The 69,427-nt window shown below is 63.6% G+C and overlaps 2 protein-coding genes across 2 annotated transcripts; one reads left to right on the forward strand and one right to left on the reverse strand.

The window, feature by feature from the left end:
• The first annotated feature begins 11,993 nt into the window (after window positions 1–11,993).
• On the forward strand, window positions 11,994–20,846 carry LOC121167191 (reduced folate transporter-like). The gene is made up of 5 exons (XM_040996581.1): window positions 11,994–12,255; window positions 13,765–14,530; window positions 14,617–14,809; window positions 16,628–16,769; window positions 20,346–20,846. The coding sequence occupies exons 1-5, from the start codon at window positions 12,043–12,045 to the stop codon at window positions 20,565–20,567; spliced, it is 1,536 nt and encodes a 511-aa protein (XP_040852515.1). The 5' UTR covers window positions 11,994–12,042; the 3' UTR covers window positions 20,568–20,846.
• Window positions 20,847–21,898: 1,052 nt separating this feature from the next.
• Window positions 21,899–57,545, reverse strand: LOC121167190 (collagen alpha-1(XVIII) chain-like). The gene is made up of 44 exons (XM_040996580.1): window positions 56,276–57,545; window positions 56,142–56,226; window positions 52,602–52,663; window positions 48,987–49,531; window positions 44,896–44,982; window positions 43,398–43,457; window positions 43,339–43,358; window positions 43,031–43,137; window positions 39,402–39,478; window positions 38,849–39,016; window positions 38,577–38,603; window positions 37,834–37,896; window positions 37,672–37,758; window positions 37,507–37,560; window positions 37,243–37,401; window positions 36,276–36,338; window positions 36,042–36,068; window positions 34,838–34,978; window positions 34,564–34,626; window positions 33,373–33,399; window positions 33,014–33,049; window positions 32,605–32,676; window positions 32,425–32,460; window positions 31,762–31,851; window positions 31,357–31,386; window positions 31,232–31,258; window positions 30,840–30,902; window positions 30,676–30,750; window positions 30,054–30,080; window positions 29,849–29,902; window positions 29,624–29,698; window positions 26,598–26,666; window positions 26,198–26,240; window positions 25,849–25,911; window positions 25,256–25,299; window positions 24,973–25,104; window positions 24,603–24,747; window positions 24,442–24,519; window positions 24,198–24,340; window positions 23,712–23,744; window positions 23,161–23,406; window positions 22,682–22,879; window positions 22,482–22,597; window positions 21,899–22,109 (listed from the first exon to the last, which is right to left on the reverse strand). Exons 1-44 carry the CDS (start codon window positions 57,543–57,545, stop codon window positions 21,899–21,901), a joined length of 5,298 nt encoding a protein of 1,765 aa, XP_040852514.1.
• Window positions 57,546–69,427: the final 11,882 nt, after the last annotated feature.

The raw sequence follows: 69,427 nt of genomic DNA on the forward strand, positions 1-69,427 counted from the left end.
CATTTGCTAGGCTGTGCAGCTGCGCTGGCCTGGCAACGAGAACAGGCGACACCAGAATGAAAAATTAAAGCTGTGAGAAGGAAGCACACAACTTGGGAAATTTCCATCAAAGAGCAAGGCTCGGGTCCGTCCAGTCCAGCTGGGCAGCAGCCAGGAAGCAGAGCAGGGCCCGAGCCCCAGCACCATGCACCAGGTGGCGCTGTGGAGCAGGCTGCACGGACAGAAGCCAGGCTTCTGTGGGCACATGTCTCTTCTTAAAGATCTACTTCATTTTCACTTGCAGAGTCACAGAGAAGCAGGGAGAAGACAGAGCAATCTTTCATCCTTTGGCTCACTCCCAAACGGCTACCATGGCTGGAGCTTAGCCTTCTGAAGGCAGGGGCCAAGCACTCCAGCCATCCTCAGCTGCCTTCCCGTCCATTAGCGGGGAGCTGGACCAGAAGTGGGGCAGCCGAGACACGGGCTGGTGTCTGTATGGGGTGCACAAGCCTAACATGCTGTGCCATGGCTCCAACAGGGACGTGCACTTCTTCAAAAGAGCGAGCTTGGCCGGCAGTGAAGACACTGGGGCAGTGCTGCAGGCTCGGGCCACTGAGGGGGTCCTGCAGGGTGTTCCCGGGCACCTGGAGACTGGAGGCAGGGCCGTCTGCAAATCTGTGCAATGGGTGAGGGGCCCTGTCCCCACGGAGCTGCTTGCCACACCCAGCTAGGTGGTCTGTGCTGGCAGCCCGGCTAGCTCAGGGTGCAGTGCCCGCTCGCAGCCTAGAGGACACACACACACACCCTTGCACATGCAGCATGAATGGCCATGCTCTGCCAACACTGCAAAGGTTGGCACGCCTCTCCAACGCTGCAGGCTCCCGGGTCTCCTAACACAAGTGCCTACACAAAGAGTGCCCAGCCGGATGGACTCACACATGCACCCACGCATCGCTCAGCACAAGGTGACGCCCACACGTGTATGCGTGTGGCCCATGCAGGCACGTGTGTGGCCCATGTGTGCGCTGGCCCATGTGTGTGTGTGCGTGTGGCCCATGTGTGCGTGTGGCCTGTGTGTGTGTGCATGTGGCCCATGTGTGCGTGTGGCCCGTGTGTGTGTGTGGCCCATGCAGGCATGTGTGTGCTGGCCCATGTATGCACTACATGTGGTATTTCGTGTGTCATGTGAGTTCACACATGCACATGTTTGTACCAAACATGCCTGTTAGTCCAAGTGAATGCTAGCCTGTCCAACATGTGCCACAGTTAGCCCATGGAGGCACACTTGCACACTTCCACGTCCCTGTGTGCACACCCACATCCCTGCTGACATCTCTGGTTAACACGCACCTTGTACAGCGTTCTGGGAACCTCTGCTTGGTCAGCGTGACCTTCGTCACCTTGTTTACTGAACTCAGTCTGTCAGCCTTTGCGCAGAGCCTGCGCCCCAAGTGGCCTCCAGCCTCAGACTCACCCGCTCTGAAGGTGGTCGGCTCCTGGCACGGTGGCTGTGCGTGCGTGGTTCCTTCGCACTCTGGTAGTGCCCGGCACCAGCCTCCCACAGAAGGGGTGTCCTGCCACAAACCTGCCAGGGCCTGGGCAACGGTGTGTGCTGCCCCCACCTCGAGTGCCGCTCTGCCCATGGGGTCCCTGTGTCTACCCTGCACACTCCCACAGCTGCCCTGGCCAGGTCAGCTGCCACAGCCCAGGGCCCTCCCTGCCTTGTGCCCCATGACCTGGGGATATCATGCCCTGGGTGACAGCGCCCCCATGCGTGGGAGAGTCCCTGGTGCCCTCCGCCATGCCCTTCCCACTCACCCCAAACAGCACAGGGCCTGGCCGGAGGTGTTGCGCACCCAGAGGCAGCCAGGGACCAGGCCGGGCTCCCCCAGTGATGCAGTGGCCAGGGTGGACAGGGCCTCCAGCCCCAGCTGTCAGTGTCCAGCCATGGGGCAGTAGCCAGCCCGCTGTTAGCTCTATGGGTCCTAGGCTGGACCCAGGTGAGTGTGGCACACCTGGTCACACCATGGTCACATGGGCATCTCAGCTGCAGCCACCCCCACCCTTCTGCGGACAGAATCCACTCCACCGCCACGGCTTCGCCAGACCCAGGGCCCACCAGGAAGCTGTGTATCAGTCCAGCACGGAGCATGTGGGCGCAGCCACCCTCGCTGCCCAGGGGCGGCCTCAGCAGGCCTCGAGGCTCCCGGAGCTTGAGTGGAGCCACGGGGTCAGAGGCTGAGCCCACGGGGTCAGGGGTCAGCGGCTGAGCCCAGGGCCTGACCTCATACCGGTGGGCTCTGCTCCCAGTCCTGCCCCCAGGCCGCATGGCCTCCACTGTTTGCCGGCCCACCCCACGCCCAGCAGGGACCTGGCGGCGCCTGCCCCCTGGCGGCCACACACCCACCTCCCGTGATGGTGCTGGGGAAACCAGAGGAGAGTGTGGCCGCACGGGGAAGCCACCTGCAGACTAGAGCTGTCCAGGATGTGACAGCGTGAGAGCAACCAAGTCCCCGGGGACAGGGCGTGCTCCAGGTACAGCCTGGGCAGAGCGGAGTGGACAGTCACCCGGTGCGCACGTGCTGACTCCCAGCTGCACCCCTGAATGAGGGTGACTCCCTGGGGAATTTCATTGCAAATAAAAATCCCTACCCTGACATGGCAGCAGGGCCTGGAGCTGGCATCGCCAGAAGGCCTTGGGTGTGGTGCGGAGACCATAGGTGGGGCCAGGGAGAAGCCCTGCTCTCCCTGAGCTCCCGGGGACTTTGTCCCGGGGACACCAGGGCAGGTCCAGGGAACGCCAGCCTCAGTGGGCAGGGCTCACTGTGTCCTGCCCATGCCTGGACACCCCATGTTGTGACCAAGAGCAGCACAGGTGCCACAGCATGGCAGGTGACGAGGTCCTTCCCGGTCGCCTCCCTGGGGAAGGGTCCACTGCTCTCCAGCCTGGCACATCTGGGCAGAGAGGGGCAGGGCCGGGTGCATGGCTGCCCGGCCGGGCTCCCAGCCAGTCTGTGTCTGAGCCAGCAAGGGTTGTGAACACGTGTGTACGTGAGAGGATCCACACGCTGACGCAGTGGTGCGTGACGCAGTGACGCATGACGCGATGACGCAGTGACACGATGACACATGACGCAGTGACGCATGACGCGATGACGCATGACACGATGACGCGTGACGCGCGACGCATGACGCGATGACGCATGACACGATGACGCATGACGCAGTGACGCGTGACGCAGTGACACATGACGCATGGCACGATGACGCAGTGATGCGTGACGCAGTGACGCATGATGCAGTAGCGCAATGACGCGTGACGCAGTGACAGATGGGCTGCTCTGGGAGCCCATGACCCTGCTGGCAGTTCTGAGCTTGCTTCTTTCTTCTGCTTTTAAAAATGTATTTACTTTTATTTGGAAAGCAGAGTTATATAGAGAGAAATAGAAATAAATCTGTCATCTGCTGGTTCACTCCCCAAATGGCCACATTGGCTGGAGCTGAGCTGATGCAAAGCCAGGAGCCAGGAGCTTCTTCTGGGTCTCCCACACGGGTGCAGGTCCCACAGCATTGGGCCGTCCTCTGCTGCTTCCTCAGGCCACAGGCAGGGAGCTGGACAGGAAGTGGAGCCACGGGAACCTGAACCGGTGCCCATATGGGACGCTGACACCACGTGTGGGGGACTAGTCTACTAGGCCAGTGCGCCAGCCCCATGGGCCTGATACGCACTGAGCTTGTATGCTCAATCCTGTGAATGAGCTTAAAGCAAGCTCAGAGACAGCTCCAAACAGAGAAACGTGCGCAGGCCACTGCTGGGCTCAGCTTGGTCAACATGCTCAACAGGACACGGCCTCCATGAGGCCCCGAATCATCTCCCCCGTGCGTCACACGCGTGGGGTGGGGGTCCCTGTCGCCACTCCCGTATCTCCCCCAGCCGCGGCCTTGGAGGAGTCAGGTCCCCTGAGTGCTGTGACTCAGCTCTCAGGGACGAGACCGGAAGGGACAGCAGGACCAAGGCACAGGGGGGTGGGCACTAGTGGGAGCCACGGAACTCACCCATTAGCTGGAAAGCAACCGGATTGTTTTCTTTTTAAAGATTCACTTAATTTTCATTGGAAAGACAGATTTACAGTGAGAAGGAGAGACAAAGATCCTCCATCCATATGGGCGCAGGTTCAAGTCCCGACTGCTCCACTTCCCATCCAGCTCCCTGCTTGTGGAGGACAGGCAAGTCCTTGGGCCCCTGCACCCATGTGGCAGACCTGGAAGAAGCTCCAGCCAGTGTGGCCATGTGAGGAGTGAACCAGCAGATGGAAGATCTTTCTGTCTATCTCCTTGTAAATCTGCCTTTCAAAAAACACTAAAACAAAATAACAACAAAACAAACTTTCCAGCACAACATGGGGAGAGAAAACAGGAGGCACCCGGCCATCACCTCGCTGGGCAGACCGAGGGGCCGTCCAGGGAAGGCCAGAGGATCGTGCAGAGCAGGCCATGGAAGACAGGGCCAGCGTCAGGGCCAGCAGGGTGGCTCCAGACACGGGGCTCTGAGGCCAGCTGGACTCAGACGGGACACCTCACAGAGGCGCTGCTCCGCCTGTGCAGCCAGGGCGAGTCCACCTTGACCCACACATGAACAGGAAGAGCTGTGTTCCCCTAACACTAGGGTTGAAGGCGCTGCCCGGCAGGGGCACAGCAAGAGGAGGGCTGGCAGGGGACCCATGTCGGTGGGCCTGGCCTGTGGGGGCCTGGGGCGTTGCTGGGAAACAGCAGAGGCCACTGGCTCAGCACCCGAGGGTACTGTACATTTGTGTGGGCCACCAGAGGCCTCGGGGAGGTAAGAGCACCCCCTTCCTGAGGGGGCAGAATGGCTGCAAAGCCACAGGGTCCCCAAGGTCAAGTGCAGTGGGTGGGAGGGATAAGGAGCAGGACCAAGGCTGGCAGAGGCCAGGAGGGCAGAATACCCACACTGACCCCCGGCATGCTTGGCCGCTCATGGGATGTTCAAGCATGGAGACTGAGCAAGAGCGAAGACAGCAGTCCATGTGGGGCGGGCAGGCTGGCCACCCTGAGACCTGTGGGGCCCTAGCCGAGGGCTGGCATGTGCGCCCCATGTCCCCAGCCTCCCTGCCTCGCCTCAAGAGGCTGCACCCCGGCTTCCACCTAAGCCGGGCTGCCTCTGGCTCCTAGCGAGTGAGGGGGCTGGGGCCCCCACCTGTTCTGTACTTTTCACCCACTTCCAGCAGAGCAGCTACTGAAAAATCAATTTTATTAGGGTGCAATTCGCAGGTGACTGGCAGCAGGGGCACCACTATCGAGACGAGCCACTCAGCCTCTGACCCTGGGCAGAAGCCACTGCGTCTGCACTTGGCAGTGCCAAGTCTTCAGTAACTCCGATCATACCGAGTGCTTGTTGGTCCATTCCCCCTCCAGAGGTTCCCGGCAGCCGGAACACACTGTGCCGGGGCTCCACCAGGCCTCCCACGCGGAAGGTGAGGCCCCGGCCACACGAGCTCCACCCAGGAAGCAGGCACCAACAGAGTGGGTGTCTCAGCTGTGTGTTACCTGCCCACCCCGGAAGGATTGAGTCTTCAGGAAGCCTGGCCTGCTGCAACCAGAATGGTCAGATGCCCTCAGGGGATGCCTCCCCGGCCAGCACAGGCCCAGGGCTTCCCCAGCCTCTGACGTGGGCCCTTCGTCTACTGCACATGAGCAGTGCTGTGGCAGAGCACAGCTCATGCTGACTCTGGGGGCAGGGGTCACAGCATCTGGCTGGTCCTGCTCTGAGCTTGCGACCCCTTTCCTGGTGGGCTGGGCATCAGCTGCCCATGCCTGAGCGGCTCTCCTGGGCTGTGTCCCCTCCCTTGGGACCTCCACCTTCTGACTATGGTCCACTCCATAACTGCCCAACCCAACAGATGCACCTGACTTCCCGGGCCGTGAACTGCAGCCCTGGGGAGCTAGGATGTGGCTGTGAGACGGACTAGGGATCCGTGGTGTAGACCTGTGAGCTGCTCAAGTCCTGGCTGTCCCCCTGGCACTCCAGCTCTCTGCTACTGCGCCCGGAAGGCCACAGAGGTCTCTGCCATCGCAGGGCAGCCGTGGCTGCAGCTGGCTGCTGGCTGTGGCCTGGCCTGGTCTGTTACTGCAGCTTTGCGGGGTGACCCAGCAGCTGGAAGGTCTCTGAGATGGAGTGTCTTGGGGGTCTCCCTCTGAGGAACTCCACTCTTCTGACAAGCAAATAAACCTTAACAAGAACAAGAGAGCAAGCATGCCCCCCAGTGCCGCTTTCTGCTCACAGTGCAAAGGAGAGTCTTTTTATTTTGAAGAGTTACAGAGGAGAGATCCTCCCTCCGCTGGTTGACACCCCAATTAGCAACGGCCAGAGCTGGAACAGGCTGAAGCCAGGAACTTCTTCCGGGCCTCCCCGGCAGGTGCAGGGGCTCTCTGCTGCCTCCCCAGCCCACACCAGGGAGCTGGATGGGAAGTAGAGCAGCCAAGACATGAACCAGCATCCACATAGGATACAAATGCAGGGAGAAGCTTAACTTGCCAGCCTGTTTTGAAGGTATTTGCTCGTGAACATTCAATAAATGTGTATGCTCACACAGCAAAGGAGTGCCAGCCGGGGCCACCTGGCAGAGCCCCACAACAGCCAGGGTTGTGCTGGCTGAAACCAGGGCACTCCGGTGGCCTCCCGGGGGCCACAGAAGTAGAGCAGCTGGGACTCACCAGGACCCTGATCCCTCCAGCACTGTCAGGCCAGCCTGGACACGGTGGTTCCATTGCACTGGGCCCAGCAGTGCAATGCCAGGAGCCAGCACCATGCCAGATGCTTGTCACTGGAGGGAAGGGGGCACACCGGCAGCAGGAGCTGGGCTGGGGGCGGCCTGGGGACAGGTTGGCTGCAGACCACAGGGCACCCTGGCTCTGTCCCTGTGGGCACCCGTACACCCTTGCCCTGGGCAGCTGTGACCGGCCCAGCTAACCCTCCAGCCCAGGCCCACCGCAAGGCCAGGACACAGCCAGGATTGGATGCACACTCCATGGATGACTGCGAGCTGTCCCACAAACCCAAGACGCCAGACACAGCAACTGAGCCACACGACGGGCTTCCCGTCAGCGAGGGAGGTAGTGTGGGCCAGGGGGACAGTGAGCAGAGCAGAGAGAAAGCAGGGAGACAGAGAGAGACATAGAGAGACAGAGAGAGAGAGAGAGACAGACAGACAGAGAGAGACAGAGCAGAGCAGAGGAGAAGAGCTGAGAGAGAGACAGACAGACAGACAGAGACAGAGCAGAGCAGAGGAGAAGAGCTGAGAGAGAGAGACAGAGCACGAGATGGGAGACAAGGAGCAGAGCAGAGAGAAAGCAGGAAGAGAGAGAGACAGAAAGAGAGAGAGCAGAACAGAGGAGAAGAGCTGAGAGAGAGACAGAGAGACAGAGACAGAGAGAGACAGAGCACGAGATGGGAGACAAGGAGCAGAGCAGAGGAAGAGCTGAGAGAGAGGGAGGGAGGGAGACAGAGACAGAGCACACGATGAGAGAGAGAGCAGAGAAGAGAGAGAGCGAGAGAGAGACACACAGAAAGAGACAGCAGAAAACTGAGACAGGGAGGGTGGGAGAGAGACAGAGACAGGGATACAGAGATAGAGAGACACACACAGAGACTGAGAGAGAGACACAGGAGGAGGGAGCGGGAACAAAGGGCAGGGCACCTTTCCAGCCTGGAGGTGGGTGTGGGGAGTGCCAGCGCAGGGACTGGCAGGTGCGGCTGTAGGGGACGCCAGGGATAAATGCCCAGGGGACTGGTGAGTGCACAGTTTAAACCTGAAGGTCACTAACTGAATTAGGCTAGTGGGCCTTGAGGGGGCTGAGACCCACCTAGGAGGTAGTGCTGGGTCAGCAGGTGCTCAGGGGGCTGAGACCTAGGAGGTTTACGGTAGTGCTAGGTCAGCAGACTTTCAAGGTGGCACGGGGTCTGGGATGGTGGGGTCAGTCCCGGGTCACTGTTGGAGTCCCACAGGGGCAGATCAGCACGTCCTTCCACTGACTGAGCTCCCTGCCTCCTGTCCCCTGGAGGCTCGGAGGAGCTCGGGGCGCCAGCACCTGCTGCGCCGTGGAGGCGGAGCCGCACAACCCACAGCCCAAGGGCTGGGCGCAGGCATTCTACAAACTTCTAGAAACGGAATCCTGTGACTCCGTGCACACTGCAGGCTGCTAAGACTTTCCCAACTCTAACCCACTTCTCCACAGGCTCCCCTCCCCCACAAGTACCTGATCCCCTCCAGGCCCGCCCCGCCTCCTGCAGCTCCCGGGCCACCACCCCGGCCGGCCACAGTCCGCCCTGGACGCCCAGCGGGGCAGAGGCCAGAGACCCGAGGGACAGCTGCAGGACAGGCCAGGGCGGCCGGAGGACGCGGCCTGCAGGCCCCGGGGCTCCCACCCGAGCTCCCCGCGGAGGGCGGGCCAGCGCGGGGGCGCCGAGAGGACGCGGCCGAGTCCCCGCCCCCGTCCCGGCCGACCGCGCGCCCGCCGCGCCGCCTTCTGGTTCCTGTAGTCCGCCGGGGCGGCCGCCTGCAGGAGTCCAGGTACGGGGCCGGCGTGGCGGGATGCCCGGGCGCGCGCTCGGCGGGGTCCGCAGGGCGCCGAGACCCCGCGTCCAGGCCGGGCGCGGGCTGGGGGCGCAGCGCGGAGGCTGCCCCGGTGCGGGCTCCCCCGGTGCGGGCTCCCCCGGTGCGCTCCTCCGGTGCGCTCCCCCGGTGCGGGCTCCCCCGGTGCGCTCCCCGGGTGCGCTCCCCTCCGCCCGGGCCGCCGGCGGCGGGGGGCGCGTGCCGAGCCGGGCGCGGGTCCAGCGCGCCCCGGGCGGGGCTCTGTCGGCAGCAGAACGACTTCCTCCGGGCCACGTTCCTGGCGCCACGCCGCGTTCCGGGGCCGCCCACGCGCCCGCGTGGGAAAGCCGGCTAGCGGTGCGCGCCGCGCGGAAGGCGGCTCGGAGGGCACCACGCGGTCCTCACGTGGCCGGTGCCCCCGCCCGTGCCCGCGGACTCAGCCCGCCCTCGGCGGCCGGCTGTGCGTGGACCCCGCCTTCTCGGCAGGGGCGGGGTACAGGCCTCGGAGCTGCCCCCCGAGCTCCCGAAAGGCGGGCGCCCGCCCTCCTGCAGCCCGGAGCCCGAATGGCGTCTCGCCTGCTGCCCGGCGCTGGCGGCCAGGGAGCCGCGCCACGTTTGGGTTCGCATCGCGGCTTGCTTTCCTTGCTACGGTGGCTGTAACTCACTGGGGGGAGGGGGCTTCGCTGGCCCGGGCTCTGGGGGGGAGGGGGCTTCGCTGGCCCGAGCCCCGGGTTCGGAATTGGGGCCGGGCCGCTTGCATTCCTTCTCCCGGTGTTCTGAGCGCTCCGGAACCTCTCAGCCCGTGCCCCGAGGGGAGGGTGCTGCTTGCGTTGGTCAGCAGCTGGCCCTGGCCCTCCCCAAGGCCATGAGTAGGGGGGCAGTTGCCAGAGAGGGTGGTGGGAGATACCAGTCTGACCCCCTGCCTGCTCACTCGGTGGGATCAGGTGACCAGGAGCACAGGACCCAGGGTCCATCCCAGTGTGGCCGGTGGGGTGTCAGGGCTGCCCGGAGAGCTGGCGGGGGGCCAGCCGCAGAGTGGAGGAGTTGGCTTCAAGTTCTTTGCAGGTGGGGCGGGAGGGGGCGGTGCACCTGTTCTGCTGACCAGGGCAGCGCTTGCTTCCATCCTGAGCAGCCTAGGGGGCATCTTTCCACCCTGGGTTTTGTTGCTTGTGTGTGGAGCTGACTCCTGGCAGGGAAGCTGGCCTTGGCAGCTTCAAACCTGCCCTGAGAGATGGGGAGGGGGGAGGGGGTGCCCAGAGAGATGAGGAGGGGGGAGGGGGGGAGGTGCACGTTCAGCTTGGGGTCCACCTCTGCTGCCCTGCTCCAATCCGACAGGCCTCCCTCCCTTGCGTCCTATACCTGCTCCCCAGGAGGGTGGTTGGAGACTGTGCTTGGTCCTGGGGGGGGTCCATGGCTGCCCCTGCCCTGCCCGCCAGGTTTTCATTGGTGCTTGCTGTCTGTGGGAGGCCTGACCCTGCTCGTACAGCAGCTGGGAGCCTGCAGGCACCCACACCCCTGGGCGGGCAGGGCCCTGTGCAGCCCCAGAGGAGGCCAGCTGAGTGCCTGTGAGAGTCCAAGCCCTCCCGAGGCGGAAGGGCTGGCTCAGGATGGGTCAGCTGGGAGGCAGTGAGGCTCCTGGGTGCTCCTGAGCAGCCGGTCCCTGCTGCTCCCAGGGGTCTGGACCCGTGCCCAGGCCAGCTCTAGTCTGCAGGCACTGGGCAGAGCCGTCCTCCCCAGGTGTGGCCACTACCCTCTGGGGGCAGCTGGAGGGCGGCAACCTAACTGTTCCCAGTCCTACTGTGGTCAGGGCGGGCACACGGAGCAGGGAACTCCCCCGCTGTCACCCCAAGCCGAGTGGATGGCGTGCGGCTGGCCCTGAGAGTCCTCTGCAGGGCTGCCCAGGACCCTGCCCAGGACCCTGCCCCAGGACCCTGCCCCAGGACCCTGCCCAGGACCCTGCCCAGGACCCCGCCCAGGACCCCACCCAGGACCCTGCCCCAGGACCCTGCCCAGGACCCTGCCCCAGGACCCTGCCCAGGACCCTGCCCAGGACCCCGCCCAGGACCCTGCCCCAGGACCCTGCCCAGGACCCTGCCCAGGACCCCGCCCAGGACCCTGCCCCAGGACCCTGCCCAGGACCCCGCCCAGGACCCTCCCCAGGACCCTGCCCCAGGACCCCGCCCAGGACCCTGCCCCAGGACCCTGCCCAGGACCCCGCCCAGGACCCTGCCCCAGGACCCTGCCCAGGACCCTGCCCCAGGACCCTGCCCAGGACCCTGCCCCAGGACCCTGCCCCAGGACCCTGCCCCATCTCCTGCTTACTGCAGCATCCCTTCTTGCTCCTGGTTTTCAACACTGAGCCTGCGGAGGGCGGGCCAGCAGGGGCCTGGCAGTCCTGGGGGCTCCCTCCCATGTGGGGTACCTGGGCCACATGGGGCGGGCCGGTAGGGGCCTGGTATGGCGGTCCTAGGGGCTCCCTCTCATGTGGGGTACCTGGGCCACATGGGGCAGGCCGGTAGGGGCCTGGTATGGCGGTCCTAGGGGCTCCCTCTCACGTGGGGTACCTGGGCCACATGGGGCAGGAGCTTTGCCAGCTTGGATGGGTCTGGAGCAGTCAGTACTGCCTGTCCTGGGCAGGCCTGACGCCCTGAATTGAGGCGGACACCTGACATGTTGCATTTTGCTGGGCCTTACCTGCGAGCCTGGCACACAGCCTCCTGTCGTGGAAGGGGTATTTCAACAGCAGATTGCTCCCTCGATGGTTGTGCCTCTGCCCACCCTGGCCTGCTGGCATGTGAGTCCCTGGGCAGGCCAGTGGACACGCAGCTGGGGGACAAGGTGGGCCCCAGGAAGTCACGGGGGCCTTGCCTTTGCCAGCCTTGGACGTTCAGTTGCTTTGGGATGCCAGCTCTGCCTCCCAGCCCAGGCGTCTGGCTGGTTCTCTCTCTGCCGCCTCCTGGGCCCAGGGCCCCTGGGTTCCGCCAGGACCTGTGCTCTGTCATCCCTGCCGGAGCCTGTCCCATCCTGGGTGCTGTTGGTCCCCACAGGGCCCTTCTGGCTTCCTCTGCAGTGTGGACCCCTGTGTGTGGCTTGCATGCCCAGCCCTCACTGCTGACCCCGGCTTCCTCAGCCGTGTAGCCAGGCTCCCTGAGCTCCGGTGCAGGACCTGCTGCCCAGAGGCCCCGGCCGGCTGCTGCTGCTGCACCCGGGCCTTTCCCGCCCACACTGGAGGTTTTATCCTGTGGATCTGTTTGATGAGTTCAGTGAGCTGATCTGGCTTCCTGAGCGCTCCAGCTCCCCCTTGGTGGCTTCAGAGACCCCGAGGCGGTGCCAGCCTGGCCTCGGTCCAGCTGGGACACGTGGGCTGGGGCCTGTGGCCTTCCTGACTGTGCCCTTCCTTCCAGGTGGACCGGCTCACGCATGCCCCTTGGCACCGCCCGGGGCCTCAAGCAGCATGGCGCCATCCAGCGAGGACGCCAAGACAGACCCTGAGCTGGACCCCAAGTCGGACGCCGAGCCCGAGCCCGAGCTGAGCCGCGAGCTGCGGTCCTGGCGGTGTCTGGTGCTCTACCTGTGTCTCTACGGCTTCATGGCGCAGATGCGGCCCGGGGAGAGCTTCATCACGCCCTACCTGCTGGGGCCCGACAAGAACTTCACGCGGGCGCAGGCACGTACGTCGGGCTGGGCCCTGTGCCCCGGCAGCGGGCTCGTGGGTCCTCGCTGGCGCGGGGGGGTGTCGACTGGGGACGCCTCCCCACCCCCACTCCTCAGGCCCGCTGCCCAGCTGTGCCGGTGACAGTCCTGGGCCAGCCGTGGCGTCCAGCAGGGACTTGGCAGCTCTCTGCCTCGGCGGGTTATTAGATTTTGCTTTTTGTTGCTTGGAAGGACAGAGGGTCCTGAGGAGGCCTTAGAACAAACAGGTCAGCAATGTTCTGTGGGGGCAGCGGGGCCAGGCACCCTTGGAGGGGGTCCTTCCTGGCCTGGCTGTGTCCCCATGAAGCAGTGTGCGGGCAAGCTGTGCCTGCAGCCCACCCACTCAGACGCCCCTGCCCCCAGCCTGTGCTGGCCGGGGCTCAGCTTCTCCCCCTCGCCACTGGAGCTGTGGAGTCGAGTGGCAGCCCCCGTGATGCAGTGTGACCGTGCCGGCCCTGCCCAGCTCAGCCAGGTCATTTCCCAGCAAGGCCTGGGGTGCCGAGGAGGCCCCTGGCCGTGGCATCTTGCCATGTACCTTCCAGCAGCTCTGCAGGACTGAGGGGTAGGCAGGGCTGGACCTGTGCGGGCCGCATTCCTGTCCAGGGGCCTGGTTCAAGGAATGTTCCAGAAGACTTGAGGTGGGCCAGGGTCCAGCTGACCTGGGCTGGAGTTGGCTGCTGACCCCCAGGGAGTGCTCCAGCTGCCCCAGACGCAGGCGGTGGTGCCTGTCAGGCCGCTCTGCCCCGGGGCTGGGTGGCTCCACGTGCGTGGCAGAGATGAGACCGTCCCTTACGACCTGCTTTAATAATCGCTCTCCGTGTTACTTAAAACACAAGACATCTTCTGTCCTCCAAACGCAGCCAGGGCCGGGCCCGGCCAGAGCCAGCTGCCCCCCAGGTGAGCTGTAGTTGGAGTGGGGACCACGTCCAGGGCGTGGCCCAGGCGCCCCGCACTGTGAGCGGATCTAGGACGTGGCCCAGGTGCCTCGCACTGTGAGCAGCTCCAGGCTGCCGCCCAGGCGCCCCACACTGAGCAGGTCTAGGCCGCAGCCCAGGTGCCCCACGCTGCCCCTGCAACTGTGAGTCCCCCTCCCCTGGCCCTGGGGCTGTTTGGGATGGAGCCTAGCTATGGTGTGTGCTGTGGCAGAGATGCCACCCCTGGCCGGAGCAATGCAGAGCTGCCCCCGCCCTGTGGCATGCCCCACCTGGGCAGCTGGCCCTTGCTGAGTCCCTTTCTGCTGACCCCATGCACACAGCCAGCTGCCTTTGACCTGGCCGTGCTGTCCCTCTGAGTTCCCAGCTGTCCACGGAGATTCTGTCATAGCCTCTTTCCAGGCCCTGGGTGCTTGGTCTTCTACAGGCCAGTCCTGCAGCTGCATGCCGCTCCCCGAAGCAGGCATCCCGGGGAGGCACGGGGGAGGCTGCCAGGACAGAGCGCTGCCCCAGGCACCACGCGCCGCTCACGGCCGCCCTCCCCGCCGCAGGTCACCAACGAGATCCTGCCCGTGCTGTCGTACTCGTACATGGCGGTGCTGGTGCCGGTCTTCCTGCTGACGGACCTGCTGCGCTACACGCCGGTGCTGGTGCTGCAGGTGCTCAGCTTCATCAGCGTGTGGCTGCTGCTGCTGCTGGGCCGCTCGGTCCTGCACATGCAGCTCATGGAGCTCTTCTACGGCGTGACCATGGCCGCCCGTGTCGCCTACTCCTCCTACATCTTCTCCCTGGTCAGCCCCGCCCGCTACCAGCGCATGGCCGGCTACTCGCGGACCGCTGTGCTGCTGGGCGTCTTCACCAGCTCCGTGCTGGGCCAGCTGCTGGTCACCGTGGGCCGGGTCACCTTCAGCATGCTCAACAGCATCTCGCTGGCCTTCCTCGTCTTCAGCCTGGTCCTCGCCCTCTTCCTCAAGCGGCCCCGGCGCAGCCTCTTCTTCCACCGACCGGCGCCCGCCTGTGCGGCCACACCTGCAGAGCTGGCCCAGATGTGCCCCGGCCCAGGCCCACGGGCGGGGGGCAAGCTGGAACGGGCCCTGGTGGCCTTCCAGGACTGCGTGCTGGTGCGCATGCTGCGGGAGCTGGGAACCGGCCTGCGGCAGCCGCAGCTTCGCCTCTGGTCCCTGTGGTGGATCTTCAACTCGGCCGGCTACTACCTCATCGTCTACTACGCGCACATCTGGTGGAACGAGGTTGACCGGCTCACCGGCGTTACCCACAGCTACAACGGCGCTGCCGACGCCACCTCCACGCTGCTGGGTACGTGGGGCGGCTGCCCCCCGGGCTCCCCTCGCCCCAGCGCCTGCCCTCCGCCCCGCCGGGTGCTGAGTCCCGCCTCCCCTCAGGGGCCGCCACGTCCTTCGCTGCCGGCTTCCTGAAGATCCGCTGGGCCCTGTGGGCGAAGCTGGTGATCGCGGGTGTCACGGGTTTTCAGGCGGGGCTCATCTGCCTCATGATGAACACCTACAACATCTGGCTCTGCTATGGCACGTTTGTGCTGTTCCGCGGGGCCTACCAGTTCCTGGTGCCCATTGCCACGTGAGTACAGAAGGGCCTTCTGAAGGTCCCGTCCCACCACACCCCACTTTGACCCGATCCAGGTCCCGGCTGCCCTCTGCCCAGGTGCCAGGGACCTGTCTCCACCCGGGGCCATCCAGCAGCTGACGGGGGCTGCCCTGTCGTGCGTTCCCAGACCCCCTGGCTCTCCTCTCACCTGGCACCCTGGGCTTGGTGCCACAGGCCACATACATGTGCCCCTGAGGCCCTGAAGGGAGAGGCATGCAGGCTCATGGAGCATGTGTGCGCACCTGTCACCTACATATAAACACACCACAGCCACCAGTACATGCACACACCACACAACCACCACTACACACACCACAGCCACCACTACACACACACCACAGTCATCACTACATACACACACCACACAACCACCACTACATACACACCACACAAACACCACTACATACACACATACAACCACCACTACATACACACACCACACAACCACCACTACATACACACCACGTAACCACCACTACATACACACCACACAACCACCACTACATACACACCACACAACCACCACTACTGCACACCACACAACCACCACTACACACACACCACACAACCACCACACCACACACACACCACAGTCATCACTACATACACACATACAACCACCACTACTGCACACCACACAACCACCACTACATACACACCACGTAACCACCACTACATACACACACATACAACCACCACTACATACACACACCACACAACCACCACTACATACACACACATACAACCACCACTACATACACACACATACAACCACCACTACTGCACACCACACAACCACCACTACACACACACCACACAACCACCACTACATACACACCACACAACCACCACTACATACACACACCACACAACCACCACTACACACACACCACATAACCACCACTACATACACACACATACAACCACCACTACATACACACACCACACAACCACCACTACATACACACATACAACCACCACTACAGACACCACAGCCATCACTACACAGACACCACACAAACACCACTACACACACACCACAGCCATTGCTACACACATACCACAGCCATCACTACACACACACAACAGCCATTACTACACACATACCACACAAACACCACTACACACACATACCACACAGCCATCACTACATACACACACCACAGCCATCGTACATACACACTCCGTCACCGCACACATACCCCCCACACAGGTGCTTGCTTCCTACCCTGGGCTCCTTGGAACCTCTGGCTTGTCTCCCGGGGATTCTGCAGGCCTGGCCTCCCTCCCTGTTTACCTTGAGAATAGCCAGCCACCTCAGCCCTGCTTCTCCTTGCTGATCTCTGATGCTTGCGTGTTTGTCCCACAGTGGCCTTGGCTCTACTCCGTGGCAGGCTGGGATGGGAGGTTAACCCTCTAGTGCCTGGGTTGTTTCAGGAGTGCTGTGCCTCCTAGGGCCTCCCCCACCCCCTCTCACCCTCCACCTGCCACAGAGCTCATCTCTTGTTTAATCCTCACATGAGCCCAGGTCCTGTCCAGGGCTGGACCAGGGCATAGCCAGGAACCCAGAGCTTCCTCTGGGTCTCCCGCATGGGTGCAGGGCCACTGAGGACTTGGGCAGCCCCCCGCTGCTTTCCCAGGCGCATCAACAGGGAGCTGGATGGGAAGTGGAGCAGCTGCCCAGTGGGTCCCAGGGTTGGATTTCACAGCATGCTCAGTGTGTCTCCAGGTGTGTCTGTCTGCCTTGGCTGCTGTCCTGCAGGATGCTGACTGTCCCTCCTTCCTGCCCAGGTTCCAGATTGCATCCGCACTCTCCAAGGAGCTCTGCGCCCTGTTCTTCGGCATTAACACGTTCCTGGCCACCATCCTGAAGACGCTTATCACCCTCGTCGTCTCCGACAAGCGCGGCCTCGGGCTGCAAGTGCATGAGCAGGTGGGCCCTGTGGTCTCCGTCAGGGAGGAGAGACCCCCGGTCTCCCATCAGGGAGTGTCTGCCTTGGGCCTGCAGGGCCTCCCAATGCCCGTCCAACCTGAACCCAGCTACAGGCAGGTCGAAGTGGGCAGGGTTGCCCTGTGGGCCATGCTGGACCACGCTGGGCCAGTGAGGATGAATGGGGTTTGACCTGGGCACTGGGTAGATAAGCTATGACTGCGCCTTTGCCTGGCCAGGCACCATCTCATGCTGCCCACCGGGGCCCAGGCGTGGGCCTCTGGGTCCCTGGTATGCACCCCTGCAGGGTCAGTGAGGTCGGGTCAGGGCTGCTGCAGCCAGCAGGTGGGAGCACAGAGGGGTGTGGCAACTGGCCCACCACTGCCCATCTGGCCACCAGGGGGTGCAGGTGTCTGCAGCCAGGTGAGACAGTCTTGTCCACCTGGCAGGCACCTGTAGTGGGCTGGCTACTCTGAGGACACTGGAGGGCCAGCCTGTGTGGGCCTGTGACTGCCATGTCCGCCTGAGGCCAGTGGCTGCCAGGGACCCAAGGGGCTATCCCTGGGGGTGGTCTTCCTCAGGGGGTGGTCAGCCCTTCCCCGTCCTCAGCCTGTGCCAGGCGTTGGGGCCTTCACCTGGGCTGGGTCAGTGCTTGATCCCGTGGGAAGCCAAGCATACTGGACAGCTGGCAGGCGAGAGGGGCTGGCCCAGCGTCCTGATCACTGCCCTTGCGATGCCTTGGCCAAGCCCAGAAGTGGGCACTGAGACCGTGCAGGGAGCACAGCTGCCCTCCGTGCCCCCAGTACATGCGTCCCTGCACCTCTATATGTACCCCAGTGTGTCTGCAGCCCGGTGGCCCTGCGCCTGTGTGCCCCACCCCTACACTCTCCAAGGGCTCCTGTCTTCATGGGGAATCTTTAGGGACTTGCTGCCTCTCATCTCCCGTTGGTTTCTTGTGAGAAATCGTATTTAATTGTAGGACAGTGTCTGGTGGGGGCGGGTGGTGAGAGGGGGCGAGAACTCTTCCATTCATTAATTCACTCTGAATGGCTGCAGTGGCCAGGCCTGGGCAGCAGCTCCATCCGGGTCCCTCTGTGGGTGCAGGAGCCCCGGCCCCAAGCTGTCTTCGCCGCCTCCTCGCCCGCTGGTGGGAGCTGGGTGGGAAGTCGAGGCGGAGCTGCTGGCCTGGAGAGGCGCATGCCGCCCCCCTGCCTCTCATCTCTCCGAGGTCCGCCTCTGTGTTCTGGAAACTTCTCTCTACGGGTGGGCTTTGTTCTCTGGCTGGGGTTCCCCCACTGGATTCAGATCTGGCTGGTGGCTCATGATACGGTGTGGAGCCTGAGAACTCTTCCCGATGCTTTGAGTTTATTTAGCTGTTGGAATGGCGGAGAGACTCGGGCGTCTTCCATCTGCAGGTCACTGCCTGGATGCTCAGGGTAGCCAGGCTGGGCCGGTCTGCAGCCAGCAGCTGGGAGCTCCATGCAGGTCTCCCACGGGGTGGCACGCAGTTCCTGTAGGCATCTCATGGGTTTGCCCTGGAGCCAGCGTCGGCCTTGGCAGGTGGGTGCAGTGTTGCCCGCAGTCTGTGGCCTTGGCTGTGCCTGGAGCAGCTTGGCGTGGGGAGTGTGGCTGTGTATCCTGGGTCTGTGTCAGCCATGGCTGTGCCAGTGGGCAGCTCACGCTGGCTCACTATCCTGCAGTCCCCGGGGAGCCGACCAGTCCAGGACCCCCGATCCTCGGTTCCACAGGTGTCCACTGTGGGCTTCCTTAAGGCCCACTGTGCACCCGCGGGGCCAGGTCCACAGAAGTGGGTGTGTGCTCGTGTGCTCAGCTGTGTCCACTTGGTTAACGCTCCCATGTGGCCAACTGTGTCCATGTGGTCTAGCAATCTGGCCATGCTCACTGCTTTACCTTGGCAGGATTTTGTAGGTTCCTTCGGGCCCCCAGGTGGGCACCCCGTCATGCGCAGGCCGTGGTAGGTTCCTTCGGGCCCCCAGGTGGGCACCCCCGTCATGCGCAGGCCGTGGTAGGTTCCTTCGGGCCCCCAGGTGGGCACCCCCGTCATGCGCAGGCCGTGGTAGGTTCCTTCGGGCCCCCAGGTGGGCACCCCTGTCATGTGCAGGCCATGTGGCTCTATGGTCCTTTCCTGCTGCAGTGCACAGGCAGCAGCTTGGTTTCCTTGTTTCTGGTACTTTCTAGAAGGTTCTCGAGAGAGAGCTGTGGTGACTGGCTGGAGGCTCTCGCAGCCACACAGGCAGCAGTCAGCACCATCTCCCTTGGCTGAGTTTCGGGTTACTTTCTGATTTCTGTGACCCATGATGACTCCCCCACCTTCCTCCTGCCGCTGGTTTGTTATTCTGAGAGCATGGCCTTGAGGCCCACTCCCGGACTCCCGTCCTGTCGCTTAACGCAGTAGGCTCCAGGGCCCAGGTTGGCCATTTGTCTTTCCCTTTCTTTTGCCTGTGCTGCAGTGTGGGGTGGTGTGTGTGTGTTGGGTGCGTGTCCTCTGTCCTGTGTCACGGTGGCGTGCCTGGCGTGCATTTCCTGTGGCTGCGTCTGGTGTTTCCTGAAATCTGCAATATAGAAATACTGCCTCATTTGATGTCACCGTGTCTTCCCTGGCGCGTGGGACAAAGGTGTGTTAGAAGGTTCTGGAAAGCAGTGGGGTGCCTGGGTCTGGTTCTGGCTCAGACACTAGCTTGCCGAGGCCGACCTTGGCCATCCCAGGGCTCAGCCGAGCGCTCATGGAAACGCTGCATGGAGCGCCTTGTTCAGCACCATGGTGTCACTTTTTGGTTTCATCCCCTCATGGCGTTCTTGGGCATCCCCCGTGTGTGGGGCAGGCACGTGTGGCCATGGCACCCAACACTGGTCCCAGCACGGCTTGTGCTGCACGGGTCCTTCCTCTGGCACGACTTCTCTGTTCAGAGAACCGCCACGATTTCTGGCAGATCTGCTGGGACAGCCTCGTCTCCCAGCACCTTGACTGTCCCTCCCTCCTGGAGGTGGCATCTCACCCACGAACCAGTAGCGTGTCCCTGTAGCAGTTTCCATGGATGAGCCACGCGGTGGGGAAGGCTGTGGCGCTGTGGGCTTGTCCTGGTTTCTCGGCACCCAGACCAGCAGGTCTGGAGTGCCCCCGCTGACCTCCCGTGCCGCCCCCCGCGACCTCCCGTGCCGTCTGTCTAGGGCTCCTGTTCACCTGCTCTGTGTGGAGCAGCGTGTGGCTTTGCGATGCATCTCTGCCTCCCTGCGGTGAGCCCAGCCCTGCCAGCAGTGTCCTCCCTGCAGCCTGGCGAAGGCGGTGGGGTGCCTCTCCCTCAACTCAGGAAGGGTCCTGCGTTGGTGCTGCGTTGCGTGGGCCCAGCCCCAGACCTGGAGCGCCACCTGGGAGCTCTGCCATCCGGAGCTGGTGGGGTCACGGGGGGGGGGGGGGGGGGGGAGTGTACTTCGTGTGAGGTTGAGCTCGCTGGGGATTCTGCTCGCCCTCGTGGGTCCTCCTGGGAGTCTGCGGCCGCCCAGGGCAGTGACGGCTGAAGCAGCCGCGTCTCAGCCCCCCGCCTGGCCACTCTCTTGCAGTTCAAAGTGTACTTCGGGTACTTCCTGGTGCTGACCGTCGCCTACAGCTTAGGGGCCCTGCTGGACTTCCTGTGGCACATGGCCGCCACCAACCGGTGCCCCTGGCCCAGGAGCTGCAGAGCCCGGAGAAACCACCACAAGGACCATGCGTGCTGGACACTGCCCCGCCCCTGCTCCCCAAGGACCGAGCGGAGCATGGACATGTGTGAGGTCAAGGCCTGACCCTCTGGGACACTCCAGCCCACTCTCAGCTGTAGAACAGTCTCTCCCTGCAGTGCAGGCGGCCCTGGCCAACTCTGGCCAGGCACCAGGGAGCCCTTGCTGGGAAGGACATTCCTGTAGCCCCTCCGGAGGCCACAGGCTGGCCTCGTACGGGGCTGCCGCTGCATGGAGCCCAGCCCAGGGCACTTCGGCACAGGCCCCGGAGACCATGACTAAACCGTGACATCCTCGGGTACCGACTTGAACGACATGCTGGTCTTTTTAAATAAAACCAGGAACACACTGGACTCCTCTGTTAGGAGGCAGGTCCCATACCCCATGCCCCAAGCCTTTTCCCGTTCCCAGTGACTGGGCGCTGCTCCGGCCTCCCTGGGCTGAGGCGTGCCCTTTGCCAAGGGGCTGGACTGGCTGCCCTCTGACTGTACATGCCCAGCTGTGGCCCTGGCAGGGGGAGGTGCCACACTCAACACACTCCCAGTGGGGGATCCAGGGTGGGCCAAGCCCCTTGTACTGTGACCCTCCAGTGTCCCTGGGTCAAGGAGGAAGCTGCCACATGTGGGGTCCTGTGTCACAGCTACTGTGGCCAGGCCCATGCCAGCCCACTGCCCCCTTGGGTCTAGGATGCCTTTTCCTGGGACACCCCCCTTGCCAGCCACTAGGGCAGGGCCTTCCTGGGACTCCCATTCCCTCATGCCCCCTCCCCTCATTGGGCTGTGTGGCCCCAGGGGGTCAGGGCCTGTGGGCACCTTCTGTGGTGAGCACCTGTGTGCTGGGTCTGGGGTGAGGGGCAGAGCTTGCGTGAGTCTTGATGGCGTGACAGGTGCCTGGGGCACCTAGGGGATGCCCACCCCCTTCTCAAACAGTGCAGTGTGCAGACCAGGTTAGGTTTATACAGGGTCACCTCACACCGGCCCCAAGCGTGAACAGTCCAGGCACCTGGGTACACAGGGCCAGGCTCTTGTGGGGAGCCCAGGCAGGGACCAGCATGACAGCCAACCCAACGGCCAGTTTCCCAGGGCCTTGGCTGGGTCAGCTCTGCTCCAGTATGAGTCTGCGTGGCAGGGTGGCCTGTGCCATGTGGACATACGACCTTGGTCCTGGGCGTGGCTGTAGGGACACTGAGCCTAGAGACCTGCCCCAGCCAGGGCTGCAGCTGCGGGAAGTTCACACCAGGCTCGCTCTGGAGGTTTTTAAAAAATACACTCTTTGGCGTCTTTAATTTCTTGAGGGTTACACGGTATGAGAGCCACACGGGGACGAGCCCCGGCTGAGGCCCGGGCTGCGGGGACCCCCCTGCCTGTCCCCTTGCCAGTGGCCAGGCCGCCCAGGCTCTACTTGGAGGAGGTCATGAAGCTGTTCTCGATGCACAGGACGATGTAGGCATTGTGGCAGCCAGCCGCCGTCTGTTCCAGCAGCCGGCCGCCCAGCAGCGAGGAAGCCTGGCCCGTGGCCCCTGCCGCCTCTGTCCGCCAGGTCTCGCAGTAGCTCTCGGTCAGCCTGCGCCCGCTGGGGTCTGAACCATGCCACACGCTCTTCTGGGGCCTGTGGAGGGGCAGCTGGTTTTCAGCCACACCCACAGCAGTCCAACTCCAGGCCAGGCAAGGTTGGGAGTGGTGGGGACTGTGAGAGGGTGGGGCTCAGCCTGGTCCCTCCCCGTGGTCATCCCTGGCTGGGGTTCTGGCCACACCTGCCCCCTGGAGCAGCACCAGCCCACTGGGGAGGCATCTGTTCCGCTCTGTGGGAAGCTGGAGACTGGGCGGGCAGCACCAGCATCTAGCATGAGGATCAGAGCTGATGTGCACACAGCCCCACTCCCATGCTGCCCCCATCGCATGACCCTCAGTCCAGGCCTGGGGATGGGCACGGCACAGCCAAGCAGGCCAGCTCGTGGGGGCTCTGGGCCACACCACCTACCAGGCTGGGTGTCGCAGGACGTCCCTGCCGTCGAAGGAGAAGATACGGGCCCCAGGCCTCAGCTGGCCCTGGGTGCCCGAGAACAGGGCCTCCCAGCTGGGGAACAGCTCCTCGTCCTGTGTGGACACAGCAGGGCGGTCAGGCCATAGGGGCGGGGCACGGGGAGTCCGGGCTGGCTGGCCCCCATTCTCCCCACACACCTTGAGGTTGACAATGGGCAGGCCCGTGCGGTCGGAGCGGCGCACGATGCTGTACAGGTCTTGCAGGCGCGAGGACAGGAAGGCCCGGAAAGTGCCGGCCAGCCCCACTGCCCGCGCCTGCTGGAAGCACTGGAAGTCCGCCCCGCGGATGCCACGCATGCCACCCGAGAGGGGGCTGTTGAGCGCCACCAGGTGGAGCTGGGAGGAAATGCGCCACTGTCACAGCCCAGCTGGGGCACACAGCCCACCCAGCCCCCGTGAGCAGGGCACAGACCCCCAGCCCAGGGGCAGCAGGGGTGGGCTGGGGGCTGTGGGCCCAGGAGGTGACCCCGTGTGTGCTCCTGACACCCCACCCTGTGAGAGGCTGGGTCCAGCTGGCCTGGCTGCCCTCCTGAGATGTGCTCACTGTCCTCTGCCTGGGCCTGATGGCCCAGAGGGCAGAGGGGCCGGGACGACCTGCGTCCACTGTGGGAACTCACCACCGGCCGGAAGTCCTGGTGGGTGTGTTCAGGTGAGGCCGTGGGGCGGGCGGGCTGTAGGTGCGTGTAGGAGCCGTGGCGAGGGGCTCCGGGGTAGGGCCGGGGGTCTGGCAGGTATGGGGGGTTGGCCAGGATGTCGTCAGCTCGCCAGGGCCGCACTGTGGAGTGGACCTGCTCCCGCCGGGGGTGCGGGTTGCCCTCATACAGCTGCACCACTGGGGGCTGTAGGGCGGCCACCTCGTTGTCCTGTGGAGGGAGCAGCCGGGGAGCCCATGGACATAGTGGCATTCCGCCTGAGCCTGCTGGCTCCCTGGAGTGCTTGGCGGACAGCAAGCAGGGAGCTGCACCCACTCCTGGGGTTAGGGTGACCTGGGCCTGTCCCAGGAGCCCCTGCCCACTCTCAGGGTCAGATCCCAGCCCCGTCCTGTTCCTAGATCAACCACAGGAGGGTGTGTGTGGGGGGGGAGGGGTGCAGTGGGAACCAGTAAGGAGAACAGGCCAGGGCTGGGGCAGCTGCCCCCCTCCTCCCTCCTTGCCCCTGACATCCTTACCGTCCCGTGGGGAAGTGGCGTCCGTGGCCCCAGCTGGAAGGAGAGGGCAGGGTCACTGGGTGAGCTCCAAGTGGCCAGGGCTTTCTGCTGCCTGCCCAAGTGCTCCCACCCTGGCAGCTCACGGCCGCACGCCTGGCTCTCAGACACAGCCCTATGCTGGCCTGGCCAGGTAAGGGGTTGGTGGGAATGTGCAGGGGCCAGGGAGGGAGGCCTCCGGTACTGACGGAGGCTGGCAGGGTGTGCAGAACCTCCACCTGGAGCCCGGGGCTGCTCTGGGGGTGCAGGGTCAAGCAGCAGGTGTGCCCCTGGAATGAGGCCCCGCCCGAGTGACTCCGATGCTGTCCACAGTGGCCTCTGCATGCTAGAGCCGGGGACACCTAGGAGTCAGGCACCTCGCAGGGCAGAAGTGGACACCTGTGACAGCCCCACCGCTGCCGCAGCTCTCTGACAGCCCAGTGTCACCCCTGCCAGGCTGCTGGCACTCACCAGAACTTTCCGGAACCCATTGCGCACACGGACGTAGAGCTCCTCCGTCTCGGCCACAAAGAGGAGCCAGCCCTCGGGCACTTCGCGGACCTTGTCCAGCAGGGTCTGGTAGGTGGCCCACACCCTCACCTGCAGGGCACAACCTTGTGTGGGCCCCAGGACTGCCTGAGGCAAGGAAGCCCCAGACCTGTCACTCAACTCTCAGGCCTGGCCCTGGCCATCCCCTCCTTCAGCCCCAAGACACTTACCCCTGAGGAGGCACCCCCAGTTCCAGGGGGTCCTGGGGGTCCCGGCGGGCCAGGGGGGCCGGGAATGCTGACAGCTGTGGGAGAGAAATGGTCAGGCCCAGCAGGATTCCCGGGTGTGTGGGGGTAGGGAGGCCCCCCGGCACTCACAGCAACTTACTTTGCCTGTAAGGGCCAGGAAAGGAGGGGGGACCAGGGGGTCCGGGGGGGCCAGGAGGGCCTTGCCGTCCCTCGTAGCCGATGCCAGGGGGGCCCTGAGGCCCAGGGGGGCCTGGCGGGCCCCGGATGCTGTCTCCCTTGGGACCCTAAGAACAAGGGCAAAGCAGGCTGCATGGGGTGCAGGAGCCCAGGCAGGGGGTTGGCATGCCTGCCAAGTCCCTGACAGGTGTGGGCTGGCACCCTGGGAGAGCCCCACTCAGACCTCCCCACCCCTCTCCAGGTATACCCCAGGTGGCTGAGCAGGACTGCCCTTGCTTGGGGTATCTGTGGGCCGGCCCCACGGGCTTCAGGCTGGCCAGCACCAATCTTACCGGAATCCCGGGGTAGCCCTGGGGGCCAGGGGGCCCCGGGGGACCAGGCACACTGGAGCCAAAGAAGCCGCCGGCCCCAGGCTCGCCTCTCTCGCCTTTCTGTCCCGGGGCGCCTCGGTCGCCCTTCGTGCCCTGGGGGTGGAGACACTGGTTTGACAAGGCTGTCCAGCTGCCCAGTGCCACGCACCTGCCAGGTGCCTGCTGCCCGCCACGGACTTCTGGGACCTGGGTTGCTTGCCCTCCTCTCTCCACCCGTCTTGGGTCTGACCATGACGTCACGCACCTTCATCTCGGCCTCCAGTTGAATGAAGTCAAAGGGGAACTGCCCTGCAGAGGGAGAGTGGGACAGGGGCTGGGGTCTCGCCATGGAGCTCCCGCCCACCCACTTGGGAAAGGCCTCAAAGGGTTAGGCACACACTGGACAGAAGACACTCACCTTCATTCAAGTCGTGCCTGCCCCCACCCCGGTCACATCCATGTCTACTTTCTTGGGGACCGCGGGTGGTGTGGCCTCTGACCCCACCACATCACTGCTGTTTCCATGTATCCACCTGCTCCCTGCCCACTGCCCTCCCACTGCAGCCTTAGGGACCAGCTGTATTGTTTATGCTGCTGCTGCCCTGGGAGGCGGTGGCTGCGACCCTGCAGGGCTCAGATGTCCCCTCAGCGTGGTCAGTGCCTGGGGCCCAGATGAGGACAGAGGGTTCAGCCGACCCCTCTGGGACCAGCCCAGAGGGTGGGAGGGACATTGAGGACAATGCACAGGGTGCTGTCCCATCTCAGCCTGCTGGGTTGTGTCCAGCTATGAGGCCGACCAGGTGTCCACCCGGATGTGGTCAGGGAAGACGAAGGTCAAGGGTCACACCCAGGGCTCACCTGCTGGTCCAGGCGGTCCTACTTCTCCCTTGTCACCCTTGGGTCCTGGGGGTCCTTGGAGGCCTGCAGGGAGAGACTCTGTGCCCTTCATGGAGTGGTCGACGTGGGCCCTCTCACCCCGAGGGGTGCTGGGTAATGGGGTGGGACTGGCCCAGGGAGAGCGAGGGATGGACGAGGGGCCGGAGCCAGTAGGAGCAGTGGCCCAGGGAAGAGAAGGCAGCTGGCAGGGGTGGGGGGATCCTGTGGCTGGGAGACAGGGCCAGGGTGAGGCCCGAGCACAGGGCAGACATGCGGTAGAGTCTGTGGCTCCTGGTCCCCACCGTGGGGCACCCAGGCCCGCAGCCCTCACCTGGCAGTCCTGGAGGCCCGGGGTGGCTGGACTCGGCGAACACCTGCCGGGAGAGGCATGGGGCTAACACACAGGCCCCACTGGTACCCTTCCCCCACACTGGGCACTGGCACCCCTCCTCTACCTTACCCGACATAGGAGTGGGGAATGTGGACTGGGGTAAGGAGCCCTGGTCACCTGCCCCTAGGGCCGCCTCACCTTACTGGGCCCGTGGCGATGCCCTCTCAGCCCTGCCCCCTGGGCCCAGGCACTCCGTGTGAATAGGACACAGCCCCTAGAGCTGCCCTGCCCAGCCCCTGCTGTTGAGGGTCCCTGTTCTCAGCCACTGCCCCATGCAGTTGCCCGACAGCCCCTCCCCCAGGACCACAGATGGCACGGGGAGGGGAACACGATGACTCACGTTGCTGTCATAGACGGGCGTCCCGGGTGGGCCTGGCGGTCCCGGGGGGCCTGGGGGGCCAGGCGGTCCCTGTGGGAGGTGGGAAGTGGGCTTAGGCAGGGTCACAGCAGGCGCCTGACCCAGGCCGGTGGCTCACGTGGCTGGAAGCATCACTCAGCCATGGAGCCGAAGGTCCTTGACAGAAAATGGCAGGCGGACGTAGTCCCTGAGCACCCAGATGGGGGTTCCTGGACAGCCGTGGAACTCCCCACTACAAAAGGGCGTTGGCCTGTGTGGGTTCCTCCGGCGCTGGCAGCATGCTCAAGGATGGCCGCCCGCCTGAGGACCAGCTCAAGCTGGATGGGCAGTGCGAAGCCAGGACTGGAGGTGTCAGGACTGGAGCCACTGGCCAGCACCACTGCCGGTCCCGGCACTCAGCAACAGCAGCTGCCTGGCAGGGGCCCCAGAGAGGAGCCTGCTCCTGAGGGCACGGCGATCGCACCTGCCCTTATACCTAAGTGAGGCCTGCCCTGAGCCCAGCTCTCAGCCAGTGAGATGACACCACATGGTGGGAGCAGCACCGCCTCACAGGGCGAGGGGAGCAGAGGGGCGAGGGGAGCAGAGCCGCCTCATGGGGTGAGGGGAGCAGGGGGGCGAGGGGAGCAGAGCCGCCTCACGGGGTGAGGGGAGCAGAGGGGTGAGGGGAGCAGAGGGGCAAGGGGAGCAGAGCCGCCTCACGGGGTGAGGGGAGCAGAGGGGCAAGGGGAGCAGAGCCACCTCACGGGGTGAGGGGAGCCACAGCAGGAGAAACACTTCAAATACCCTGGTCCTGGTGGGCTGCGGTTATGTGTGTGCCTACACGTGTGTAGCTGTACATGTGGGTGTACATACACTGTGTATGCAGCCACACACGTGCACAGAGGGCACACACTGAGGCATGTACACACTGAGTGTGCACACACATGGACATTGAGGCATGTACACACTCGGACACTGAGGGTGTACACACACGGACACTGAGGGTGTACACACACGGACACTGAGGGTGTACACACACGGACACTGAGGGTGTACACACACGGACACTGAGGCATGTACACACACGGACACTGAGGGTGTACACACACGGACACTGAGGCATGTAAACACTCGGACACTGAGGGTGTACACACACGGACACTGAGTGTGCACACACACGGACACTGAGGGTGTACACACACGGGCACTGAGGCATGTACACACATGGACACTGAGGGTGTACACACGGACACTGAGGCATGTAAACACTTGGACACTGAGGGTGTACACACTCGGACACTGAGGCATGTACACACATGGACACTGAGGCATGTACACACACGGACACTGAGGCATGTACACACACGGACACTGAGGGTGTACACACGGACACTGAGGGTGTACACACGGACACTGAGGGTGTACACACACGGACACTGAGGCATGTACACACGGACACTGAGGGTGTACACACACGGACACTGAGGGTGTACACACACGGACACTGAGGGTGCACACACACGGACACTGAGGGTGCACACACACGGACACTGAGGCATGTACACACACGGACACTGAGGCATGTACACACACGGACACTGAGGCATGTACACACACGGACACTGAGGCATGAACACACTCGGACACTGAGGGTGTACACACACGGACACTGAGGCATGAACACACACGGACACTGAGGGTGTACACACACGGACACTGAGGCATGTAAACACTCGGACACTGAGGGTGTACACACTCGGACACTGAGGCATGTACACACACGGACACTGAGGGTGCACACACACGGACACTGAGGGTGTACACACACGGGCACTGAGGCATGTACACACATGGACACTGAGGGTGTACACACGGACACTGAGGCATGTAAACACTTGGACACTGAGGGTGTACACACTCGGACACTGAGGCATGTACACACATGGACACTGAGGCATGTACACACACGGACACTGAGGCATGTACACACACGGACACTGAGGGTGTACACACGGACACTGAGGGTGTACACACGGACACTGAGGGTGTACACACACGGACACTGAGGCATGTACACACGGACACTGAGGGTGTACACACACGGACACTGAGGGTGTACACACACGGACACTGAGGGTGCACACACACGGACACTGAGGGTGCACACACACGGACACTGAGGCATGTACACACACGGACACTGAGGCATGTACACACACGGACACTGAGGCATGAACACACTCGGACACTGAGGGTGTACACACACGGACACTGAGGCATGAACACACACGGACACTGAGGGTGTACACACACGGACACTGAGGCATGTAAACACTCGGACACTGAGGGTGTACACACTCGGACACTGAGGCATGTACACACACGGACACTGAGGGTGCACACACACGGACACTGAGGGTGTACACACACGGACACTGAGGGTGCACACACACATGGACACTGAGGCATGTAAACACTCGGACACTGAGGGTGTACACACACGGACACTGAGGGTGTACACACACGGACACTGAGGGTGTACACACATGGACACTGAGGCATGAACACACTCGGACACTGAGGGTGTACACACACGGACACTGAGGGTGTACACACACGGACACTGAGGGTGTACACACACGGACACTGAGGCATGTACACACATGGACACTGAGGGTGTACACACGGACACTGAGGCATGTAAACACTCGGACACTGAGGGTGTACACACTCGGACACTGAGGCATGTAAACACTCGGACACTGAGGGTGTACACACACGGACACTGAGGCATGTACACACGGACACTGAGGCATGTACACACTCGGACACTGAGGGTGTATACACACGCGCTCTGAGGGTGTACACACACGGACACTGAGGGTGTACACACACGCACTCACAGAGGGCGCACACACTGGGGGTGTGGACACACACGGACACTGCCTGGCATGGCCACACGTGGGCTTCTCGGTCAGCCCCCATGGTGGAGCTGCAGGAGCCCGCCTTCTGCCCGGCCGGACACTCACCCTCATTCCAAACCCGACGCTCACGTCTCCCGGCTCGCCCTTTTCTCCTTTCAGCCCGTTCATCCCGGGGCGTCCCTGGGGCAGGGCACACAATAGACTGTGGGTTCCCTGGGCTCCTGCCCTGCAGAAACTTGGGCACAAGGGCAGGACCCGTGGCCTCCGCCCCCAGGAAAGGCCTGGAATGTCCCCTCAGCTGGACCGCCCCCCACACACCCCCAAGCTCACCGGCCGTCCAGGGAAGCCAATCTCGCCCTTGTGACCAGGACGTCCGTACGGGCCCTGCAGGGAGGAGCCTGGGTGAGCAGTGGCCACTGGGGCCCCACAATGGGGACCACCCGAGGGTGGTCAATGTGCTGCAGGGCAGTGCAGAGCCCTTGCAGCTAGCCCACCAGGGTGGCCCTAGCCCAAAGGACATGAGGGGCCTACTCACCGGGGGTCCACGGAAGCCAGGCTCGCCCTGTAGGAAACAAGCAGAGCATGAGGCCCCGCCCTCTCCATCTCCCAACAGTGGAGGATAAGGGGCGCCACAGAGAAGGTTCTAGGCTGGGGTCTGTGTCCAGGTCAGCACATGGAGTACAGACCCCAAGAGAGGAAGGATGTAGGCAACAACCTGGCCCCTTCAGGTAGCTGAGGGCCAGGCAGAGTGGGCACTGGACCCAGTCTCTGAGTGTGACTGTCAGAGGTGGGCAGAGAGGGGCCATCTGGATCCTGGCTATAGAAGCTTCCAGCACCCCCTGGGGGAGGACAAGGCCTAGACCCTGGCTGCGGCCTCACGCACCCAGCCCCTGGCTCCCTCACCGCCTCACGCACCCAGCCCCTGGCTCCCTCACCGCCTCACGCACCCAGCCCCTGGCTCCCTCACCACCTCACGCGCCCGGCCCCTGGCTCCCTCACCGCCTCACGCGCCCGGCCCCTGGCTCCCTCACCGCCTCACGCGCCCGGCCCCGGTTCCCGCACCACCTCACGCGCCCAGCCCCTGGCTCCCTCACCGCCTCACGCGCCCGGCCCCTGACTGTTGTGGTCTCACGGGCCCGGCCCCTCACTCTCCTCACCTTGGCTCCTTTCTGGGCGGGGGCCAGGGCTCTGCCGTCGGGGCTGAAGATGCTGCCAGGCTCACCCTTCTCACCCTGGAATGGCAGGCACAGGGGTTCCAGCGCATGAGGCCCCTCGCAGGGACCAGCGCCCTCCTGGGAGAGCCTGCCCCTGCCACACTCACCTTGGGTCCTGGCAGGCCCTGCTCGCCTTTGGAGCCCAGGTCGCCCTTCGGTCCAGCAGGTCCCTGTGAGTGAGTCAGGGAAGGGTGGGGGGCCTGTCTGATCTGTGGCCCTGACCGCACACCCTCTCCTCCACCCCGGCTGACGCCATGGCCAATCAGAGCACAGGGCTGTCCTTCACCCACAACCCTGACCAGTCCCTGCCCTGGGGCAGACCCCAGGGGCCACCTGGCTCTGGCTGGGCCAGCAGGGGCTTCTAGTGGCATCCCCTATCCTAGGGCCACTTCAGCTCTACATGGGTCCCACAAAGACAGAAGGAACGCCCTCCCCAGCTCCCCAAACTCTCGGTGCAGGGATGGGGGGCAAGGGGCAGCTCCCATGTGGGCCTACTTACAGGAAGGCCTGCGAAGCCAGGCTGGCCCTGTGGAGAGAGGACAGACAAGAGGGTTCACGTCACTGTGCCCTTGGGGTGGCTGGAAGGCCCAGACCCGGGGTCTCGGGCGGGGGTGGGGCACGCACCTCAGGTCCTGGCCGGCCCATCACAGTTCGCTGGTGGCAGCCCGGCAGAAAGGAGGAAGAAATAGTCACATTTAAAGATGCCCCATGTCCCGCTGCAGGAAGCCCCCAGGCCAGGGCCAAGTCACATCCTGGCGGCGCCCACGCAACTCTGCCGCCTGCCTGCCCTCCACGCACCCTGCGCACGAGCAGCAGGGCCTGATGTGACACAGAGGCCCCTGGGGCTGGCGGCTGCACATCCACCCTATGGCTTCTGTGCCTGCCTGGAGGGGTGGGAGGCGGAACTCCGCCGGCAGGTCACACATCCTGCCGTGGCCGACCATTCCACCCCCAAGAGCGTGGGCATCGGGGCCGTGTGGTTGAGGGTCACCACCCACCCTCCGCCAGTGCCCACCGCAGCGTCCTTACATCCTGCTCCGACAGGTAGACGACAGGCCCGGGGGGTCCAGGGGGCCCGGGCAGGCCCGGCTGCCCTACCCCATCCTTCCCGGGGTCTCCCTGCGAGACAAAGCACTTGTCAGCCCAGTTCTGGCCAGGACCCCACAGGTTCTGGAGACCTTCCCAGCCACACTGCATTCCAGCTTGGAGCCCTGCGGCTGACTGGGGGTCTCAGGGCCCAGCTCTGGGGCCACATGGCTGGCAGGAGAGCATAGAGTGGACAGCACTGCTCCCACCCCCTACCCCTAGTCTGCCCCAGGCCCCCCAACTCCCCCAGCCTGCCCAGACCTCCCTCAGGCCCCCAGGTCGCCCAGTCCCCCCAGTTTCCCTCAGGCCCCTCCACTCCCCCCAGTCTTCCCCAGGGCCCCCTACCACCCCAGGCCCCTCCACTCCCCCCAGTCTTCCCAGGGCCCTCAAACCGCCCCCCCAGGCCCCTCCACTCCCCCCAGTCTCCCCCAGGGCCCTCTAACACCTCAGGCCCCTCCACTCCCCCCAGTCTTCCCCAGGGCCCCCCACCACCCCAGGCACCCCCACTCCCCCCAGTCTTCCCAGGGCCCTCAAACCACCCCCCCAGGCCCCTCCACTTCCCCCAGTCTCCCCCAGGGCCCCCCACCCCCCCAGGCCCCCACTTACTTTCTCTCCCTGGATTCCCTTTTCTCCCTTGGGTCCCTGCAGAGACAGGAGGGAACTAGTTTGTCAGAAATGGAGCTGGAACCTCCCCTCAGGAGACCCCAGATACAGGGAAGATGTGGGGGTGAAGGAGTCAGCCCTGGGGAGCCCCTTGGGGTCTCAGCCATCTTGGCACCCACTCACCGGGGGTCCCAAAGCGCCATCTCTCCCGGGGAGGCCTGGGAAGCCAGGGGCGCCATCTGCACCGACTTCTCCCTGAAAAGACAGGAAGTAGCATCAGCCACACGAGCCCAGGAGGCAGCCACGGTGCTCATGGACATGACCCCACGGCCCCGGTGTCCGGTGGTCAGGGGCTCTGAGCACTGGAGGGGAGGCTGTGGGCAAGCAAGGACAAGAGGTAGGGGGCAGGTGGGGGACCGGGTGTGCCCCAGAGATCTGCACGGGACTCAGCAAGGATGGGCAGGGTCTTCAACTGTGAGAGACAAGGTGGGCTCTGAGCCGTGGGCACCCCCTGACCAGCTGCACCCCCTTACAGGGCTAAGGGACCCTCCCCTCCCCCACCTTGACTCCAGAATGCTACAAAGGAGCTTACCTTGGGCCCTGGTCTCCCATCTGCTCCAGGGTCCCCCTAAGTAGGATAGAGATTCTGAGGGGTACAGGGTGGCTACCCAGGGCACTGCCCATGCCAGTCCCCCCTCATCGGCTAGGATACATCTCTGGTGCCCCAAGCTCTGAGCACAGGGTCCAGTTGGGTGACGGGCAGCCGCAGGAGCAGCTCCCTAACAGCTGGGCTTCCCCCAACGCCCCAGGGGGCACCTGCAGCCCGGGGGCTGGACACGGCTGGGAGCCATGGATGTGGGTGGCTGCAGAGCCTGGGTGGTCCTCCCAGTCCAATCAGCTGTCTGGGGGTGGCATGGGTCATAAGGGGCCAGGGACTGCTTCCTTACTGACCTTGAGTCCTGGGGCTCCGGGCAGTCCCTGCCAGGGTAAAGGAATGAGACGTGAGTGTGGCCAGCCCCCCTGGAAGGCACCATGTCCCCAGGAGCCCTCCCTGGAGCTGCAATTCCCACAGGGGCGGGCAGGAGACCCACCAAGTGGGTACAAGTGGGTGTGGTCTCTGCCACGCGCTAGGACATTCTCTGTCATCCTTGGCATTAGCACAAGCTGGCCCAGGCCGACCCAAACAGGGAGCACCAGCACCTCAAGGAACTAACAGCCAGGACCACGCATGGCGGCGTGGCTGGGACCCCCGGGGCCTCCTCCTCTGTCCACCAGGCTGCCAGCTGCCACAGGCATGGTACCAAGCTACACTGGGGCAGAGTCCACCTGGCAGGCTCAGGCCCTAAGTTCTCATTCGTCTTGCCCCCATACCCTTCACTGGCCAGTCTCCTAGGGGAACTGCATGCTGGGCTCAAGGCCATGTGTGTGGGCTCCCTCAGGAGGCAGTGGTCCCTGACATGTCCCTCAGGCTGACCTCAGGGGGGCCTCAGAGGTGCCCCCATCTGCTGTGTACAAACACTGATTAAACAGAGATCTGCTTTCGTGCCAGAGTGGCCGTGGCCAGGGCCCGTCCAGGCCGTGACCAGGGTCCATCCAGGCCGTGACCAGGGTCCGTCCAGCCCGTGACCAAGGTCCGTCCAGGCTGTGGCCAGGATCCATCCAGGTCGTGACCAGGGTCCATCCAGGCTGTGACCAGGATCTATCCAGGCCATGACCAGGGTCCGTCCAGGCTGCTGCAGGGCCAGGCGGGAGCCACGTCGCGAAGGCCATGGCTATCAGCCACCAGGCCTCCACCCAGACACAAGGGCCTCGCACGTGCCCGGAAGACAAACAGAGCGTCTCCCTGACACCTGTCAGCATTCACCCAAGACAATTTCTCTCCCACATGTGTGTCAGAATTCCCAGACGTGTCACTGTGCACACAAAACAGTAAGACAGGGAACGCCTTCCACACGCATTCTATCATGTGTCTCCTGCTCTTAAACCCACAGTCACAGAATGAAGTGATGACGGGGTCCCCAGGGCAGATGTCTGAGCCTGGCTGACATGGCACCCCTATTCTGGAAAGGTGGCTTCTGTCCTGGGACTCCCCACACTCACAGGGGGCGTCCCGCCCCACTGCCCAGGCCCTGCTGTAGGTACCTGCCGCCCCTCGGAGTTTCCGGCTGTTGTCCAGAAGGGAACCCCGGAGCCTTCCATGTCTTCCTGGGAGAGAGAAACAAGATTGCTGAGCCACAGGGCAGGTGCCACGGGGGAGGCCCCATGTGTGGTTGCTGGGCCTCGCTGGAGAGTGGAGTCCTGTGTAGGAACAGCACCAACAGGGCTGGCACCTGCGACCTGCCCCCCGGAGACATCAGGATTGGGGCAGGGAGGGGAGCACGGGGTAGCTGACAGCTTCCCAGGGTCACACACTCACAAATCCAGCCGCAAGTCCTGGTCCTGGAGGCCCAGGGGGCCCTGGGGGTCCGGGGGGTCCTTGAGGTCCAGCAGGCCCTGGGGCTCCCACGAAGCCAGTCTCGCCTGGGCTACCCACGGGGCCGGGGTCCCCCTTGCTGCCCTGCAGGGAAGGAAAGAGGGCACTGCTAGCCAGTGGTCGTGCCCCCTGGCGAACGCACACTGGGTAGCCCGGAGCCGAGCCAGCTTGGAGCTCAGGAGGGCAAGTGGTTGAGGAGAGCGTGCAACACATCAGCATGCTCACACATGGCCGTTACCTCCGGCCCGGGGAGCCAGGAGCAGGTGGAGCAGGTGAGGAAGGGTGGGCAGCTGCCAGGAGCGAGGCCGGGAGGAGAGAGGAAAGAACAGGCTGAGGACAGCCAGGGGAGGGTACAGGTCCTGGCCACCGCAGGGCTAGGGGCAGAGTGCACACAGGTTCTGAGGGACCTCAGGGCACAGCATGGCCACAAGGACGACATGCGGTCGCTCAGGGAGTGAGAGGCAGGGAGCCCGGCGCCTTGGGAGGCGAGCAGGGGGCCCAGTGCAGGCCAGTCCCCCGGCGGAGCCCTCTGCTCAGGACGCACGGCCACAGGCCTGTGCACGCTCGCTGACCTGTACCTGTGTGCACACATGCTCATGTTTTTACCTTAAACCCTCTTTTAGGAACCCCGGCACCCCACCTTTTCTTCCAGCTCCCCAATCCTTAGCCATGCCTCCTTCCCTTTGCACCCCTCCCTGCCCCTACAGTAGTGGGTAAGTTTCTAGCTGCTGCCTATCCAGTCCCATGTCCTGGACAGGATGGGGGGCTGTCCACTGGGGAGGGGTCTGCCTGTCGTTAGGGGCCCGCCCTGGTCTCTAGGAAGCCCCTCTCCTTCCCAGGAGAAGCTGGGTGAAGGTCTCCAAGCAGGCCATGAGCCGGGAGGGCAGGCCCGTTAGGGGCAGGTACCTGGGTGTGCAAGCTCCCACTGGGCAACCTGGTGGCCAAGGCAGGGCGCCCTTCCTTCCGTGCGTGTCACCCTGGGTCTGTCCCAAGCCTACACCCCACCCACATAAGCCCTGCCCTCTTCCCCAGCAGAGGCCTTGGTCAGCCCCTGGGCTGTGGGCTAGCTGCCCATTGCCACACAGTGCCTGGACACGTCTCCCCAGCAGACAGCTGTGTCGCGAGGATGCGAGGCCGGAGTGTGTACCTTGGGTCCTGGGGCGCCCACATCGCCCTGAAGGGAAAGAAGAGATCACGTGAGGTCAGAACCAGTGGATGAACTCCGCAGCCCTTGTCGTCCCCCTACAGGGAGCCCCCACCCCAGAGCCACAGGTGCAGCTGTCTCGGGTGTCCCTCCTGCTAACACTGCCCCTCTCTGGAGGGCACGGACCCCCAGGAGGTGCTCCCAGCCCCACCCCCTCCCCGCCCAGCGGTCACTCACAAGGTTGCCTTTTGGTCCCGGCGCTCCTGGCTGCCCCTCCCTTCCTGGGGGACCTTGGGGTCCCTGTGTGGGAAGAAAGCAGAGTGTTGGTCCCAGGACATGGTCACTCATGGGCACCTCAGGAGCCTGACACACAGGGACATGGGACAGCCCATGGGAGACCCAGCCATAGCAACCAGAACACGGCTCAGCACACAGAACACAGCCTAGCACACTGGACAGGCTCAGCACACAGAACACGCTTAGCACACGGGACAGGCTCAGCACACGGGACACACTTAGCACACGGGACAGGCTCAGCACACGGGACAGACTCAGCACGCGGGACACGCTTAGCACACAGGACACGCTTAGCACACGGGACAGGCTCAGCACACGGGACACACTCAGCACACGGGACACGCTCAGCACACGGGACACGCTCAGCACACGGGACACGCTCAGCACACGGGACAGGCTCAGCACACGGGACACGCTTAGCACACGGGACACGCTCAGCACACGGCACCAGCTTCTTTTCCTAGGTCACTTCTGTTCTTTGGTTTTTCAGTTGTTAGTCAAACACTGCTGGGAGGGTATCGGGGCAGGCACCCATGGCAGGGCCATCAAGGCCACCCTGGGAGGAGTGTGGGGCCAGGGACTGAGGCTGGCTGTGCTGGAGCACACGTGTGTGCAGCAGGACCCCTGGCAGGGGCAACCCCGGCGTGGGTACACATCTCACATGCTTACAGACACATGGCAGGGAGAGTCCTGGCACTGGGGCTGGCACCGGGAACCCAGGGACATTGGGTACCCCTTGTGGTGGCCCTGACTTCCTGTCATCAGTGAGCCACTTGGAGACCCCAAAAAGGTTGATCAGTTTCTCCAGCTGGTCAGCATGCCATGGCCCAGGCTGCCCCTCCCGACAGGGGTGGAGGGAGGTGGAGGGCAAGACAGGGCAGTGAGTGTGAGGGGAGCACCGACTTACCGGGGGGCCAGGGACACCAGGGGGCCCCTCTCGCCCAGGCACTCCGGGGAGGCCTGCAGGGCCCGGGGTGTGAGTGCTGTTCACACCAAAGCGGCCTGGCTCGCCCGGCAGGCCTGGGACGCCAGGAGGGCCAGGGGGTCCGGGGAAGCCACGAGGACCCTGCACAGGGAGACAGACACAGGGCCTCATCCCCGTCCCCGTGGGTACCTGCTCCACAGGTGCCAGGGGACATCGGCTGAGTCTTCCCCCAACCCCAGCACTCACCCGAAGCGTCTCCAGGTCACCCCCAAAGCCAGATCCTTCCATGTCGATGAAGGTCTGTGGGCAAGACAGAGGCCTGAGGCCCTGGCCGGCCAGCGTCCACAGCCCTGCCCTTGTCTTGCCCGGCGTGCCCCTGGCTCCTGCAGGAGCGGCGAAGGTGCGACTTACCAGTCTGTCGTGTCTGAATGGAGGTCCTGGTGGCCCTGGAGGTCCTTGGGGTCCTGGAGGTCCCCTCGGCCCAACCCCAGGGTCCCCCTGGAACAAAAGGCAAGGCTGTCACACGGCGGGCACAAGGCACCCCGGGGCAGCAGCAACGGAGACACCACACACCTTTTCGCCCTTGGGGCCCACGTCTCCTGGAGTCCCCGGGAAACCTTGTGGCCCGGCTTCACCCTGGAAGACAAGAGCAGGACCCATGAGGGTCCCATGCATCCCGGGCACAGGCCGGCAGAGCGGGGCCCCTCCCAGAGGATCCAGGACCACCGTGTGACCCACCCCTCATATCAGCAGTGCCCACCAGTGACCCCACAAAGAGCGGCACCTGGCTGTCAATGTGTGTGCGCTACACATGAGGGGCTGCACGTGCACACGTGTGTTCCGTGTTCACACATACACGACGATGCACACACATGTGATATGTCCTTACAGCACATGGGTAGTGCTGTGCATGTATGTTGCACGGTGATGTGTGTGATGTGGGGGGGGGGGCGGGGTGCTTGGCAACAGTGATTCTCAGTTTCCCATGACAGAAATGGGGCTGAGATGATTCACATGGGACTGCCCTGGGCCCGGCTCTCCATGTGTGGTCACACGAGGGCTCTCCAGGTGAGCACCTCCAAGGCGCACCTGCCCCCACGCTCCCAGCCCAGCACGCCTGCCCCCCACGCTCCCAGCCCGGCCCGGGAGGCACCTCCAAGGTGCGCCTGCCCCCACGATCCCTGCCCGGCCCGGCTCCACATGCCCTGTCATTCTCCCTAGCTCCTGCCTCAGCCCCTTTGCCAAGCAGCTGCATGCTCTGCCGTCTTGGGGCGCAAAGCCAGGGCCTGTGCACACCTCGCGAGTAGCAAACTTACAGGCTTCCCGTCTTCGCCGGGGTCGCCCTGGAAAAGTGCAAGAACAGCTTCAGTGATGGTGGTCAGCCTTGCCCCTGAACCACATCAGGGGACGCAGCTGCCCAGCAGGCCCACCTACACAGCAGAGCCCCCAGACAGCACCTTCGTGAGGGTCTCTGCTGCACCAGGTAGTGCACCCCGCCTCCACCAGCTCCCGCCACATTCTGGGTCCCCACCCCGATGCCATCCCCCTCACAGAGCCCCAACTTCCAGACATGGAGACAAGCACTCACCGGCTCGCCGTCCTTCCCTGGCAGCCCTGGTGGCCCAGGAGGCCCCTGTGCCCCCGGGACAGGCAGCCCATCAGAGTTCCGGGCCGCTGGGCCTGCAGGACCCTGAGGGCCAGCCGGGCCAGGCGGACCCTGAGCTCCTGGCTCCCCCTTCTGTCCCTTCAGGCCTCCCTGGAGACGGGGACAAAAGGCAAGGGTGAAGAGACCCACATGTGTGCCCCTATGTGTACCTGGGATGGCCCACACGTGTGCCCCTTTGTACACCTGGGATGGCCCGCCTGTGTGCTCCTGTGTGCTTCTGGGATGGTTCACACATGTGCCCCTTTGTACACCTGGGAAGGTCCACATGTGTGCCCCTGGGTACCCCGAATTCCTGCTCAGGCTATGTCATCAACAATGTGTACAGTGGCCAGGACGGTGGACACACAGTGACCAGGCCACAGTGCCATGAGCCAGGAAAGAAGTGGGCAGGGCACACAGCAAAGGGACTCATTAGGGCTTCCCTGAGTGGAGCACAAACACTACGGCTCCCTGTGTGTCACGGATGGGGCCTCACCTTCTCCAGGTGGCCTGCAGGGCTCCGGACACCCCCATCCCGCGTGGACACCAGGTCTGAGGCAGGACGTGTGTGTGCTGTGGAGAGGCAGGGGCGTCGCTGTTAGCCCAAGGGTCCTGCAGGCCCTGCCCGGGCGCTGCTGTCCAACCCAGCTGCACCTGGTGCCCAACACACCCTACTGGTGCCCTGGGGTCGGGGAGTCACAGCTGTTGTTCAGGACAGATGAGGGGAAAGGTGACAACTGGTGGTGACAGCCACACACCACGTCTCACGGTTGGTGCACGCCACACACCACCACATATAACACATCGTCTAAGGTGTATACCACACACCACGTCACAGTGTGGTGCACGCCAGGCCCACCACAGGCAGCATGTCACACTTCCCTCACTCAGCACATTCACATCCCACACACCCATGCGTGACACGCCACTTACACGCAGACACGTGCTATCACACACACCACACATCCTCTCGTTCACACAGCTGACAACATATCACACATACACACGTATTGGCACCTCTCCCCGAACACTGGTACGTCCCGGAAGCTAGAGGTCATTGGCAATCTGAGGTCCCCCTGGTGACCGCGCTCTGCCCTGAGCATGACCTGGCCACACCCCCGGCACCTGTGCTGGGCCCATGGCGTCCTGGGGCCTTCTCTCCAGGAGCACAGATGGGTGAGAGGTGACCAGGGCTGTGTGGTGCTGGCTTCTGCCTCTGATGGACCAAGAGGTGAGTGGTCAGTGGCCAGCGCCAGCAGTAGGATCAGGGCCTCCCCCTCTGTCTGTGGTGAGAGCTCACAGCAAGAGGCCCACACGTGGACAGGCCTGACGTGGACAAGCCCGCATGTGGACAGGCCCACACGTGGACAGGCCACACGTGGACAAGCCCGCATGTGGACAGGCCGCATGTGGACAGGCCGCACGTGGACAGGCCCGCACGTGGACAGGCCACACGTGGACAAGCCCGCATGTGGACAGGCCCACACATGGACAGGCCGCACGTGGACAGGCCACACGTGGACAGGCCCGCACGTGGACAGGCCTGACGTGGACAAGCCCGCATGTGGACAGGCCACACGTGGACAGGCCGCACGTGGACAGGCCTGACGTGGACAAGCCCGCATGTGGACAGGCCCACACATGGACAGGCCGCACGTGGACAGGCCGGTGCAGGGCGAGCGCAGGATGGGCCTCGGCTCACTCGGCCTACGCACGGGCAGTGGGAACATGGTTTTGGCTTGAGTGGATGTCTAGACTCGAGACACTCCCCCCTTGGTTTTGGCGTATGCCTTGATCCCCTTCTGTTCTGATAGCGCCCAAGATCCCTGTGGACCCAGACAGTTGGCAGGAAGCCCGAGACGCTCTGGGCACTTCCCTCCAACTCAACCTCTTCCAGTAACTTGGTCCCCTCCTGCCCTGCCCACCCTGACCCCTGCCCATCTGGTGATAAACTTGTGATGGTTTTGTAGTAAACAACGCCAGGATGCAAGTGGGTTACACAAGTTGTGGTGGGCTGGCTATACAGTGCCACCTGGCACAGTACGTGACGTTTGTACCACCTGGCTAGGCTGATGTAACGGAAGCTGATATCCAACAGAAATGCTGTTACTGCCCTGAGGCTTGCTCCCCTGGATCCTCCGACACAACCTGGTGCCTGGCTGTATAAACGGACAAGTTCGCCATCACTGTCTTCAGTACGTCTCCGTTGAGCACGCCATTGCTGCATCCTGTTACCTGGAGTGTGGCCTGGCCACAGACGCCCCACAGCAGGGGCCACGGCCAAGGCCACAGGTGGACCGATGCTGGCCTACAGGAGTGGTGGACGTCTGACCTCTGCTGCTTTGCCCATAGCCACGTCTGGGCCAGGGACCTGAGAGCAGTGGGACAACCTGTCTCAGGGCATTTGGACACCCACTGCACCTTCAGCAGTGAGACCTGTGGGAGGCGACCTGGGAGAGTATGACCTATGACCTGTACTTCTGAGGGGTGTACCGGGACAACATGACCTGTGACATTTGAGGGGTGACCTGGGATAATCTGAGCTATGCCTGGGGACAGTGCGACCTGTGACAGGTGACCTGGGGACAGTGTGACCTATAAGGAGTGTCCTGGGAGACAGTGTGACCTGTCAAGGATGACCTGGGGACAGTGTGACCTGTGAGGGGTGACCTGGGGACAGTGTGACCTGGGACAGTGAGACCTGCGAGGGGTACCCTGGTTCTGGGCTCCGTAATTTCCTCTTCTACCCTCTAATTCCCTTGAGGCCTTGCTATGTCCACCCCTCTGGAGACCTGAACACGCCCCGTTCCTGTACGCAGCACAGAGCCCTCTGGTCCCGGGGTCACTGTCCCCCCAGGTTTGGCTATCAGGCAGCAGTGCCTGCAGCCACACCATGTGTGAGTCACACCTTGGCCACCAGGGGGCAGCCAGGCTCTGTGCAAGGGACAGGCCCGCAAAACTGGCTCTTCAGGGAAATCGGCCACCCGCAACCCTGGCCACGCTGGAGGCCACAGAAGCATGGACAAGGGTGCCAGTAAGAGGCAAGTGGAAGACGGACCTATCTCGGCCACCATACCAAGTCAGGGTTCCATGAGGGGACACACATGGCACCAAGGTGCATGAGCACCCGCACACACGGCATGTAGTGGACACACACATATGGCACCCAGGGAGTCCTCACACAGAGTCCCCAGGGGACACACACGGCACACAGCTGACACACACACACACACACACACACACCCTCCCCAGCCGCCTGCTGCCCAGTCCCTGTGCAAAGCCCCTCCCCAGAGGCGGCCTGCAGTCCCAGGTCCCACTGGCCCTTGGAGCGAGTGGGGGCCCACCCCATCCAGAAGGTGCAGGGGGACGGGGGCATGAGGGGGCACTGTGTCAGCAGCCACCCCACCTTCACCCCTGCAGACCCAGGCCACCACAAACACAACACGCATAGACCACACATGTGCAAACCACACGGAGCAGACATAAGCTCATTCCCACAACACACATAACATACACCACAAACGTGCACACCGCATGGAGCAGACATGGAGCTCACTCCCAGCACACATGTGACACACACACCACACCTGCATAGCACACGGAGCACAGACATGGAGCTCACTCCCAGCACACGCGTGACACTCACCTGCATATCACACGGAGCAGATATGGAGCTCACTCCCAGCACACACGTGGCACACACACCCAGCACACCACACAGAGCAGACAGAGCTCACTCCCAGCACACAAGTGGCACACACCTGCATATCACACGGAGCAGACATGGAGCTCACTCCCAGCACACACGTGGCACACACCTGCATATCACATGGATCACACGGAGCTCATGTCCAGCACACGCATGACACACACCTGCATATCACACGGAGCACAGACATGGAGCTCACTCCCAGCACACACGTGGCACACACCTGCATATCACATGGAGCACACGGAGCTCATGTCCAGCACACGCATGACACACACCCAGCACACCACACGGAGCAGACATGGAGCTCACGCCCAGCACACACACATACCACATACGGCAGGTGCTATATACTTACATGCCATGTGCACACCCATACATACCAGATTCTGCGAGGACACACAGAAGAGTGTTACCTCCTAATGTGGCCACCGTAGTTGCCTCAGTTTCTTCAGTTCTGGAATCTTCTATGGTGCTGTCTTCAGCCAAGGGAGGAGAAGTGACCGGTGGTGGCTGTGGTGGGCTGGGCTTCCGGGACGTGCCCTGCAGGAGCAGGCGCATGAGGGTTCATCTGGCAGAGGGCCCCTTGGGTGGGGTGGCCTGGGCTGCAAGCTGTAGTCTCCCTGGGCAGCTGGCGAAGTCCCCCAGCTCTGTGGCCCGAGGCCTGCTGAGGGCCAGCGCGGGCTCCGTTCTGGGAGCACCACAGAGAGCAGGCCTGAGACACTGGAGGGATGGGAGGAGAGCCTGGTGTGGGCACGGCTGGGGGTGAGGGCAGCCACTCACTGTGTCCTCCCTGCGCAGCTCTCGATTCTCTTCAAGTCCACTGCCAAAGTCCCCAGAGGCCTGGAGGGTCAGAGGCAAGGAGGGTGAGCACAGCCTGGCCCCAGTGGGGTCCGAGCACCCTCAGGCTGTGACCTCACTGTGTTCCCAGCATTCTCAAGAGAGACCCGGGGTGCTCCCTCCCCACATTAGCTTGGGCCCCCCAGAGTCTGGCAGCTGTGGCCATAGAGAGTACGGACAGCACACCTGGGATGTCTGCCTGGACAGGAGGCCCCACACCCACATGCTCCTGGCAGGGCACATGGACCTACAACTGCTGCAGCCTAGGGCTGGAGGCAGCTGCCGCGGCAGGAAACTCACCCCTGGTCAGCAGGTGGGGACTGGGCATGGTCAGCACGTGGGGACTGGCCCTGGTCAGCACGTGGGGACTGGGCATGGTCAGCACGTGGGGACTGGGCATGGTCAGCACGTGGGGACTGGCCCTGGTCAGCACGTGGGGACTGGCCCTGGTCAGCACGTGGGGACTGGGCATGGTCAGCACGTGGGGACTGGCCCTGGTCAGCACGTGGGGACTGGGCATGGTCAGCACGTGGGGACTGGCCCTGGTCAGCATGTGGGGACTGGGCATGGTCAGCACGTGGGGACTGGGCATGGTCAGCATGTGGGGACTGGGCATGGTCAGCACGTGGGGACTGGCCCTGGTCAGCACGTGGGGACTGGGCATGGTCAGCATGTGGGGACTGGCCCTGGTCAGCACGTGGGGACTGGCCCTGGTCAGCACGTGGGGACTGGGCATGGTCAGCACGTGGGGACTGGGCATGGTCAGCACGTGGGGACTGGCCCTGGTCAGCACGTGGGGACTGGGCATGGTCAGCATGTGGGGACTGGGCATGGTCAGCATGTGGGGACTGGGCATGGTCAGCACGTGGGGACTGGCCCTGGTCAGCATGTGGGGACTGGGCATGGTCAGCACGTGGGGACTGGCCCTGGTCAGCATGTGGGGACTGGGCATGGTCAGCACGTGGGAACTGGCCCTGGTCAGCACGTGGGGACTGGGCATGGTCAGCACATGGGGACTGGGCATGGTCAGCACATGGGGACTGGGCATGGTCAGCACGTGGGAACTGGGCATGGTCAGCATGTGGGGACTGGGCATGGTCAGCACGTGGGGACTGGGCATGGTCAGCACATGGGGACTGGCCCTGGTCAGCACGTGGGGACTGGGCATGGTCAGTATGTGAGGAGTAGGCCTGGTCTTCACACAGGGACTGGCCCGGTCTGTATGCAGGCACTGGGCTGGAACTGCTCATGGCGAAGCCTTATCCAGCGCAAGGCCAGCCCAGCTCTGCCTTCAGTCACCGCACAGCAACTAATAACTAAGCAGCACCCATGCCCATGTGCCCCGAGCCCTGGCAGCCCTTGGGGGAGTTAGTGTGGGTGGGGAGCAAGGCTGCTGGGCTCTGAGCACCAGGGCACAGCCTCACCACAAGCCATCACTCACCCCGCCATCATCATCGTCTTCCTCGTCCAGGCAGTGCTGGGGGCTCAGCTGGGGGTCCCCACGCACACTCAACTCGGCAATGCTCCCCTAAACAGAGGACAGAGGTCAGCGCAGATCCAGAGTGGCCCAGCCCAACCCAGCCCAGCCCTACCCTGCCCAGCCACTGAGCCCTGCCCTGCCCTGCCCACCCTAGCTCCAGCCCTGCCCACCCTAGCCCCAGCCCAGCCCAGCCCAGCCCAGCCCAGCCCAGCCCTACAGGGGAAATGGGGCTCATGGCACCAGGTGATGCCTCTCCCAACATTGAGTGCGACAGGTGTCCAGTCCGGGGGACAACAGGGGTGCCACATGTTCCCAGTCTGCCTCTCACCAGCCCTACTGCCTAGCCAAGGTCCCCCCTGAGAATTCTGGGTGACAGTTCAGACCCCGCAAAGTCAGGCTTTCCAGGAGGGCCAGGATGGTCCCCTTGAGTGGCTCCTGCACACCTAGCGGGGGCACATGGCAGAGGCCGTACAGAAGCCCCTGCCTGCCTCCCATGGCCCTCCCGGTGCCGCCCATGGGGGACACGCTCTGGGGACAGGCAGCTGTGCAGAAGCCACACGGTTCCCTGCAAATATTTGCTGGACTTGAAACCCAAAACCATGAAATCCAGAGCGCTGGGTGGGAGATCAGAGCGTCCCACAGGCAAACACGGCGCGCTTGCATCACATCCCGGGTGAGTGAGCAGACAGGGTGCACGCCCTCATCGAACGCCAGACCCGCTGGCACACAGCACTCGGCCCCGTGACATACCACAGCTGCCGTGGTAAGGTTCCCCAGGTGAGGGCTGCCTGCAGGACAGTATGAACTGCAGCAGCCAGGCGGCAGGGCCGTCCCTCATCCTCTGGACCCTGCCGCCACTGTCCACTGCTAACTGCTGTGTGCTGGCTTCTCCTCAGGGTCCTACCACCCCCAGGCTCCCTGACTCCATAAAAATGGCTCAGTGAGCCAGGCTAACTAAGGTCAGAACTGTGGGTGTCCCAGGCTCCCTGGTCAGCCGTGGGGCCTGGCAGGGCTGGACATACACGGCTTCTTCCATGGTGCCACCCTGAGGTCTCAGCACACTCACCACTGGCCCATGGTGGTATGCCCATGGTGGTGTGCCCATGGCGGTGTTCCCATGGTGGTGTGCCCATGGCGACGTGCCCATGGCGGTGTGCCCATGGCGGTGTGCCCATGGTGGTGTGCCCATGGTGACCTGCCCATGGTGGTGTGCCCATGGTGGCGTGCCCATGGTGGTGTGCCCATGGTGACCTGCCCATGGTGACCTGCCCATGGTGGTGTGCCCATGTGGCATGCCCATGGCAGTGTGTCCATGGTGGTGTGCCCATGGTGGCGTGCCCATGGCGGTGTGCCCATGGTGCCACGCTGAAGAAAATTCACATCCACAGCTGCCTGTGCTGGCACAGACCAGTTACAGCGGCCTACAGCTCTCAAGCTCCGTGTGGCCTGGGGGCCAAAGGACGCTAGTGGAACATTTAGACAAACAAGACGGCTGACATCAACCAAAGAGATCAAAGCCAGAGTGAGGGACAAGTTCCCAAGATAAAGAGCAGTGAGCAAACAAGGGCTGGGGACCCCTTCCTGTGCAGGGAGAGCAGGAGCCACCAGGCACAGTGGGTGATGGGCACAGCGGGTGCCAGGAAACACGGGGCACGGTGGGTGACAGGAGACACAGGGAATGGTGGGTGATGGGCACGGCGGGTGCCAGGAGACACGGGGCACAGTGGGTGATGAGCATGGTGGGTGACAGAAAACATGGGGCACAGTGGGTGCCAGGAGACATGGGGCACAGTGGGTGATGGGCACGGTGGGTGACAGAAAACATGGGGCACAGTGGGTGCCAGGAGACATGGGGCACAGTGGGTGATGGGCACGGTGGGTGACAGGAGACACGGGGCACAGTGGGTGATGGGCACGGTGGGTACCAGGAAACACGGGGCACAGTGGGTGCCAGGAGACACAGGGCATGGCAGGTGCCAGGAGACATGGGGCACAGTGGGTGACAGGAGACATGGGGTACATATTCAGGTGCAGGCCCTGCTGGGCACACGGCTTGGGCCGGGGAAGGGATCAATGTGAGAATGGTACTGCCTGGTCCTGAAGGGAACCACGGGTGCCTGGGTGGCCGGGCTGTGTGTAGTGTGGCCGGGAGCCTCACTGAGGCACGCCATGTAGTGCCCACAGTGCCTCCAGTGCCCGCAGTGCTGGGCCTGGCTCTGCAAACTTCAGAGCTTACACACAGCCCAGGGCCTTCCTGAGAGGGTCACCGGGGCCGAACACCTCCCCACCTCTCTTCTGCTCTCCAGTGTCTGCTCCTCCCAGCTGGGGACGCACAGAGAGAGCTGAAGTGCCTGGGGTCTCGGAACACAAGCTGCAGTCGAGGGACCTGCAACCTTGCTGGGATGCCTGGCGCCCTGCATGTGTCCACAGGCCACTTAGCAATACAACACCCCCACATCCAGGGGACAGTGGACAAGCTGTGACTAGACTGACGACACAGAAGCCCAAGGCTTGTCCTGTGCATATGTAAAGAGAATCTACGAATCAACAAGACAGTTCAGTCCATCCTAGAAACAGAAAAACCAACACTACAAGAGAAAATGCAAACCCTGCCCCAGGCTGGTGCCCTGCCCACATGGCACCACAGTGCCCACGCATGCACACTGACCCCAGGCTGGCGCCCTGCCCACATGGCACCACAGTGCCCACGCATGCACACTGACCCCAGGCAGGCGCCCTGCCCACATGGCACCACAGCACCCATGCATGCACACTGACCCCAGGCTGGTGCCCTGCCCACATGGCACCACAGCGCCCATGCATGCACACTGACCCCAGGCTGGTGCCTTGCCCACATGGCACCACAGTGCCCATGCACACACCGACCCCAGGCGCCCTGCCCACATGGCACCACAGGGCCCACGCACACACTGACCCCAGGTGCCCTGCCCACATGGCACCACAGGGCCCACGCACACACTGACCCCAGGTGCCCTGCCCACATGGTACCACAGGGCCCACGCACACACTGACCCCAGGTGCCCTGCCCACATGGCACCACAGCGCTCACACATGCACACTGACCCCAGGCGCCCTGCCCACATGGCACCACAGCGCCCACACATGCACACTGACCCCAGGTGCCCTGCCCACATGGCACCACAGCGCTCACACATGCACACTGACCCCAGGCGCCCTGCCCACATGGCACCACAGCGCCCACACATGCACACTGACCCCAGGCGCCCTGCCCACATGGCACCACAGCGCCCACACATGCACACTGACCCCAGGTGCCCTGCCCACATGGCACCACAGCGCTCACACATGCACACTGACCCCAGGCGCCCTGCCCACATGGCACCACAGCGCCCACACATGCACACTGACCCCAGGTGCCCTGCCCACATGGCACCACAGCGCCCACACATGCACACTGACCCCAGGCGCCCTGCCCACATGGCACCACAGGGCCCACGCATGCACACTGACCCCAGGTGCCACTCCATCACGGATGTGCTCCCTTCCACAAATGTCTAAATCCCTCCCCCCAGATGGCAAGACAGGGATGCCGTCTCCTTCCGGCTCACTGTGCAGACTGGGAGAACACAGGGAAGCCCAGGGCTCTTGACCCCTGGGGGTTAAACACTCAGCCAAGGACGGGAGGTCAGCATCAGGGCCAGCATGCGGCTCAGCTTCAAACAAACGGCCTCTGTGTGACAATAATTAACTCTGTCCCGAGGTCGCAGCCCGGGCGCCCACAGGGACCCAGCGCCAGAATCCACACCAGTGAGTCAGCGCCAGCCGAGGGCACCCACGCGGCCTTGTCCCTGCTCAGGGTCCTGGCCACCTCCCCAGAGGCAGAAGGCCACGGCAGAAGGGGTCGGGTCACTCAGTGTGGCGGGGGCTCCCAATTCTGTGGTCATCACCCCCTTTGGCCTGTCCACCAGGGTCCACACAGAGGGGGGCTCCTGGCCCTGACAGGCGTTGACCACAGGAGCCACGGAAGCAGGTGCTCCCTTCTGTTCCCGCCACTCCCGCACAGAGCTTACCTGGAACCTGTCAGGGTCAGCTCCTCCGGCCTGAGCCACAAAGAGGCCTGAGCCCGGCTCCAGCGGCAGGCTCTGGGCCGAGCGTGAGAAGGGCACCCTCTGGAACTCCTCACAGTTCACATAGAGTGCCACGTGGCCAGCATCCACGCTCAGCGCGAAGCGCAGCCACTGACCCACGAAGGCGGGCAGGCGGAAGCTGGCGGCCGTGCGGGTCGGGCTGGTGCCTGGCTCCGTGTAGAGCAGCGAGATGAGCTGGTGGTCGTCTTGCACCTCCGAGACCTTCACGCCCAGCCTGACCACGGCCTGCGCCGGGTCCGTGATGGCGAACAGCACCCCTGCCTGTGCCGTGGCTGGCCGGATGCGGAACAGCAGCGAGAAGTCCCGGAAAAACGGGCTGGGGAAGTGGTAGTGGGCCGCCTGGCCACTGTTGGCGTCCGGCCCGAAGACGTAGGCCAGCCCGACGTCGGGGTCCTCGACCTCGGTGACTTGCTGGGGCGGGGGCTCCCCAAGCAGTTGCAGCAGCCCCACTTCATCGCCGGAGCCCTCTGCAAGAGGAAAGGACTGGTGAGGGCCGTGTGTCTAAGACCACACATGGCAGCCCTCCCCCTCACCCCTCAGACGCACTGGCCCCGACGACATCTGCATGCATGCCACGGGCTGGCGCTCGGGTACAGCGGGTAAAGCCCCTGCCTGCCAACACCAGCCTCTAACACACCACCCAGTCCTGCTGCTCCGCTGTGACCAGCTCCCTGCTGATGGTCTGGGGGAGCAGTGCAGGGCACCCCACTGCCCAGGCCCCTGCATCTACGTGGCGGACCCAAAGTCCCAGTTCCTTCCAGCTGATGAAAGATCTCTTCTCCCCACCCCACAACCTGTTAACTGTCTTTGCAATAAATACAGCTCAAGAAGTAACAAAACTGCCTGCCAGGGACCTAGCAAACACGGGCCCTTCCCACCCTCCAGGGACTCACTGGCCACTGTGCAGTCCTCTGGGACCCCACCATGTGTGGTGGCTGGGGCAGGGAGTGTTCCCCCCGAGAGCATGGGACCCCCATCTGCCCCGCTCCAGCCGCTGGCATTACCTGAAACAAGCCTTGCTGTGTGTGTGTGGGGGGGGGGGGGACGAGCCAGATGCCCCCCGCACAACACGGCTCCAGACACTACCCCCTCCAGCTGCAAACATCTCTCCCTGAGCTCCATTTGCCTCCCCGGCTCCACACGCACCCTCACTCCCCTGGAATTCTATGCATGGGAACTGGCCCTGCACAGAACCAGCAGACAAAATGGAACCACAATCCAGACACCCCACAGGCCTTGCAGTTCCCCTGAAGGGCACCCCAAGTCATCCCCGGGCTGCGGAAGGAAGCCCACATCCAGGAGTGGGGCGCTCGCATCTCAGGGGCCTCAGAGCAAGAATTGAGGGATGTTTCTGGGAGGTTGTGGTGAGGTAAACGTACCTATGCCTGGAGTGTGTGTGAACACGCCTGCTGTGTGTGCAAGTCCACATGTGTGTGTGCCTGGAGTGTGTGAACATGCCTGCTGTATGTGCAGGTTCATGTGTGTGTACCTGGAGTGTGTGTGAACACGCCTGCTGTGTGTGCAAGTCCACATGTGTGTGTGTGCCTGGAGTGTGTGTGTGAACACGCCTGCTGTGTGTGCAGGGCCACGAGTGTGTGTGTGCCTGGAGTGTGTGTGTGAACATGCCTGCTGTATGTGCAGGTCCACATGTGTGTGTGCCTGGAGTGTGTGAACATGCCTGCTGTATGTGCAGGTTCATGTGTGTGTGTACCTGGAGTGTGTGTGAACACGCCTGCTGTGTGTGCAAGTCCACATGTGTGTGTGCCTAGAGTGTGTGAACATGCCTGCTGAATGTGCAGGTTCATGTGTGTGTGTACCTGGAGTGTGTGTGAACACGCCTGCTGTGTGTGCAGGGCCACGAGTGTGTGTGTGCCTGGAGTGTGTGTGTGAACACGCCTGCTGTATGTGCAGGTCCACATGTGTGTGTGCCTGGAATGTGTGTGAACACGCCTGCTGTGTGTGCAGGTCCACATGTGCCCCCATGCCTGGAGTGTGTGTGAACATGCCTGCTGTATGTGCAGGTTCATGTGTGTGTGCCTGGAGTGTGTGAACACGCCTGCTGTGTGTGCAAGTCCACGTGTACCCCATGCCTGGAGTGTGTGTGAACACACCTGCTGTATGTGCAGGTCCACATGTGTGTGTGCCTGGAGTGTGTGTGAACACGCCTGCTGTGTGTGCAGGTTCATGTGTGTGCCTGGAGTGTGCGTGAACATGCCTGCTGTATGTGCAGGTCCACGTGTACCCCATGCCTGGAGTGTGTGTGAACACGCCTGCTGTGTGTGCAGGTCCACGTGTGTCCCCATGCCTGGAGTGTGTGTGTGAACACACCTGCTGTGTGTGCAGGGCCACATGTGTGCATGCACAGGTGTGCATGAGCAGGCATACATGTGAACACATGGAATTGCATGGTGTGGGGGTGTATGTGAACCCGCATACAGACACGCATGTAGATGCACAGCGGTCCTGGGACAGTCACGCAGGCTGGGCCCCCGCCTCAGGCCAGGCTCATGGGGAGCAAGGAGTGGAACCCTGACTTCTGAGATAAGCCATGGTCCTTCAAGCTCCTTAAGAGTCTGGCAGCTGGCATCTGGGGCTCTGCTCTGTGGGGCGCCAGGGAGGACGGGGTGACCAGCTGCCAGGCGGTGTCAGGAGCTTCGCTCTGCGGGGCGCCGGGAAGGGGGCGTGACTGGCAACTCCCTGGACCCGACAGGAAGAGGAGGTGAGGGCTCTCGTGGCCCCCGGCCTTTCCGAAGGCTGCAGTCAGAGCACACTGATGAACTGTCCCTGCTAGCCATTTCCTGCTCGCAGCACCACGACCACCCCCGCAACAGGAGTCCCGGCCATCGGAAGAACGGGCCCAGGGCCCACTCAGGGACATTCTGGGGTGACCAGCCAGGCACCACCCCCCTCCCCAGCTGATGAAGGAAGCAGCAGGCTGCAGCTGCCGGCTCCTGGCCTCAGACCCCAGCCAGGTCCCCCGAGATTCTTCCCAAGCCGCTCCTTCCTCCCCACCACATTCCTCGGGCTCCACTGGGGTCACCGGATCACCGGATCCTGGCTCTCGCTGACGTCACCACCTCCCACACTGCCCGCCTGGCCCAGCTGTACTACAGGGGATGCAGCCTTCCTGGGAACGGGGGCCACCCCCCGGCTGGCCCACACCCCCCGGCTGGCCCGCTGGCCCACAGCTCCGGCTGGCCCACACCCCCCGGCTGGCCCACAGCCCCCAGCTGGCCCGCTGGCCCACAGCCCCGGCTGGCCCACACCCCCCGGCTGGCCCAGACAGAGACCTGGTGGCTTAGGACCTCTCCCTCGGGAAAACAGGCTGGCAGGGGTGACAAGGGGCTTATGGCAGCCACAGGGAAGGAGGCCCTGTGTGCTGGGACCCCACACACGGCTGTGTGGCTCAGCCTTCAGATGAACCTGCCTGGCCGCAGCCACAGGTACACTCAAGGACCTCTTACCTAACCCAGCAGCAAAGGCTCTTGTGTCCACATGCCTGGCACACACTGCGCCTGGCCCACCTGCCCGACCCACCGTGCGTCCTCTTGCTAGGCCCATACTGGATCTCAGCAGGCAGGAACACGTCCTGGTCGGGACTGGCCATACAACAGAGGGGCAACGCCTGAAGCTGGCCCCACATTACAACTGCCATGGGGCTGTGCTGTGGGCTGAAGGAGAAAATCACCCAGGGGACATGTGTCCTGAGAGACGGAGCCACACGCCACCTGACCCAGGCCACGAGGAGGACACGTGTCCTGGGAGACGGAGCCACACGCCACCTGACCCAGGCCACGAGGAGGACACGTGTCCTGAGAGACGGAGCCACACGCCACCTGACCCAGGCCACGAGGAGGAGGTCACCAAGGCGATGACAGCCAAGGCAGACCTGCAGTGTGCCGGACGCCTAGCCGAACCTGGCCGTGTTCTGGCAGATGCAGAAAACCCTGTCCCGAGACACACGGGGAATCCCAGAGAACCCCAGCCTTGCAGAAGAGAAGCTCAACGAAGTCAGCTTTGTGGGATTTCCTGGTGGGGCCAAATCAGACTGACTTTCATGGAAACTGAAAGCATTTTAGTGTCAGAAAATAATTATTACAGCAGGCAGAAGGGAACATGGTCTTTGCAAATCATTTATCTGAAAATGCAGTAACACCCAAAATACAGGAGGAACACCATCAAAGCCGCATTCGAACAAGGGCCGAGTGCCTGAGTGGACCCCAGAGACAGAGACGCAGTCACGGAAAAGTGCCTGGCCCTGGGGCCATGCCGTGCTGGCATTCCTTATCGGTTCAAGTCCTGGCCACTGCACTTCCCAGCCAGCTCCCTGTTAACATTCCTGGGAAAGCAGCAGGCTGGCCCGGGAGCACCAGGCAGGCCTGCATGGAGCTCCTGGCTCCTGGCTTTGGACCGGCCCAGCTCAGGCCGCTGGCAGTTTGGGGAGTGACCCAGCAAGCAGATGGGAGACGCTCCCCACCCCCATCCCATGCTCTGCTGTTTCAGCGAGCACTGTGCCCAAAAACACGAATGAGGGAAGGCGCTCAGTGTCCCACGGAGTGCAGCTCAGAGCCACATACATGTAACATACATGTGAGGGCAGGAGCTAGTGGCGCTGGACGGTGTCAGGCAGGCCCTGTGTCCCTCCGTGTGGCATTCCTGGAAAGCAGTGTGGAAGTTGCTGGGACTCGCATACAAGGATCTGCCAGCCCCACAGCTGTGCCGCCCGGTGCATACCCAGAAGGGCGGCGTCAGGCCTGCCCACGCAGCCACGCCTGGTGCAACGCAGCACAAGGCAGTCGAGACACAGAATCTGCCCTGGCATCCCTGGGCGGCCACATGACACAGGCATGGACGGGAACCACTGGCTTCCAGCACGTGGCAACCTGTCTCACAGTGGCACAGGCCACAAGCCACAGCAACGAGCCAGGCACGGGGCTGGCAGAGGCAAAGCACAGGAGGAAGCTGGTCTAGGGTAAGGACAGACACGTGGGCCAACTGGGCGTGGAGATGAGACATCAGCCACCGGCCAAGACCCCACTTTGGTCTGAGGGCTCACTGGGGAGACCCTATACACACCCAGCAGCCCCCCAACATGGCAGCCACAGGAAGTCACGGCTGGCACCACCAAACTTCCCCACAAGGAACCTCGGCCAAGCGCAGTGTCCACTTCCTGCAGATGCCGGGCTCACTGGGGCCCACCAAGGGTGCCTACACTTTCTGACACACTCAGGCTAACACGAATGAGTCAGGGAGCAGAGAGCCCCTGGCCGGGGCAGTGACGAGGATGTGACCCTCACCAACATGGCCAACCCTAAGCAACCAACCAGGAGCGAGGGCAGCACGCCGGGCTGGGGGTTCCGCGCTTCTCCACTGGCCTCCCAGACCTCACCTGTGAACAGGGCACCTGCCTCTGGGGTCAGACATGCACAGCCCCACTGGACAGCCCCTCGGGGCTCCTGGGATGGCCTGACCATGGGACAGGTGGATGCAGCCCCTGCCCCCCAGGCCTGAGGGACACAGGCAGAGGCCACGAGGTCCCCAGGACCTGTGCAACACCAGGCACAGCCACAGCAGAGGGTCCCCAGGGCAACCTCCCTCCTGGTCACCACGAAGTGCACCCCCACGGCTGGCCCCAGACCCCACTGCACGCACCTCCTGTGGGCTGCAAGCCTGGCTGGGCAGAGCCCAGGGAGAGAGGGGCATGCAGGAGCAGCTGTGTAGATGAGCGGGTGACATGGGTCCATGGGACCAGGTGGCAGGACAGCCAGGAGTGGCCGGGGCTCTGACCAGGCCAGGGGAAGCACCCCAAGGACCTCCCTGGGCCTGACCGCCACCCCTATGCTTCCTGTCCCACCCGTTTGCTTCCTCCTGGAGCATCCAGTCCAACATGGGGGTGCTCACCCCAAGGAGTGGAAGGGCTGAGTACCAGGGCAGCACGCCCAGTCATGCCCAGCCACACACGGGACAGGCACCGGCCGGCAGCAGCCAGCTCCCTCCTCTGGTCTGAGGGGTGCTGGCTGTCAGCTCAATGGGAGGGTCCCCCAGGACCCTGCTGGGGACATGGCCCAACTGTCCAGCTGCAGCCCGAGAGCTCCCGCCCCCACAGCCCTGCCAGGGCCTCACTGGCGTCAGAGCCAACCCCACCCCACACAGCAGATCCTCTGCCGCAGGGCCCTGGAGCGCCTCAAAAGCAGCAGGGGGCCTGTGGGCAGGGCTGGGCGGGGAGTGGCTGCCCTCCCAACACACTTGGCAGCAGGAGGGCAGGGCGGGCTCAGCCAGCTGTGGCCGGGTGGGGGTGACGCTGGCTCAGTCGCACCAGGGCCAACGTGGGCTGGCCATGTGGGGCCCAGGGTCAAGTTGCTCCCAGGACTGCCCCCCCCATGGCGCCCAGGGCACAGCCACGGGGCCCCCTTGCTTTCTGCACACAGGAGAGCCTCAGAACAAGCTGGGCACCCCATCACACACTCACACACCCTGGGTATGCCCCTGCTCCTCATGCCAGCCCAAGAGCTTCCTTTCCCTTCCCTGTCATGGCTTGGTCCCTCTCCCCCCTGGCTGGCACTGCTGACAGGCTGTACCCCAGGTCTGCGGAGGCACCAGGCTTTCCCTGAGCAACAGGTCACCTGGCCCGAGACTCGCCAGTCGCGCAATCGCCACTGCACACACTCCACCCCACCACCCGCTCCCGAGCCCAGACTGACGGCTGCCCCCCAGGCGGGCAGGACACCCATGCCTGGCCAGTGCCTCGGGCCCAGCCCTCACGCACCCACGTGGAGACAGAGCCTGTTCCAGCTGCCCCTAGCTCAAAGAGGTCAGAACTGAAGCCCCTCTGCTGGCCCTGAGCTGCAGAGCTCAGAGGCCCCTCCTGCCCTGAGCATAATCGGGCACTGGCCTTCATGGCAGCTAGCGGCCCCTCCCCAAACCCAAGCAGGCCGGACCCCCTTGAAGACGGCTGGGCCCTGTCAGCACCGGTACCCATTTCCCCACCTTGGCAGGGGCACAAGGGGGGAACACACTGCAGTGAATGCTCAGGGGGCACCTGGCACAGGTGGCACCCTGAAGATTCTGAGGTCTCACCCGTACCCAACACCCCTGGCCCCAGCCTCCTCCCTCGGGCTCTCGCCCAGCTCGGCTCGGGGCAGGCAGGCCCTGTCCAGCTTACCTGGCCAGGCACAAAGGAAGGGTGGGGAGGGCATCGGCCGGCCAGTTACCTGCAGCCGGCCCAATGAACACACAGTACCCGTCTTCCTGGGCAGGTAGCGAGGTGCAGGCGACGGGCAGCCGGCCCCCGTCCAGGCGGCTCCAGCAGGCGTCCTCCACAGCCTCGCAGAACTGGCGGCACGGCGGGGGCCCGGGTGGTGGGCCCAGGCTGCATGGGGGTGCCAGCAGCAGGCAGAAGAACCAGGCGAGGAAAGGGTGGCAACGGGACAGCAGAAGGGCCCCCCAGGCCTGTACCGCGGCCTGCACCTCCTCGCCACGCCCATGCCGCAGGTGGTTGGGCAGCCAGGTGTGCCCGATACCCAGGTGGCCGCACATGGGCAGGGCAGGCGGCAGGGGCAGGCAGCGGGCAGAGTCATTAGCCATGTGGGAAACCCAGGGCCCACCGCCACCATCACCGATGAAAGCTGGGGCCGCAGCGAGAGCAGGCGAGGCCAGGAGGTCGGGGGTAGGAGCAGCAGGGGCCACGTGCGCACCCGGGAGACCCAGCACCAGGGGAAGCAGGCGCAGTGCTCGACGGCCGCCACCAAGTTGCTCCGACTGCTGCCGACGGGGGGCGGCTGCCGTGGGCCGGGGTCCTCTGCTGCTGTGCAGATCCTGCAGCTGCCTCAGGGGCATGGGACTTCCCCAGGGAGGGGCCCCACCAGGCGGAGAAGACAGAGCGGTTCTACCTGGGGACACCCCCAATGATGCCCGGGGCTGTCCAGAGGAGGCAAGTGGTGCGGTGGGTGCCAGCACGTCAGCGGTGGTCGTCAGGGCGTCCGGGGCTGCAGTGCTGGGCCCAAGAGTGTCTCTGTGCTCCGGGGGCTCATCAGGTGGCCTTGGGAGGGTGAGGGGGTCTGTAAAAGCCGCAGTAGCCAGCGTGGCCACCGCAGCAGCACTCTCAGTGGGGGCAGCCTCATCCCACAGCTGGACGAAGCTCCGGATGCTCGCAGCCACGTTCAGGATCTGGGCTCCGACTCCAGCGACATTTTCTTCCTTGGTCGTGCCTGGGCTCGTGGCCAGGATGGCGTCGGGGGTGGCGTCGGCAGGCGCTGGGCTCCGGCTGGCCTCGGGTTCCGTGGAGCCATGCCCCAGGTCCACGTGCGTGGTGAGTCCCAGCGTGGGCTCCACGGGGCTGTCGTGGGGCTTGAGGACCCACTTGGATATGGGGCTGAGCTTCTCGCCGGGCCATATCCAATTCAGGATCTGGGCCCAGGCGATCGGCACGCAGCAGGCCAACAGCAGCAGCAGGCCCAGGCGGCCGCTGGGGTCGGGAGCCATCGGGGCAGTGAGAGGCCAGGCCGCCCAGGGCGCCTACCGCCTTCCGAAGGCGGGGCTGCTGGGCTCCGCCCCGGCCGCTGGGCTCCACCCCTCCCTGCTTCCAGCCCGGCCCTCCTCCTCCACCTTCTCCCTGGCAGGAGGCAGGAATAAGACCTTCCACACCTTCCCTGGCTCCCAGCTCGCCCAGGGTTTGAGGGATGGGCTGTCCTCCTCCTCCTGAGCTTGCAGGGGCCACACACGCTCCCCCCACTGAGCAGCCAGCAAATCTCCTGCAGCCCCTTACGCAGCCTTCCCTCCCCTCAACCCGGCTCCGGGCAGGACAGCAGGGTGCGGCCAGTGCAGACTGCACCCCCTCCCCACATAAAACTAGCGGTAACTTTTGTCGCCAAGGACAGGGTGGTACCAGAGGCCAGGTTCTGTGGCACCCCTGTGGGGTCCCAGACTGTCCCACGGTCACTGACACGCGTGCCCCCTGCCCAGCTCCCCCAGAGTCCTCCCTCTGTGCTGGGGCTGAGTCTACCCCAGGAAGGCTCCTCGGGGACCAGAGGTCTGCCGTCCCAGCCCTGGGCAGCACTGGCCGGCTGCACTGCTGAGCCCTGCCCCTCGCACCCTGGGGCCCCCAGGCAGAGGCCGACAGGGGTTCTGTTGGGCATCCACCCCAAAGATGCAGCTGCCTGGCTCTAGGTCAGGCGCCCACTCCCACCCCAGGACACGAGCTAGCCCCAGAGGGTGGCCAGCCTGGAGGGCTACACTGCTTCCTGCTGGCTTGGGCCGAGGCACTGGTCTAACAAGGAGCAGGACAGATTTGCCTGTGGGGCCACCAAGCCCAGGTGAAGGACTGGACCTCTGGGGACACTCAGGTCCTCTGGGGCCCTGGAGACAACCAAGAGTGTCCGGGACGGGGGAATCCCACGCCTGGCGACTGAGTCCACTGTGGGGGGACCTCACGTGCGGAGTCCCCTGAACTGGGAGAGGCCATTGCAGAGCCACAAGTGCCAGCAGCAGGAATGGATACCAGCAGGGGTGGCGGCCAGTGCCACTTGCCCAATGGTAGCCCCGACACTGACCGAGAGATGCCAGGGCCTGGTGCTCCAGCAGCTTTCCCACCAATGAAGGGCCTGTGCCCACCTATGGCAGACTGCCCAGCCTGAGCCCAGGAGAGGTGGGCGAATCCACGGCCCACACCCCACCTCACACATGAACACACACATACACACACATACAGGCTGCCCAGCCTGAGCCCAGGAGAGGTGGGCGAACATAGACCATGCCCCACCTCACACATGAACACACACACACACACATACACATACAGGCTGCCCAGCCTGAGCCCAGGAGAGGTGGGCAAATCCACGGCCCACACCCCACTTCACATACACGTGACCATCACAGGTGTGATTCCAATCACCCACACACGATGTTAACTGTGCCCCTCAACACACGTGACCCTCACACAGTCCTGACACACACAGCTCTACATGTGCCCACACGTGACCCTCACACACACACTCCTGACACACAGCTCTACATGTGCCCACACGTGACCCTCACACACAGTCCTGCTCACACACAGCTCTACATGTGCCCACACGTGACCCTCACACACAGTCCTGACACACAGCTCTACATGTGCCCACACGTGACCCTCACACACAGTCCTGACACACAGATCTACATGTGCCGACACGTGACCCTCACACACAGTCCTGACACACAGATCTACATGTGCCGACACGTGACCCTCACACACACAGTCCTGACACACACAGCTCTACATGTGCCCACACGTGACCCTCACACACACAGTCCTGACACACACAGCTCTACATGTGCCCACACGTGACCCTCACACACAGTCCTGACACACAGCTCTACATGTGCCCACACGTGACCCTCACACACAGTCCTGACACACACAGCTCTACATGTGCCGACATGTGACCCTCACACAGTCCTGACACACACAGCTCTACATGTGCCCACACGTGACCCTCACACACAGTCCTGCTCACACACAGCTCTACATGTGCCCACACGTGACCCTCACACACAGTCCTGACACACAGCTCTACATGTGCCGACACGTGACCCTCACACACAGTCCTGCTCACACACAGCTCTACATGTGCCCACACGTGACCCTCACACACAGTCCTGACACACAGCTCTACATGTGCCCACACGTGACCCTCACACACAGTCCTGCTCACACACAGCTCTACATGTGCCCACACGTGACCCTCACACACTCCTGACACACAGCTCTACATGTGCCGACACGTGACCCTCACACACAGTCCTGCTCACACACAGCTCTACATGTGCCCACACGTGACCCTCACACACAGTCCTGCTCACACACAGCTCTACATGTGCCGACACGTGACCCTCTCACAGTCCTGACACACACAGCTCTACATGTGCCCACACGTGACCCTCACACACAGTCCTGCTCACACACAGCTCTACATGTGCCCACAGGCGTGCTTATACTGCACTTCGCCATCCTGCAGCAGATCCTGACACGGTCACCCGTGGCGTCACTCCAGGCCTTGGGGAGAGGGGTGTGGGTGTCACAGCCGCGCCTGGAGCAGCCAGGAACCTGCAAAGGGCAGAGCTCCCCCGGGTGCTGTCCACAGCTGTGTCCTCACACACCTGTATATTATCCACAGCTCTCTCCTCACCCCTGTGTCCAGCTGTCCCAGTGCTGGGCAGTCTCAGACATGCCCCAAACACACTGGCATGAATGTGATTAACGGGACCCCTCTCCCTGCAGGCTCTGGATACTCGGTCACTCCTGGAGTAGCCACCAGGTGTCCCCGTGTGGTGGGCTCATGGTGCCTGACATGAGGAACCCACTGACGGGGGCACACAGGACACACGGACCCCCATAGCAGCTTCTGCATGTGTAACCCCATCCATGGGCTACCCCATCGGCACTGTGACCTGCATGTGGGGACATGGGGACCCTGTGCCTCCTGGGCAGGACGTCGCCTTGGCCTTCAGGCCCCGGAGGTGCCCCTTGGGTGTCCATGTTGCTGTCCCAGCAGGGAGCAAGCTCTGAGGGAGCAGCAGTGGACAGCAAGGGACCCTTCCATGGATAGCCAGGAGGGGCCAACAGTGGGAACCCCCCCTCCTGACCAGCCTGGAGACGTCAGGGAGCGGGGTCGGGGGGTAGACCAGACAACCCCCGCCCACCTCACTCCTCTCAGCAAGCTGGGGCCCAGGGTCTGGCCGCCCTCAGGAACTGCCCCGCCCTTGGCAGCGCGGACGCGGCCTGCCTGGTGCAGGGTCTGCCCCGTCTTGTCAGCGCCTCGTCGAGATTCCTGAGCAATGCGCTCTTCTAGTTTCACTTGGAAAACGGGCACAGAACACCAGGACAGCCGGAGACACCCTGGAGAGCAACACAGGGGCCTGGGGCTGCCTCTCACCTACCCCACCCCGGGCAGCCCTGGCCCGGCCCACCTGCCTCCTGCTGGGCAGTGTGGAAGGACATGGCCACCTGGACACAGCTACACAGAACCCTGCCGCAGCCCCTAAGAGCGAGGAAGCAGACCCCAACGCCCCAACGTCCCCGACCAGCTCAGCCCACAGTCCTGAGGAACAGACAGCTAAATCCCAGTTACAGCTGATGGGACTCGGGGCCCAGTGGGAGGTCCTGGGTGTCAGGAAGGGCGGGTATGAAAGCTGAGAGCCCTTGGCTCTGCTCCCCAGCGTTGCCCTAGACCATCCATGGGGCTACCCCATCGCGCACCGTGACCTTCAAACTCAGGCCTCCAGACCAGGAACAGCAACAACCCCGCCTTCACACCAGCCTCTCGCGGCCTGTCGCACAGTGGACGAGCCGTCCACACGCCTGCCCTTAGGAGGTGCGCAGAGCCATCAGGGTGGCAGGCAACGGGTGCACACCGTGGCCGTGTATGAGTGCATGGCTGTGCCTGTGTGGCTGCTGCACACCTGGAGATGTGTGAACACACATACATGGAGGGGTGTGCAAACGCACAAGCACGTGTGGGAACGTGTACACTCAGGTGTGCACACAGGGTGCACTGCAGATACCCACGTGTGTGCACACGGCAGACAAGGGGACGGGGTGAGGACCCTCTCCATCCATCCCACAGGCTCTGGTGAGCGCTCTGAGGCCACGGGCACAGCCTCAGGGAAGGGGCAGGAGGCTCCCAGGGGTAAGTGCTGCCCCGTGCCGGGTGCGCAGAGCTGGGGAGACCCCAGAAAGGGCTCCCAGGGGTAGGTGCTGCCCCGTGCCGGGTGCACAGAGAGCTGCGGAGACCCCAGAAAGGGCTCCCAGGGGTAGGTGCTGCCCCGTGCCGGGTGCGCAGAGCTGGGGAGACCCCAGAAAGGGCTCCCAGGGGTAGGTGCTGCCCCGTGCCGGGTGCGCAGAGCTGCGGAGACCCCAGAAAGGGCTCCCAGGGGTAGGTGCTGCCCCGTGCTGGGTGCTGCGGAGAGAACTGGGGCTCCACACCAGCTCTGCAGCTGGCCGACCCCGGCCGCCTGGGGTAGGCACCTCCCAACCCAGGGACAGAACGATTTCCATTGCTTCTGTTTTGTTTGTTTGTTTACGTCTCCCTCCCTCTCTCCCCGCCACCCCCACCTTTCTCTTTTCTTTTTTTAAAGAAGAGTCAGACAGAAAGCTTTCCATCTGCTGGCCCACTCCCCAAATGGCCGCAACAGCCGGAGTGAGCTGATCCGAAGCCAGGAGCCAGGAGCCAGGAGCTCCACCCAGGTCTCCCAAGAGGGTGCAGGCCCAGCACTTGGCCCATGCTCCCCTGCTTTCCCAGGCACGTCAGCAGGGAGCTGGTTGGGAAGTGCAGCAGCCGGGACTGGAGCCAGCGCCTATGTGGGACGCCAGCGTCATAGCTGAAGGCTTAACCCACAAACCACAACACCATCCCATTCCACACTGTGTTGCAGGCTTATTCTTCTGTTGTTACGTTCAGTTGTACCTTTTTCACTTTTTTTTTCATGTGGATTCTGGATAGCTCACTGCACGCACCTAGAAACATCACTGCAGCCTCGCTCAGTCACTTTTCAGCAGAACTGAGAAGCTTCCGGGCTTCAAGGGAAGCCATGGAGTGGGCGGGAGAGTGGCTAGCGGGACAGGAGACCGACAATCCAACCGCAAAACACGGGAGGAACCTGCCTCCAGCGGGACAGGAGACTGGGGACACCGCAGCACAACCCAGTTAGAAATGCAGGTGGACTCTGCACAGTACCCCTCCACGTGAGGGAGACCTGCCCAGGGCCAGCAGGAACGCCAACGGGGATACCCTCCCCGTGAGGCCTCCCACCTGTGCCACGGCTGAATTCACAAGGTCCTGGCACATGCAGACGCCAGCCGCAGGGGCTGGAGCGCTGGTGGGGTGCACGTAGGACAGCCCGACCACCCACTTCACAGGGGGCTCCTCCAGGCAGCCAGGCCGGAGGGCCTGTTGGCCACACCCAGCCCCTGGAACACAGGGCCGTGCCGTAGTCTGCCTGCATCTGGCTGACCTGAGAGCCATGGGTTCGCGTCCTGTGTAACTGCCTGCACACTAGCTTTCCAAAGTATTTCTCACTTCTTTGTTGGAGAGGCAGAGGAAACACACAAGTTCCTTCTTCAAGTGTCCGCCATGGCTGGCCGTGCCAGTACTCAAATCCAGAGTCGAACACAGCCCAGGCCTCCTGGAACGACGGGGACCCAGAGACTGGAGCCCTCATGGCGGCTTCGCCAGAGCCGGGAACACAGCCCAGGCCTCCCAGAGTGACAAGGACCGGGCCCCCTGAGCCCTCACGGCTGCTTCCAGCGTGTGCGTGAGCAGGGAGCCTGAGCCGGAACCAGCCTGGGCGCTGCGCTGTGGACTGGGGGCTCACACCGGCACAGCCAGGAGCATGAGTCATCCTTGCTGCTCTCCAAGACAGACAATGGCTGACAATGCCACAGGGCCGCGCTGGCTCTCACCTGTGCACATGGGAGCCCCTCGTCCAGGCGGGCCCCTCCACAGAGCTGCAGGCACATGTGCCCCAAGTGCCAGGTGTGTACCCGATGCCACCGGCTCACACTTCTAAGCCCCTTCCTTGCCATGGTGCTCTGAGTCCGCCCACAGGGCAGCCAGTGCAGCCCACACGCATCACTCTCACTGCATACACTTCAGACCGCACACGTACATGAGGAGCAGCTGCTGGGTGTTGCAGATGTGGCAGGGGACACGGGAGTGGGCAAGGGCCACAGCCCCCAGCAGAGCAGACACAGCAGGGAGGCCAGGACCCAACAGGCTGGCGGTGAAGAATGTGGTAGGCGGACGGGGGCTGGCGCATTCCTGTGTGCTGACACGCAGCCCGGAGGCCAGCAGGGCCCAGACCGCAGGGGACACCCCTTCTGCTTGCGTGAGGGTGACCTGGTGCCGCCTCACGGACGCATGCCTGTGGTCCCGCTGGCGTCTGGGAACACGGCCACGGGCAGGCACATGGCCGGCACCTCCTGACAGCGTCCCTCCCAGGGCTTCACTGGGGCCCCCTTGTGGGGACCGTCCCCCCTAGGCCAAGCCACCCCTGATGGACAGGGCCAGGTGACTGGAAGCAGCAGAGCGTGTGGTAGGGCAGCCCAGCTGTGGCCAAGACCGGCCAGGGTTTTTTTTCCCCAGGTTGAGGGTTGCTTATTAACCAGACCTTAACAGAGGGCTCGGAGGGCCAGCACAGGCCGGCAGGTTCTCACAAAGGGGAGGAAATGGGAGCCAAGGGGGTGTCCCTGCTTGGCCGCCACCACCAGCGGGAACTGGTGGCATCCCGGCTGCCCAGCTGGGCACGGGGGCGGCCCTGCAGAGGCCCCAGACACAGGTGGGAGGGAGCTGTGGTCACTGCTGACTCAACACAGAGCCCTGATCACATGGGGGCCGCGCCCAGGCGACCCTCCTCCGGCATCGCAGCCCACCGAGACAAGCAGGTGTCCAGCGCCCCGCTGGGCTCGCACACCCAGGAAGCGCTCCTGAGAACGAGCAGAACCAGATGACCAACCCAGGCCCGAGCACTGGGGGGCCCACGGCCACTGGCCACCATCCTCCGGGCTCAGTCTAGCAGGGTGAGCAGAGGGGTGGCTGCCAGCTCTGCCATCCAGGGGGTGGGAGTGTGCAACCACCTTTGACCCCACGTCACTCCCACCCCCATGCCCCTCAGGCCCCGCCCACCAGCCCCGCCCCCGGCCCCGCCGGCCCCGCCCCCGGTCCCATGGGCTGCAGGGCCCATCTGGCTGGGATCCCTGGGGGTTTTTCTCCGTTTATTGGCAGGCTGATTTCCATGGTACAGCTGTCCTGGCACCCGGGACGAGCAACCCCTTCACCATCACACAGCCTGGCAGGCAGGTGGCGCCAGCTTGGCAGGAGCAGCAGCTGCAGCTCCAGCACCAGCACAAGATAGTGAGGTGTGGCTGGGCCAGGGCAGGGCAGGCGGGTGCCGTTGGCAGTGCTGGGCCACACGCCTCCCGCTGGCCTCGGGCTCCAGCAACAGTAGGGCGGTCACACCGGCTCCTGGACTGGACGGCTCCCAGCCCACACCCTTGAACACAGAGCCTGCACCCAGCTGAGCCCTCCAGGACCTGTCCCCGCGCCAGGAGGACACGCAACCTGCACCTGGCTCTAGCGACGGGCGCCCAACCTGGGCCACCACCAGGGGGAGCCACAGACCCGGACAAGGGGAGCTCCCCTCCAGTGGGGAAGTCAGCCCCCACCATGAGGCAATCAAGTCCCTTCACACTCTATCCTACGCCCTGCACTAAGGGACAGCCATGCCTCCCTGGAGGGACACAAGGCCCCAGCCACAGCCTCGTGCAACCCCATCCTGCCAGGGTTACCTGTCTGCTCGTGCAGAGCTGCTTAGCCACTGTATTCTGGTCCCGACCTGACACACACAGATGCAGGCCAGCCTGCCCCTCCCCTTCACCCAGGCCACCTCACATGTGGAAACCCTGGGGTTGTGTCACTTGGCACCTCCGGCCCATGGTCACTGTGGTCATGGGCAGAGAAGTGGGGCGGGGCACATGAACTAGGCTGAGCAGCAGCAAGCTCCATGTCCTGAACCCCGGCAGGCAGGAATTAACTCTCCCCAGAACCCCCAGGAGGCCCTGCCTGCACCTTGATTCTGGCTAGGGTGACCGGACAGGACTATGAGGCAGTACGCATGCGCTGCTGTGTTGTCTCACGCGCTCATTTAACCACGAGAGCCAGAAAGAGGCTTCATGCACCTGCTGGTCACGCCCCAAACACCCCCATTGGCTGGGGCTGCAGCTTAGACCACTAGGGTCTCCCCATGGGCAGCAGGGATCCAGGCACCTGAGCCACCATCGCCTCCAGGGGGAGCACACCCACCTGGGACACAGCCCAGCCCACGGCACCACACTGCTGCCCCAATGTCACTGTTTAAAGCCATCAAGCACCTGTTTATCCCTCAGGATGGCCACTGTTACACCTGCTGCATTGCATGCTGTCCACTGCAGCCAGTTACACCTGCTGCATTGCGTGCTGTCCACAGCAGCCACAGCAGCCACGGTTACACCTGCTGCATTGCGTGCCGTCCACAGCAGCCCCTGCAGCCACGGTTACACCTGCTGCATTGCATGCTGTCCACTGCAGCCAGTTACACCTGCTGCATTGCATGCCGTCCACAGAAGCCACAGCAGCCACGGTTACACCTGCTGCATTGCATGCCGTCCACAGCAGCCCCTGCAGCCACGGTTACACCTGCTGCATTGCGTGCCATCCACGGCAGCCATGGTTACACCTGCTGCATTGCGTGCCGTCCACAGCAGCCACGGTTACACCTGCTGCATTACATGTCGTCCACAGAAGCCACGGCAGCCACAAGGGTGCCCCCACCTTCCCCCTAGCAGCAGCCAACTGCACTCGGATGGCTGCCCAGAGTCCCAAGATTGAGGCCAGGAGCCCGGGCAGAACAGGAGGGGTGGGCAGTGTCCATGGCACTTCTGGCAGCAGCCCTTCCCTGGAATGGGAGAGTACCCATGTGCACACTGGGCGTGTATGTGTGTGAGTACATGTGAGTGAATGTGCACTATGACTGAACTTACACTGTGTGTGCACAGCTCATAAGGGCTTGGCCATGTGCACACAGCCCCACAGAGGCCGTCCCCGAGCCGTCGTCCTCCCACGGAGCAGGCGCTGGAGCCTGGGCCACTTCCCACCTGCCCTGCCGCCCCTTCCTGGGCAGCCCCACCGCCACCCCTGCGCACTCTTGCCTATGGCGCCTGACAAAGATGACCTTTTGCCAGGGAGCTCCAAGGGGAGGGGGTTGGCCGGAAGTTGGAGCATGGAGCACAGATGGTTTGGGTCTCTGAAGTGCCACAAGCCCTTAGGTTCCGCGTGTGTGGTGCCCAGGGCCCCGGTGAGGGGCAGCCCAGGACATGTGGTCACCCTGCCTACCCTGGGAATCCCTGCCGAGATGTGATGCGGGTCCTCAGACCCTGGACAAAGCCATGTCCCTCCACAGGCCCCAGGCCCGCAGCTCTGCTCCGAGGTACTGGCAGCAGGTCCCCTGGTTCTGTGTGTGGTGACACCAGCACTGTTATGAGGGGTGAACATGGAGCCACAGCCCCTGGGACCCCCACACAGCACCCCAAGCAGGGGCTGCCCGCTGTCCCCCAGTGTCCACCCTGGGTGGCAAGTTCTGCTTTCTGCCTCAGGCCCCAGCTCTGCCCATGCTAACCCTGCCCAATGTCTACACAGACTCACCACCCAGGGGAACCAGGAGGCAGCTCCAACACAGCACACATGGGTGGGGGGCCTGAAGTCTGGCTTCCCAGGACTCACCTGCTGTGACCCTCTTGGACCCAGGAATGAAGCCCACTATATCAGCTGGGCCCACAGTCCCTCAGAAGCCCCCTGAACCCAGGGGCTCCCTGCACCAGGTGGCCTAACCGGTGGCCAGTTCTTGACCTGGCCACTCAGGGGTGCTGTGATCGCCCTCCCCCCGAACAGCCAGCACTGCAAACACTGCACAGGAGCCTGGACCTGCTAGGCCCTGGCCGGACGCCTGCATGCCGCCTCCCCCCAGCATCTGATGACCAGTGCACCCCAGGCACACAGCCAGCCCCCTACTCCACCGGGGCAGAAAGCTGCGCAAGGTCCAGCAGCCGGTGCTATGGACGCCCCAAGGGGAGGGAGCCCCGGGCATCCAGAGCCACAAGGTCAGAGTTCCTACCCGGCAGCCACAACAACCTGGCCTCTGCTCCACACTCCATCCTGTAGGCTTGTATCACCACATCCATGGGCCTCAGCACACTCCACTCCAGATGGCCTGTCCACACCCATCAGCCACACACCTGCTCGCCCTCTCTGCCCCACTGTTCACACCAGCATCCACCAGCGGGATGCACCCCCGGCCAGCCCCAGCCCTCCCAGGCCGGTCGCAGAGGCCAGGGAGCCCTGTAGATGCAGAGCCAGGCCAGCCCTCCCCACGTGGTCTCTCCCCCTCCACTTCACAACCGGGTCTGGGGTCACTGCGCGACCCAAGCCCATCCTGGGTGGTCCTCTTCCTCTGCAGCCCACCCAAGCCCATCCCCAGGGGACGGCAGGAGGCCAGCCCCCAAGGGTCAGCCGGGGGACAGGCTTGGGACGGAGCCTCCACCACCAGGAGCGTCGGCTCTGACACCCTCAGTCCTGCCCACATGGACATGGGACACCCCAAACCTGCACCCCTGGAGCCACCGTCTCATGTCAGACCCGCACCATCCCCAACATGGGATCAATGAGGGTGCCTGTCATGGGGGCGTGGTGCCCACAGGACCCCGCTCGCTCTGTGACCATGGAAAGAGCAAGCCAGGACAGTGGGAGATGGACCCCTAAAATGGCAGGTATAGGGGCTGCCTGCAGGACCACAGAAGAGGTGAACCCCTGCCCTTCCCAGCACTGGCCCCTCCCACAGTCACCACCCAGGCCTCTCTGACCTCACCTCCTGCCCTCCCATGCCCATGCACCAGCGTCCTGCCTTTGCTGGGGGTGCAGAAGAGGGGCTGGGCAAAGGTTCTGGATACAAGTGTGGCTACTCCAAAGAGCCAGCACCCAATGGGAGACACTCCTGGACCTCCAACAGTCTTCAGTGTTCCACGGCCAGGAAGGTGTCTGTGCGGCTGTCAGAATGCTGTCTGCACACACAGCCCGTACAGGACCCCAGCTCCTCCCCCAACCCCAGCTCCCTGGAGGCGTGTCCAGTGCCGTCTGCCCGTACAGGACCCCGGCTCCTCCCTGGACCCCAGCTCCCTGGAGGCGTGTCCAGTGCCGTCTGCATACACACAGCCTGTACAGGACCCCGGCTCCTCCCCCGACCCCAGCTCCCTGGAGGCGTGTCCAGTGCCGTCTGCCCATACAGGACCCCGGCTCCTCCCCCGACCCCAGCTCCCTAGAGGGCATGTCCAGTGCCGTCTGCCCATACAGGACCCCGGCTCCTCCCCCGACCCCAGCTCCCTAGAGGGCATGTCCAGTGCCGTCTGCATACACACAGCCCGTACAGGACCCCGGCTCCTCCCCCGACCCCAGCTCCCTGGAGGCGTGTCCAGTGCCGTCTGCCCATACAGGACCCCGGCTCCTCCCCCGACCCCAGCTCCCTAGAGGGCATGTCCAGTGCCGTCTGCATACACACAGCCCGTACAGGACCCCGGCTCCTCCCCCGACCCCAGCTCCCTGCTGATGCAGGCTCTGGCAGTGTCCTTGGGCTCCTGCACCCATGCATGAGATGTGGATGATGCTCTTGCCTCCGGCCTTCAGCCTGGCCCAGCAGGGGAGTGAATGGGCAAGGGAGGGAAAAGCTCTCGGTCACTTCCCCTCAAATAAATCAGCCTTTAAAAATCTAAATAAAAATTTAATCTTGAAGAAAATATGAAAAAA

Source organism: Ochotona curzoniae, unplaced genomic scaffold (genome assembly GCF_017591425.1).
Source record: "Ochotona curzoniae isolate NIBS_2020 unplaced genomic scaffold, NIBS_Ocur_1.0 patch345, whole genome shotgun sequence".
Taxonomy (NCBI): Eukaryota; Metazoa; Chordata; class Mammalia; order Lagomorpha; family Ochotonidae; genus Ochotona; species Ochotona curzoniae.

Coding starts and splice junctions, on each gene's coding strand:
- LOC121167191 (XM_040996581.1), top strand. CDS start 12,043: ATGGCGCCATCCAGCGAGGACGCCAAGACAGACCCTGAGCTGGACCCC. Junction 14,810..16,627: donor TTCCTGGTGCCCATTGCCAC/GTGAGTACAGAA, acceptor CTTCCTGCCCAG/GTTCCAGATTGCATCCGCAC. Junction 16,770..20,345: donor GGCTGCAAGTGCATGAGCAG/GTGGGCCCTGTG, acceptor ACTCTCTTGCAG/TTCAAAGTGTACTTCGGGTA.
- LOC121167190 (XM_040996580.1), bottom strand. CDS start 57,545: ATGGCTCCCGACCCCAGCGGCCGCCTGGGCCTGCTGCTGCTGTTGGCC. Junction 49,532..52,601: donor GCCTAGCAAGAGGACGCACG/GTGGGTCGGGCA, acceptor TTCCTCTTGCAG/AGGGCTCCGGCGATGAAGTG. Junction 33,400..34,563: donor GAAACTCCGAGGGGCGGCAG/GTACCTACAGCA, acceptor TTACCCTGGCAG/GGACTGCCCGGAGCCCCAGG.